Genomic DNA, 65,547 nt, shown 5'->3' with positions numbered 1-65,547 from the left:
CCCTAGATCTAGGCCTAGATCTATACTAGATTCGGGGTTAAATGCTGTTTAGTCTAGAACTCTATAGACTCTGATCTAATCCTTAAACAGTGCAACTGTGCTAGATCTAAATTAGGCCTGCATGGCCCGAATTTTTCTGTCTCTTTCGTTCGTTAGCCTCAAATTTGGGTAGGGTCCGTCTAAAGAGAAGGAGCCGACCCTACCCAAATCAGAGGCTAACGAACGAAAGAGACAGAAAATTCAGGCTAGAATATGCTATGAATACTAGTCTAGATCTAGCTTTACTGTAACACTAACACACTGTAATCATAGCCGCGCCAGCTCGGAAACGCAGTCGCTTCTTGGTGTTTCAGCCGCTAGCACCGGCGGATTGAAAATCACATTCTGCTGGACGAGATATCATCGGCTTGGACTAGCAATGAGCCTTTGCGCAGTCCTACACCGGTCACATCTACGACCGATTACTATCGGTAATCAAGCTATGAACTGACTTAAAAAAATTATGAGATGCGCTCTAATGAAATAACCTACGGTAAAATCTGATTGTTTCTAAACATATTACGTCGATGACTTAAATTAGAGTTCATTTCAATCAGTTAATACTCTTTGGTCAGAAGAAAGAAAAGAGGATGGGGTAGGGGTTAACCGGGTAATACGTTGTGACAATGCGGGAGCCGCTCACGTGCAATGACGAACACATCACAATAATTTTCAGAGACCTTCAAACAAAATGGATCTTTACTTACTTTTCCTTGATTCATAGGGTATCACTTCGATGTCAATGTTCGCCTGAAGATTTCTGCTTCACTAAGATGTACTTGACAAACTTCTATTATAATAGAAAATCACTTAAAAGAAAAATGTTTCATTGTTCGTATTGAATAACTTGAAAGTCGCAGTTCATACACCGCCATTTCGTGCTCAAATCGTAGGAATTCTGAATGAAAAAATGTTTTATGCATGACCTAACCTAAAAATCATTTTGTCGATGGCCAATCAACGAACAGTATTTGGCGTAATTTGTTACTTCATTGCTCATGAATATTCATTGACCCTCCAAACCGTCGTTTCAAATGGACAAAAAACCCCAATAATTCATCCAATGCAAAACCTATGAAATGTCAAAGGTCAACGATTTTTAGTTGGCCCTCTAGTCTCCTACTAAGGACATACTGTGTTATGATCGACTCTCTTTGCTTAGTAGTATGTATCTCTATGTACGCTACCGATAGAAAAGTACAAGTTCCTCGAAATGCCATACTGCCGGACAGGCGTATGAAGATGACTTAATGCCAATCGAAATACTAAAATTAATATTCAACAGCAATGGCGTTACGAACGCAGTCTATTATGTAGAGGCTCTTTGTCCTTGTCTAGGACTGGGACTGTAGTCTGATTTCAAGAAAGGAAACCAATTTCGGGACAGTTCAAAATAATGCTTGGAAATGGAAATTCAAATGATACCGTTTTAAAAACCAGAAAGATATGGTTTGAGGACAAGAAGCAGGATGTAATTCATTGCTCGGCAATCTTGACTGTATTTAAAACAGAGCATCCAATATACCTGATATTTATAGTACTGTACAATGTCAATTAAATAAAATAACTAAATAAACAAACAAATAATGGACTCTTTAGCCAAGACTGTGGATTTTTATTGTTGAGCACTAAATGATTCTGCTCGGTCATACAGGCTAGGTGGGGGAATGCTTTCAATAGACTTAAATTTGAAAGGCCCTTTGTATCACTTCGTGCAAAATGACATAGGGCACTTCTAATAAATTTATACGAGAAGTAAAACCCTGTTCATCATGTTTTTCGTGTTGCAAAGTTGTTTACAGACTGAAAAAGGGATAGTACGGGACTGTAGAGAGTGAATAAAACTAGGAAATTATAATTGCAAATGTAAAACAACGTTGTAAACCTAGCAATAAGAGGCTCTTGAATGCAGTTTTTAAATGGACATGGCTTTGGGGCTACCCGCTACCGCCGCCAGGCTACGCTGTCGATTGCCAGCTAGCTGTCGATTGCCAGCTAGCTGTCGATTGCCAGCTAGCTGTCGATTGCCAGCTAGCTGTCGATTGCCAGCTAGCTGTCGATTGCCAGCTAGCTGTCGATTGCCAGCTAGATGGTACCCCCCTGGCGATTAATTTGGTGTGGGGGGGGGGGGGGGGTGATTTTTTTTCAAATTTTCAACGGCCAAACAAAAAAATAGTGCTCTCTACCCCCCCCCCCCCCCCTCCCCCCTCCCCCTCTACCACTGAGTGAAATATCGGCCGGCACGATTTTTTTTTATTTCAGCACATTAAATTTCAAATTGATTTCAAGTTTGGGCCCCCCCCCTAAGAAATCCTGAATCCGCGCCGATACCCACCCCCCCCCCCCAAATAAAAATCCCAAGGCTCCCCTGTAGTTTTTTTCTACATTGCTCCCCCCCCCCCCCCGCAAAAGGTCCCTATTTTCTCATTGTTTTACATCAACAACAACAACAACAATAATATTTATTATAAAACTCCAAAATTGGTTTGTTTTTATAAATAATAATATCTGCCCGGCAAAATATTTGAAGTAAGTATGTAGATTAAGATCATCAGACTTTATTACACTGATGAGGTGTATTGGGTTCTCTTCACTTGTCTCTTTCTGGCTCTCTTTCTCTTCTCTCTCTCTCTCTCTCTCTCTTATTGGGACTGAAAAAGTATTGAATGTAATAATGTTTGATAAATAGATAAAACAGGATTCCTGTCCTTCTTGTACTTCGTAAATATAATACTTTACCTTGCTTACAAGTTAATTGCAAGCTCATTGTATAGATCAATTAAGAGAATAGCAATAAATATGGACTTTGAGTGAGATCAAAATGGGTTTGACATCAGTTTTTCTTTTTCAAAGATTAAAAAAAAAGCAACAGCTGGGTGTCGAACCCGATACCTTCCAGTTACCAGGCGATTGCCTACCCACTAGACTAAAGTGTCACATTGCTAATCTCCATGTTTTTTTTTCTTCATACTTATACTTATTGTTGTAGATGTAGCAAAAGAAAAAAACGCAACAGCTGGGGGTCGAACCCGATACCTTCCAGTTACCAGGCGATTGCCTACCCACTAGACTAAAGTGTCACATTGCTAATCTCCATGTTTTTTTTTCATACTTATACTTATTGTTGTAGATGTAGCAAAAGAAAAAAACGCAACAGCTGGGGGTCGAACCCGATACCTTCCAGTTATCAGACGATTGCCTACCCACTAGACTAAAGTGTCACATTGCTAATCTTCATGTATTCTTCATACTTACACTAATTGTTGTAGATGTAGCAAAAGATGTTTTCTGACTAATTCAGAGAGTCGCTTGTTAAAGAAAGAGTATTACATGCTATTTTTTCTTTGTTGAGGGGGGGGGGTGGTGTCCCCTTTAAAAAAGAGATGACAAGTCAATATTATGGAGTGAAGAAAAAAAAATAACATGGGTTTATATAAAGGAGAAACTGAGACTCGAACCGAGTACATTGCATTGTGAAGTGATCACTTTTATCCACAAGACCATTTTGCCTCACCGTGATAACTGGTTCGCTTTTGTTGTTAACACTTTCTGCATGCTAATGACTTTACAAAATGTGCCGATTTACTGATTTGACGCTTTCGGGATGCATTATTATCATCATTTTTGTAGTCCGATGTTGTCAAGATTGCCCGTATTTTTTTTCTTTCAGTTACTGATATTACTGATATAATAGTGAGGTTTTATGTTTATTTCATTTAATTTGCAAACTGCTGACTTAAACTTAAAGTGATATGACAAGAGGCCACTGCCCTCACATAGTATAATGAATAGAACACGGGTCTATTCAATTCAGTATATGCTACGAATTCTATAACAGGGCACCAATGAATAGGGAAGCTTGGCTATTCGATTCTGTTTTCAATAGCTTGCACCTGCAATTTTTGAATAGTTACGTAACAAACTACTCAGCTCTTTCTGACATGGCATCAATAATATTAGTGAATTGAAAACAAACCTGACCCTCCCTTCATTGAGTGACTTTTGTTTGGTCAAATGCGAGGATTACCAAAGAGGAGGTAATAATAGCATTCCTGACATTGCAACAATGACCGCGTTATTTTGATGCATTGTCCCTAAACCTACCGAAGAGGCTCTTTGTCCTTGTCTGGGAGGACAAGCACTTTAGACTGGGGCTGTAGTCTGATTTCAAGAAAGGAAACCAATTTCGGGACAGTTCAAAATAATGCTTGGAAATGGAAATTCAAATGATACCGTTTTAAAAACCAGAAAGATATGGTTTGAGGACAAGAAGCAGGATGTAATTCATTGCTCGGCAATCTTGACTGTATTTAAAACAGAGCATCCAATATACCTGATATTTAATAGTACTGTACAATGTCAATTAAATAAAATAACTAAATAAACAAACAAATAATGGACCTCTTTAGCCAAGACTGTGGATTTTTATTGTTGAGCACTAAATGATTCTGCTCGGTCATACAGGCTAGGTGGGGGAATGCTTTCAATAGACTTAAATTTGAAAGGCCCTTTGTATCACTTCGTGCAAAATGACATAGGGCACTTCTAATAAATTTATACGAGAAGTAAAACCCTGTTCATCATTGTTTTCGTGTTGCAAAGTTGTTTACAGACTGAAAAAGGGATAGTACGGGACTGTAGAGAGTGAATAAAACTAGGAAATTATAATTGCAAATGTAAAACAACGTTGTAAACCTAGCAATAAGAGGCTCTTGAATGCAGTTTTTAAATGGACATGGCTTTGGGGCTACCCGCTACCGCCGCAAGGCTACGCTGTCGATTGCCAGCTAGCTGTCGATTGCCAGCTAGCTGTCGATTGCCAGCTAGCTGTCGATTGCCAGCTAGCTGTCGATTGCTGTCTAGATGGGACCCCCCTGGCGATTAATGTGGGGGGGGGGGGGGGGTGATTTTTCAAATTTTCGACGGCCAAACAAAAAAATAGTGCTCTCTACCCCCCCCCCCCCCCCCCCCTCCCCTTCCCCCTCTACCACTGAGTGAAATATCGGCCGGCACGATTTTTTTTTATTTCAGCACATTAAATTTCAAATTGATTTCAAGTTTGGGCCCCCCCTAAGAAATCCTGAATCCGCGCCGATACCCACCCCCCCCCCCCCAATAAAAATCCCAAGGCTCCCCTGTAGTTTTTTTCTACATTGCTCCCCCCCCCCCGCAAAAGGTCCCTATTTTCTCATTGTTTTACATCAACAACAACAACAACAATAATATTATTATAAAACTCCAAAATTGGTTTGTTTTTATAAATAATAATATCTGCCCGGCAAAATATTTGAAGTAAGTATGTAGATTAAGATCATCAGACTTTATTACACTGATGAGGTGTATTGGGTTCTCTTCACTTGTCTCTTTCTGGCTCTCTTTCTCTTTCTCTCTCTCTCTCTCTCTCTTATTGGGACTGAAAAAGTATTGAATGTAATAATGTTTGATAAATAGATAAAACAGGATTCCTGTCCTTCTTGTACTTCGTAAATATAATACTTTACCTTGCTTACAAGTTAATTGCAAGCTCATTGTATAGATTAATTAAGAGAATAGCAATAAATATGGACTTTGAGTGAGATCAAAATGGGTTTGACATCAGTTTTTCTTTTTCAAAGATTAAAAAAAAAGCAACAGCTGGGTGTCGAACCCGATACCTTCCAGTTACCAGGCGATTGCCTACCCACTAGACTAAAGTGTCACATTGCTAATCTCCATGTTTTTTTTCTTCATACTTATACTTATTGTTGTAGATGTAGCAAAAGAAAAAAACGCAACAGCTGGGGGTCGAACCCGATACCTTCCAGTTACCAGGCGATTGCCTACCCACTAGACTAAAGTGTCACATTGCTAATCTCCATGTTTTTTTTTCATACTTATACTTATTGTTATAGATGTAGCAAAAGAAAAAAACGCAACAGCTGGGGGTCGAACCCGATACCTTCCAGTTATCAGACGATTGCCTACCCACTAGACTAAAGTGTCACATTGCTAATCTTCATGTATTCTTCATACTTACACTAATTGTTGTAGATGTAGCAAAAGATGTTTTCTGACTAATTCAGAGAGTCGCTTGTTAAAGAAAGAGTATTACATGCTATTTTTTCTTTGTTGAGGGGGGGGGGGTGTCCCCTTTAAAAAAGAGATGACAAGTCAATATTATGGAGTGAAGAAAAAAAAATAACATGGGTTTATATAAAGGAGAAACTGAGACTCGAACCGAGTTCATTGCATTGTGAAGTGATCACTTTTATCCACAAGACCATTTTGCCTCACCGTGATAACTGGTTCGCTTTTTGTTGTTAACACTTTCTGCATGCTAATGACTTTACAAAATGTGCCGATTTACTGATTTGACGCTTTCGGGATGCATTATTATCATCATTTTTGTAGTCCGATGTTGTCAAGATTGCCCGTATTTTTTTTCTTTCAGTTACTGATATTACTGATATAATAGTGAGGTTTTATGTTTATTTCATTTAATTTGCAAACTGCTGACTTAAACTTAAAGTGATATGACAAGAGGCCACTGCCCTCACATAGTATAATGAATAGAACACGGGTCTATTCAATTCAGTATATGCTACGAATTCTATAACAGGGCACCAATGAATAGGGAAGCTTGGCTATTCGATTCTGTTTTCAATAGCTTGCACCTGCAATTTTTGAATAGTTACGTAACAAACTACTCAGCTCTTTCTGACATGGCATCAATAATATTAGTGAATTGAAAACAAACCTGACCCTCCCTTCATTGAGTGAATTTTGTTTGGTCAAATGCGAGGATTACCAAAGAGGAGGTAATAATAGCATTCCTGACATTGCAACAATGACCGCGTTATTTTGATGCATTGTCCCTAAACCTACCGAAGAGGCTCTTTGTCCTTGTCTGGGAGGACAAGCACTTTAGACTGGGGCTGTAGTCTGATTTCAAGAAAGGAAACCAATTTCGGGACAGTTCAAAATAATGCTTGGAAATGGAAATTCAAATGATACCGTTTTAAAAACCAGAAAGATATGGTTTGAGGACAAGAAGCAGGATGTAATTCATTGCTCGGCAATCTTGACTGTATTTAAAACAGAGCATCCAATATACCTGATATTTAATAGTACTGTACAATGTCAATTAAATAAAATAACTAAATAAACAAACAAATAATGGACCTCTTTAGCCAAGACTGTGGATTTTTATTGTTGAGCACTAAATGATTCTGCTCGGTCATACAGGCTAGGTGGGGGAATGCTTTCAATAGACTTAAATTTGAAAGGCCCTTTGTATCACTTCGTGCAAAATGATATAGGGCACTTCTAATAAATTTATACGAGAAGTAAAACCCTGTTCATCATTGTTTTCGTGTTGCAAAGTTGTTTACAGACTGAAAAAGGGATAGTACGGGACTGTAGAGAGTGAATAAAACTAGGAAATTATAATTGCAAATGTAAAACAACGTTGTAAACCTAGCAATAAGAGGCTCTTGAATGCTTTTTTAAATGGACATGGCTTTGGGGCTACCCGCTACCGCCGCCAGGCTACGCTGTCGATTGCCAGCTAGCTGTCGATTGCCAGCTAGCTGTTAATGACTTTACAAAATATGCCGATTTACTGATTTCACGCTTTCGGGAGGCATATTTATTATTTTTTTTGTAGTCCGATGTTGTCAAGATTGCCCCTAATTTTTTTCTTTCAGTTACTGATATATTAGGGAGGTTTTATGTTATTTTCATTTATTTTGCAAACTACTGACTTTAACTTAAAGTGATATGACAATAGGTTACTGCCCTGACATTGCATAATGAATAGAACACGGGTCTATTCAATTTAGTATACGCTACGAATTCTATAAAAGGGCACCAATGAATAAAGGAAGCTTGGCTTTTCAATAGCTTGCACCTGCAATTTTTGAATAGTTACGTAACAAACTACTCAGCTCTTTCAGACATGGCATCAATTAATGAATTGAAGAAAAAAAATCCGACCCTCCCTTCATTGAGCGAATACTTTTGGCAAATACGTGGATTACCAAAGAGGTAATAATAGCATTCCTGACATTGCAACAATGACAGCATTATTTTAAAGTATTGTCCCTAAAGGTAGCCTGCTGAATAAGCTATTTATCCTTGTCTGAGAGGACAAGGCCTTTCAATATCCCCATGCATAAGAAAAGATTAGGCTGGGGCTGTAGTCTGATTTCAAGAAAGGAAAACAATTTCGGGACAGTTCAAAATAATGCTGGGAAATGGAAATTCAAATGATACCGTTTTAAAAACCAGTAATTAGATATGATTTTAGGACAAGAATCAGAAGATAATTCATTGCTCGACAGTCTAATTGATTGTATTTAAAACAGAGTATCTAATATACCTGATATGTAATAGTACACTGTCAATTAAAACAAATAACTAAATAAACAAACAAATATAGACCTCTTGACCCAAGACTGGGGTTTTTATTGTTGAGCACTATTTAATTTTGCTCGGGTATACAGGCGAGGTGGGGTGAATGCTTTCAAATGTAAAAGGCCCTTTGTCTCACCTCGTGCAAGATTAGGGCGCTTTTATTAAATTTATAGGAGGAGTAAAACACCGTTCATTGCATGCATGCTACAAATAAGTTGTATACAGACTGGAAAAGGATAGTACGGGACAGTAGAGAGTGATTTAAACGAGGAAATTAGGATTGAAAATGTAAAAAAACGTTGTTGACCTGGCAATAAGATGCTCTTGAATCTTGTTTTAAAAATGAACATGGCTCTGTGGCTACCGCTACCGACCGCCAGCTACCCCCCCCCCCCGGCCCCCCCCCCAAAAAAAAAAAAAAAATTAAAAAAATTGTATCAATCAATTAAAAGAATAGCAATAAGTATGGACTTTGAGTGAGATAAAAAAAAAGGGGGTTTAACATAAGTTTTTCTATTACAAAGATTTTTTTTTTTAAAGCACTTGCTGTGTGTCGAACCCGATACCTTCCAGTTACCAGGCAATTGCCTATCCACTAGACTAAATTAAATGTGTCACACTGCCAATCTCTATGTATTTTTTCATATTGATACTTATTGTTGTAGATGTAGCAAAAGATGTATTCTAACGACTAAGTAATTCAAAAAGTCGCCCTTAAAAAAAAAGAAAAGAGTATCACATGTTATTTACTCCTTTGTTTAGAAGGTGGGGGGTGACCCCTTTAAAAAAGAGATGGAAAGTCAGTATCATGAGGTGAAGAAAAATAATAATAAAAAAAATAAAGGAGAAGCTGGGAGTCGAACCGGATACATTACATTGTGATGCGATCAGTCTTATCCACAAGACCACTTTGCCTCAGTGCCATTCTCTGGTTCGTTTGTTGTTAACACTTTCTGCATGTTAATGACTTTACAAAATATGCCGATTTACTGATTTCACGCTTTCGGGAGGCATATTTATTATTATTTTTGTAGTCCGATGTTGTCAAGATTGCCCCTAATTTTTTTCTTTCAGTTACTGATATATTAGGGATGTTTTATGTTATTTTCATTTATTCTGCAAACTACTGACTTTAACTTAAAGTGATATGACAATAGGTTACTGCCCTGACATAGCATGATGAATAGAACACGGGTCTATTAATTTAGTATACGCTACGAATTCTATAAAAGGGCACCAATGAATAAAGGAAGCTTGGCTTTTCAATAGCTTGCACCTGCAATTTTTGAATAGTTACGTAACAAACTACTCAGCTCTTTCAGATATGGCATCAATTAATGAATTGAAGAAAACAAATCCGACCCTCCCTTCAAATACGTGGATTACCAAAGAGGTAATAATAGCATTCCTGACATTGCAACAATGACAGCATTATTTTAAAGTATTGTCTCTAAAGGTAGCATACTGAATAAGCTATTTATCCTTGTCTGAGAGGACAAGGCCTTTCAATATCCCCATGCATAAGAAAAGAATAGGCTGGGGCTGTAGTCTGATTTCAAGAAAGGAAAACAATTTCGGGACAGTTCAAAATAATGCTTGGAAATGGAAATTCAAATGATACCGTTTTAAAAACCATCAATTATATATGATTTTAGGACAAGAATCAGAAGATTCGTAAATATTCATAATTGAATGACACACGCCCTTAAAACTAAAACAACAACAACAACAACATGATTTTTCCGTAGAGATCAGTGGGTTGTATTTAATACTATAGGAGCAGCAGCAGCTACAGTACCGTACCCTGCCCGGTATCCGCCCGATAGGCAGTTTTTCTTAGATAACTTTTCTGAAAATGAATTATACAGGCGCTAATGTATATCAATTTGTAGCCGAAATTCTAGCGAATCCAACCATGCCATTCTTATGCCTGAAATCGTAAGCAATTGTCCGTAGTGCGCCGTCTGCGTGAGGCATTTTCCTTGCCTATTTTCGCCTAGACCTGCCCTAATTCGTCCCGATGGTGGACGCGCATCAAAAGTATAGAAAAGGGAGACATCTCGGGTAAACGTTAGGCCAAATAAAATTGCTTCTCAGTAGAATTTGATCTACATGATATTTTGATAATTGATATTTCTTTCTGTATTTCTTCTTTTGCCTCTGTAGGCCTACTAATAATGTCTGTTCACTGTTATTCACCACTTTCTGATCTGGGAAAATTCTGTAACTGCCTTTCCGGGAAAATCCTGTGACTTGTCTTTAATGTTTTAATAATGGTAATCAGACAAATCTGACTAAAGTCACTTAACATATCGCTAATCATTTTTAAATTAACCACTAGGGTGAAAGAATTTAATTTAAAAAAAAACTATAACCACTATCAAAGTGAACATATTGTAAAAGAAAGTAATGGTGCTTCATTTTTATTTATTTTTAAATGCAAACTATTCTCGACATCTCTCAAATCTTGATTCAAAAATAAATTAGCGTATATTTTTAGGCATAATAATTGGTTGGAAAAAGCATCTAGCAATATTGTCATTAGAATTATCATCATCGCCGACATCGTCTAAATCATCATCATTACAATTTTAGGGTATATAGGTCTATAACGCAAATGTGGTTTCCTTTTTGATTATTTGTTTAAGACTTCAAGTTGTTGTGTTTTTTGTTTTCCACTTGTTCTAAATTATGCAGTATTATATTTTGATAATGCATTCAATAATAATTATAGCCAACTTGAAAGACAAAACTTTCCGAAATGATCTTAAAAACGAAGTTGTCGATTCACTTCCATAGAAAGTCAGGGTTTTTTTTTTGCAAAATAATGTAGTATAATAATTAATGCAAAAGGAGTGGTGGTAGGGGGGGGGGGGTCACCAGTCACGTTTTTGCCACTTCAACATCCAAAGAGGGTTGAAAGCTATTGTATAAGTATTTTGTTGACATTACCGAGAACAACTCAAATCATGTCCTGCAATGTATTGCCCTTCTCTAAATTTGGCACTATACCCCCTCCCCCACATCTTCTACATAATTCATCTATTTATTTATTCATTCAATATTCATTCATTTTATTGCCGAGAGATATTAATGTGATGGATAGAGATAAAAAAATGTTCACCTTTTATTCGCCATAAAACTTTAGCAAACTAACAACGTATATAAGAATTACCCTAGCCATTTGAAAGGCTGACAGGCGTATAGGCCCTTGTGAAATGTATCATTTATAGTTTTATACTACTCTTTCGATAGCCATTCATATAGGTTTATTTCACATAAAACAACATTTATTTTATTCACAGTCAGCTGACGGAAATTTGATAGCAGCGAAAATGTCATGGTCCGTGTTGGCAAAAATATATAACACACAAACATTTGAAAAAAGATATTATAGCCTAATGTATAGAAGCACTAAGAAAAAGGATGTAAAAGTGAAGAGGGAGACTAAAAGAAAAATCGGGGAAAGGAGGGGTGTAATCGAAGAAAATTGAGGGAATAAATTAAACTAAATTAATTAAAACAAAAACTAATACATGCCTGCATCCTGTATCGTATCAGAAACAAGCACTCTTTTCGCTACAAAGCCACGACGCTGGATTGAAAGGCGACACAAGCTTCAGCGACATAGAACATAAATACAAACTTTTTGCAAATCTACCAAACCTGGCAACTTTTTTAAAAGCCGGACTTAGTTGTCATCGGGATCACTTTTGGAGAACCGAACTTCAAGCATTTTTTGCAACATTAATCAATCATATATAATTTTGTCACAAAATTTAACTGCATGATTATCACATTACCACATCGTTACCAGAAATTGTCGGTTCCTCGATCGAACGAACGGCCAAACATCATTGCAACATTCTTCGGGGGGGGGGGGGGGTTCAATCTCAGCCTCCCACCTTATTCGCCTACCATTACCCCCCGGAAAACTACCCCCAAAGATAATTACCCCTAAGGACAATTACCGTGCCTCGACGAGCTACCCCCGGAAAAGAGTCCCCCCCCCCCCACCCCCTGAAACTTAACCCCTATATAGGACAATGCCCCCCTGGGACAACCAAGGACAACCGCCCCGAGGACTACCCCCTGTTCATACTGAACAGGGGGAAGTCAACCTCGATAATTAGTTGGGTAATTTTTAGGGGGAGATCATTAATTTCAGGGGGTGGTAATTGTCCTCTGGGGGTTTAATTGTCCACGGGGGGGGTAATAATTGTCCTAGAGGGTAATTTTTCGGGGGGGAGTAACTTCCTCGGGGTGGTTGTCCTCGGGGGGGGGGGGGTAATCGTCCTTGGGGTAATTATTGTACCGCTAATTGGCCGGGGGTGACATGCCCAAGGGGTAATTGACCTAGAACCTTCAAAGGGCAATAAATAAACAGCTACTCAATTTACACTGAATTTTATTTTCTGGTTGTAAACTCAACAAAAAATGAATGGCCACCTCTAAATGATTATTTTGTAGACCATGCAAGTGAGCCTGCAAAATGTTAAGTTTAGTAGCACGGTTATGATTGCTCATCAAAAAGTGAAACAACATTCCGTCTGGCAGATTTTGACAACTGCATGGCTGTAATCCCAGTAAAGAGTTTTATGCCTGGTGACCATGTTATCTCATTTATGATCTTTCTTTTATTTGCAAAATGTAGGTCAACATATACGGGGGGGGGGGGGTGAATTCCCAATTTACAAACTGTTTATAGGTCGAATGTAGTTTTATAGTATTTGTGTATTCTTCACCTTCTTCATACTCTCGAGTTGCGATTTTATGGAGTAAACCGAGTGTTTTATCATGGGAAAAAGACAATGAAGTGTGCACTTTCAAAAAACCAACCGCAGACCTAAAAACACACAAATAGACTAAAAAACCACGGGCAGATAACCTTTTCTCTGTTAGAGCATAAACAACGCACGGTACATACACTGAACTAGCGCGTGTGTTTGAGTGGGCGGAAATAGGGCAGGGGCATCACAGGGCGACATGGCCGAGTTCAAGCCTCGATAACTTTTTTATAAATAATAATTTTCGCAAGAAATTTGCTCAGGTAAAACATCAGGAATTTAAACTTCCATATCTCTTTAAACAAAAGTAAAATTTCCACCATATTTTTTTTCTGATCGTTTTGAATAGGAACTTGATGTTTTTTAAAAAGGTTGATTCACACCTAAATAAGCGCATAGCTGACTGCTGCACAGTGACGTCATTCGCGTATCTCCGTTAAATGGGCGATCGACAGTGTACCATATTTCGTGCACATGTTCCTTACAACGTGTATGCTGCTATAGGCAAGTTAGTCGCACGCCTTCATTGCGCACCGTAGAAACTCGGGCGATGGAAGACGGCCGTTGTGTCTAATAAGCCACTGGTAACAGGGGGGCGGTAACTGGGCAGGGTACGGTACCGTGAATCCTTTCTGCATTTTATCGATTGAAGTTTGAGAAGTTTTGAGAAGTCTTTCTAAAGAGAATGGCTACCCCAGTCGTCAGGGCAGATGCACAAGATGATTTAGTTATGGAATTTGAGTGTGAGGAGGATGGCAGTTGCGGGGAAAGCGGTGAAAATGACAGTGTCAGTGGTAGTAGTGACAGTCCGGACAGTGGCAGCAGCAGTGATACCGACAGCGATGCAAGTGATGCAGACGCCGGAGAACACGGGCGTATCGTCGAGTGGGAGTATGAGCCTTTACCTCGTGGTGAACCTGGGCAAAATGTTGGCGATGCTGGAAGGGCCAACAACGCAAATCGGCTTCATGAAAATGTCGAGGATTGGTAATTAAGACTTATAAGCTTATTGAATTTGTTGTGCATTCTAAATATTTATTCCCCCCAAAAATTGAAATCAAATACCGTAGATCTCTAGACTCGGTCATAAATGGCATGTCTAATTCTAAAGTTAACTTGTTAGAATGATTCTCTAGATCTATGTCTGCGCACCTAAAATTCGACCTCGATTTCATTACACAGTAAGATATTATTTTTAGAATCATCATTGTTATTCCGTTCTTCATATTCTAATGATTACTGAAACAAAAAAACTCGACAAATTATTCACAAGAACAATTTTTTTTAACGAATTTCAGACGGGCTCGTCATTTTGTGTAGCAAAACTGAAAAGTGCCCATGTCTGCGCACTCACTATTTTGCACGCAATTCAATCAAGCACAGTGAAGTTTCATACCAGGGACAACCCCCTGTTCAGACTTTTCTTTTTTGACAATGATTGAAATTTTCAGGGTGGCAAATGAAACTTGCTAAAACTCATTTTTAATCTTCCCAATTATTTTCACAAATTTTGGTATCTAAATGAATTGTTGAGGTTAAGATTGAAAATTGGTGTCAGTTTGATGTTTTGTTCTATAAATATCGCGCATTTACGTGGGTGCGCAGACATAGGCACTGCCTTGGGCACTCTTACCATACTACGACTACGAGAACGATGTCATTTTTATATTTATCAGGAAGCTGTAATAAAATATTTATAAAATTATAGTAGGTGTATTGATTTTTGTTTGAATCTTTCTGTATTTCAAGGTGTACATGTGGAAGATGTCGTGTGCCTCCATCTTTCAATGAAGGTGATTGTGTCTGTTGTCATGAAATTGCAGAGGTCAAGGCAGAGGCTGATCGACAGGGTTCAAGTTGTCTGGTGGATTCTGAGGAGTTTGAGCCGGCCATCCTAAATGCGACAACATTATACATCGGATGGATGGAGTACACAGATAGGTGGCGCCGAGCAGCCAAAGCATTTGGGGACAGGAACAATGAGTAAGTTATGTTTCTCCTTTTCATCATTTTGGCAAGGGCAAAAAAATAAATGGATTGATTTTGAAAGTTTATTGGGTGAAACTTTTCAAAACGAATTGAGCCACCGCCAGATGAATTACTAGTTTTGACCAAAATTCTTGCCTGGTGACCACTGGTGTACTAGCTGCCTTATCTGCAGGTGCTTCGGGGCACTTTTTCAGGAAATGTATACAAATAGGCAAGAATGACCACCGATTTGTGAGTTTTAGCATGTTACCCCCCCCCCCCCCCCAATAATCTGTAGTTATGAAACACAAACTTTATATGCGATTTTGAATGTTGCCCCCCACCGCCCGACAAACAATGACTAACCCTTGGTCATTTTAGTTTTTTTTAATCATTTTTATTTTCCTGAATTAATTAATAAAGAATTAATATTTTGACATCAAATCATCTATCCTAAGAAAAATAATGAAATTTTTTTATTGCTTTTTATTTTACAGAAAATACAGGTATGTGGCCTACAGGAAAGTCGTGAGATGGTGTTGGGGCTGGCTCGGGAAGGACATCAGGGTGCAACTGCCAGCATGTGTCCATGCCTCAATAATGGAAGCGTATCCTGATGGACGTGGTCAGTACAAAGGGACCATCCTGCGTCGGTTGAGATGAGGATGTAAAATCAACTATTGTCTTGCGAACTTTGAATGACTGTCATCTTCTATGTGATTGTCAGCCATCTTCTGTACGTTATTTGTGATCATCGGCTTTCATCTTCATATTCATATTCATCACAAATACTATTGTTTGAACTTCTCATGATGGTATGGTTGCTATGAACTTTGATCTCGACATTTGATTCTAATTTCCAAGAGCTGATATTCGAACTTTTGCAAAACTGTGATCAAGCAACGATTTCTTATGAGGAAGAATGTTGAAATCTATATAAACAAGCAACAACAAAAAAACAAAAAAAAAACACAACATGCCTTGTTCCTTCTTTTTTGTTATACACCCTGCAATGTAATTTGTTTTAATAATTTGAGCATTTCATATACAGTCAACCTGCCGAGTCAGAAAAGGGGAGAGAAAGAGAAAATGAAATTGAAAGAGAAAACGAAATTGAGAGAAAGAGAAATAACAGCATGGACACAACAAAGATAGACAGAGAAATAATGAGAGTAAGAGAAGGGAATTGCGGTTGACGAAATTTCAAATGTGTGATAAATGGTAAGCATCGTAATAAATCCAGGAAATCCTTTATTTTGCATCAAATCTATCCTCCCAAAAAGGATAAACCTTAACCCTATCTCCCGCTCTGTCCCTCTTCCTCTCTCTTTCTCCTCTTCCACCCTCCACATTCCCATCTCTCTATCCCACTTCCTCTCTCTGTTTCCTCTTCCATATTTCCATCTCTCACTCTGTCCCTCCTCTCTTTCTCCTCCTCCACATTCCTATCTCTCACTCTGTCCCTCCTTCTCCTCTTCCACCCTCCACATTCCCATCTCTCACTCTGTCCCTCCTTCTCCTCTTCCTCCACATTCCCATCTCTCACTCTCTCCCTCTGCCTCTCTTTTCCTCCTCCACCCTCCACATTCCCATCTCTCACAATCTCTCTTTCTCCTCTTCCATCCATCACATTCCCATCTCTCACTCTTTCACAATCTCTCTTTCTCCTCTTCCATCCATCACATTCACATCTCTCACTCTATCCCTATTGGTATCTATCTTTACCCCTCTTCTTCCTTCACATTCTCTATCTCACTCTCATTTTCACAGCAATTTCCATCTTTCCAAAAATTAGTTCATGCTCTGATTTCCTCCCGTCTTGATTTTGCCAATGCCCTCCTAATCAATCTACCCCAGAATCCAGTGTCCAAGCTTCAGAAGCTTCAAAACGCTGCAGCTCGTATTGTTTCTCTGACCACCAAGCGTACCCACATTTCCCCAGTTTTGCAGTCGCTACACTGGCTCCCAGTAAAAGATCGCATTGTTTTCAAAATTTTGTTGCTCACCTTTCATTGCGTTCACGGCTCTGCTCCTCAATACCTTATCTCTCTAATCCAAAACTACACTCCTGCAAGACCTCTACGCTCATCCACTTCCAATTTTCTTGTAACCCCCAAAATTACCAAAACGTGGGGGGAAAGATCTTTTGCATACTCTAGTCCTAAATTATGGAATGGCCTTCCTGAAGACATCAAAAAATGTTTATCCTCTGATTCTTTCAAAACTCATCTCAAAACATTTCTTTTCAAGTCTTGATCTTTTTTCCTGTTTACACGCGCCTTGAGCACTCCACAGAGTGGATTTGGCGCGATATAAGTTACATTATTATTATTATTATTATTATTATCTGTAAATTATGAAGCTTCCTACAAGACACCTATAATAGAAATAAACAAACAAGATTTGTGTTCCTTTAGATGAATTTTTGTTTACCTTTGCTCAAAATATTCTCAGAACATCCCATTGACGGTTTTTCCCCCCAATCATTTTCTTCTCTGTTTGTGCAATATATTTCAAAATGATGCACCATTGGAACAAAAACTTTGATGCAACATGTACATTACATTCATCCTTATTTTATGTAAAGTTTACAGAATAGATGACTATTTTTATTATATCTGCAAGGATGATTATTTTTCAATCTTTTATAACCAGGTTTTAGGACAAACAGGAAACCGCTGTTAGGAAAAAAAGTATGGATGCGATGAAGTATCATCACAATGTTTCCTCTTCTGTGATAATATGGCATGATCTTTAAAACTACTAACTTTGAAAATGAATAACACAATTCACCTCGGCAGAAAAGGGAAAAAATCAAAAACAAAAAATAAAGTCATATCTGGTGCAATACATCAAATGGTTCTTGAATAAGAACAGTTTAGATGAAGAAAAAAAATGCATTTTTTTATTTTTTGCAAATAAGAAGCAAAAAGCATTGGCCAAGATGAAGGACTGTGAGAAAAATCAGATTATATTTGGTGCCAAATTCATGATCAACAGTGATTTACTTAGTGTTTATGGAAATCTAGTGCATATGCTTCAGAAATTGTTTTTAATTGAACTAAAAATGTAAGTTTTACAAATTTAATAAGTATTTTACCTATTAAAACCAATGACTATTGATGTGTACCATGGACTTTGGCTTGTGTAAGTATGTACAAGCTTACAGACAAGTTTATAGTGCTTTACACTCACATAGAATCGGAATCCACTACTCACTTGCAAAGAGTACTTCCATGTTACTCTCCATAATTATACTGGCATAAACATAATTTAGGGTCTATGAAAAACATGTATTGTACTGAAATAAAACAATCAGTGGTTAATGTTCAGGTAGCTGACACATTCATCATAGTTTCTATCACCAAAAGAACTAGTTTCTATCGCCAAAGCGATGATGTTGTTCAAAAGCTTGCACGGCTTCTCCATTGTCGGGGTGATGATGAGAGGCACTCCGTGCTGGTTGAGGCTGTAGCTCCTCCATGTTGTCTCTGAGCTGCTCCCTGTTTTCCACCAGTTCTACGACAACTCTCATCAGGGCTTTCACATAACCTACAAGATAAAATCCAAAACTATACCTTGAAAATTCATCTATACGGTGTTAAAAAAATACACTTTGATAAGAGGAAAAAAGGAAAAGAGAAAAATAAGAACATAAGAGAAAACTCTTTTTCTCACAAATATTGAATTACCTAATTTTACACACTATTTGTAGGTGGATGACCAATCAAATACCAATGGCATGCACATGTTCTTTGCTGAATAGGTAGTTCACTGACTTGGGGACTGACATATATGCCTGTTTCTGCTTGCTATTCAATATTACACATTTGCAGAAAGTAACCCAATACATGTTTATAATTATCAATTTAATCAACAGATTAAATTAAGGGCATATAGGCCACAAGAATCTACTAATTTGAATTCTATTGATCATGAAGTAATAAAAGATTTCTATATATAATTGAGCTCTTTTGTTGAATATTGATATCATTCACTAGACATGTGGCTACTTACCACATGTGCCAGCTGTCAGCACTCTCTCCACTGTGTGGCCTCCTTCCTTCGAGCGTGGATACTTCAACCTGTACACTGGGTTCCCTTCGGCATCAACAGCCTGGGCTCTATCACAATTTTCGTTCCAATGTAGGACAGCCAAATATAATCTGAAAAGAGTGAAGTTAAAAATAAAGGTCACATGAATAACATACTTGTGACAGTTGATTTTATCTTTTTGGTAATGTAATGTCTATCATCATAAACTCGTTACCTACTCTCCAATAAGTGAAGGCAAGAGTTAGTGTAAAAAGCATGTGTTACAAATAATAAATAAAAAAAATTTAAAAAAAACCAACAAAATATGAAATAGAAAGAACCTGGCTATAACAAAAAGAAAATAATAACTTTAAAACATAAAACCAATAAAATCAAATTCAAAAGAAGAAGAAGAAGAAACAACACTGCCCTCTGTGACGTTCTTGTTAAATTTATATTAGGGGAGCATAATGTTGATGAATTAATTGCCTAATTTACCTGCACTTCATCCCTTGATATGAGTATACAAGCAACTTGGGGCAAAAGTGAAGGAGGATGTTGTGGAATGATTCAACCTTGCTGGTTTGGGCATGTGGGGACATCATCCCAATGCCGTTCACCAGTCTGGTCCTCAGCCATTCCTCTCGAAGCTTGTCGTACACCTTTGTACCTGTAATAAGATTGGGAATATAATATATGCGGTAAAGGTGAAGGAGAGTTCATTTAAATAGTTAGCAATCATGATCTCGGCATTTCCAAGCATCTCATCCCTTCGCCAAAACTATTTTTTCATTCCACAATGAATATTAATCATTTAGAAAATTGCAAAAAAAAAAATATGAATGTCATGATCAAAATTGAACTAAATTAAACTTGAATGTACATTATTAAAATAAATGTAAATATTTTGCTCGCATTTTGACAAACATCTTCAAAGTAAATGAGGGTGAAAAATGTACACCGTATGCATATAAATAAGGATTTTACCCACATCCAAACAAAAAGAACAACTTGAGGCACCAGTGAAGGGTTAACTGTTTTATTTCCACTGAAGTAAATTGTTATTTAAAGATCATACATAAGTAGCTTACCTGACTGCAACCATTCTCGCTCTGGATAGTCATCACCATGTTCACAAGCAGTGTACTCTGGGTTTTCATCTGTGTGAAGATTTCTGATGTGGTTCATAGCCCTCTATACTTGGCTTTCATGACATCCTTATCTCCATCCGGAGTAGAAGAGGCAGTCCAGTATACATGGTTTACCAAGGCCCTCAACCAATCTTGAACCAATCCACAGTCCTTCATCTTGGCCAATGCTTTTAGCTTCTTCTTTAACCCTATTATATACAGGCAGAAAAAAAAAAACAAGGAGCAAGAATTAGCTAAAAGAGATCAATTGACAATTCAATATGTGACATATCAAGGAGCTACTTGGAGTGTTCTAAATTTAGAAAATATATCATAATTCAATAATTACTATACACAAAAGTGGAAATATAGGCAAATTTAAACCTGCAAAAGTAGTCATAACTACAATATCAATTTCAGCCAACATGTATATAAGATACATTTGCTGGAATTAATTCAGTATATATATAATAATTACCTTTCGCAATGTGCCAGACATCATATCGGTGATCAATTTGTTGGTACGTCTCACGGAGAAACTTCGCTATCTGCATGTGACGATCTGTCACTATGCCTTGTACAATCACACCAGCATCGTCAAGTATCCGCAGGCCCCTCCGGAGTCCCTCTAGCTCCATTGCATTTGAGTTCTTAACCTCTGTACACTATAAAGGAAAAGAATAAAATAATGGTAAATAACCTTAGAAAAGTACAAGGTTCTCTGTAATACAGTATAATAAAGGAAGTATACATTCATGGTTGCAACAGATCTGTTAAAAAACACACTGGAGTTAGTGACAGGCGGATTCCATATAATTACGTCTGCAAAATTTAACTTATAATGAAGAAAAAGGAAACCTAAATGAGTAATGATCACAATATGCATGGCAAAAACTTTTCTATTATGTACGTAGTTACTACACGATATGTCCAATTTCAGGCATATGATGACCTCTGTGGTTTTAACCTTTGCACTACATACATTAAAACATTTCTGCTAAATCACTCACTTGCACAAGCTGGACATCAATGACCTTGTTGCTCTTCAGGTCCATCATCGTGTACGAGCCGTACTTGGCAGAATGCCCAGGTGAGTCACTCCTCCCATCCCCTCCAAGGATGAGGCCCGCTTCACTCGCTCTGATCTCGTCAAATGTCTCTGCCTGGGTCCTCCTGTATTCTTTCACTATTGCTGGCTGAAGATATCTAGACTGGTGTTCGTTGAATGTTGTTGTCGAAATTGATATTAAGTTCATGTGTTTGTGAGTTTTGAGAACCTTTGTTGGGCTCGCACCAGCAAATAAAATTGCAGATGACAAAAGTATGTTGCCAGCATACAAATTTCCCACTGATGGCTGGGATGACCATTCAAATTTCCCGTCACATTCGTCACATGTGGAGATCACTTTGACTCTACTGCCAAATGTCGGTGGGTGATGAACTACTGAAGAGCAGGGGAGGTGGCAATGCCTGCATTTTTTGAAGAGCTCCAAAAGCTGATCCTCAAAAACAATATACTTGGGCTGATCAATTATATCGGATGGTATTTTCCTGTATGAAACAAACAAGACATCCACATACATTGTAAGTTTCACTACTATTTTCATAATAGAAATGGGTAAAAGCTACATCCCTAAATGTATATAACGAACAGCCCTTGCTACTTTGAAAGTGTGCAAATTAACTTCCAAAAATATGAGGCTTAATGGTTAATCTTCATTTATTTCCATCAATCAAAGATGTTAACATAAAAAATTAAAGAGTAATTTCCAGATATATGTACTTGATAAATATCATCTTATAAAAATAATGGATCAATACTTACATGTTCTCAACTTCTTCATTAGCTTCATCCTCCAATTCATTTTCGGGTTCATAATCTGGATCTTTCCGCTTGTCATCGGGTTCTTCAGGTTCTTCATGTTCATCTTCTGGCTCATCAAAAGTCTCCTGTTCTGCACCAGTGTCCTCAGTTTGGGTTGCTGATGTCCTCATCGAAACTTGTCTCTCTGCCTTCTCCAAGCTAGAAGAAAGTGTAATCTGTACTCCTTTTTCAAGAAAAACAACATATTGATACAAGATTTGAAAATTAGGGTTCTTGCCATATTTTGTTAGGGGATCTAAACCACAGATCTATATAGATTTTGCCTTTTCTATTTTGGGGGACCCAAAGGAACTTAGGACCTATTAGGGCACACTTGATGTAGGAACCTTCTCTCCTGTGATTCCTTATTCTTTATCAACTTTTGCTTTATAATGCAAAACTTATAATTTTCAGGTTTCATTTTTCACAAAATATGTTTGAAATTTTGACAAAAATAACCTCATGATTTATAGATCTTGTGCACAAATTTAACATTTTGGCAATAGACTTGTGGTCTTCCGTCGTGACACGAGTGCAGAAATACCCAATCATAGTAAATTTTAAATTAACATTTATTCATTTATCAATTTCGATAATGTGACATAATTCATGAAAGAGAATACAAGGTACATTAGTTACATTTTTCTCCTTTTTTGTTCCGCAATCTATAAATACATTATGTTATAACACAAATATTGTAAATACACATATCATACTGTACTTCACTCACCTTTCTCTTTTTGTAAAGGCTTGACAGGCTTGACAGGTTTGACAGGCTTCACAGGTTTAACTTGTATTCCACAGGTTCGAGTTTTAGGTCTTTTTTGAAACTGCTTATCAATCATCTGAGGAATGAATTTGCATTTGTGATAAAAATCACAAAGAATGAAAGCAAATTAAAAATAAAATAAGCTTAAAAAAAGGTTTTAAATACATATCATGTGGGTCAGCTGAGAACTATGTGAATAGTCACAAATGTTGACAGCAGTTGGTTACTGCGTGTATGTCAGACAAGCAACTTGTCTAACGATGAATTGAGAATTAGAAGTCTGATACATCATAAACACTTTCAATAGACCTCATTTATACTTGACAAAACCTCATATGTCCCACTGACACTGCAATGCAATGAAATTCTTGTGAGCAATAGCATGGGATTCTGACAGCAAAGAAATTTCTCCCAAATAAGACTGATCAACAATATTTTGGTGCTGGTTCAACATCATTTTTTATTTAATTTGCCTCAAATACATTGTATTCTATTGATCTTTACAGGTACAGAAAATGTTGCCACAACTTGTTGTTCTTGTTTATTGCACAATATTTGCGACATGATATTAGGTTATTTACTCACCGTGGGAGATGCCTGGATAGCTTTATTGTTTTCTCGGTCCCTCCTAGCTGCTTCTTCTGCTGCTTGTTGTGCTGCTTCTTCCTCTTCCTTACGAGCGTATTCCTCAGTTATCCTTTGAACCTCCTGCAATCATGGAAGAATAATAGTAAGTCATAATATTTTTAATGCAATTTTTGTTTTCATTGGGTGGATGGCTCTGTTTGAAAGGTGCTAAAGGATGTTTTGGGAACTATAATTTGTAGTTCTTATGAAGTGCATAATGAGTATTAAATTCGGTATCAATTTTCATGTTTGAGTAATAGTACCGGATATTCAAACTGGAACATTTGGATATAAAGCCAATTATACAAAATCTGTTTGTGAAGTGAATTGATTTTTGATATTGGAAAATAAGAGAAGTGCTAAAACTGCTTATCCAATAAAGGAGAGCTATTAGAGTAAAATGAAGCCAAAAGTTGCAATGAAATCGATATTTATAATTTAAAACATATGACAAGACAAAAAAATAATATTGCGCATGTACATGTAGGCATAATGGTATACATCTGTGTTACACATACCTTCTTCAGACTGAGCACAGACACTCGACGTCTGTTTCCACTGGTAGTTGGCATTGTTGGTGATGTACACGTGCTTGCATCGGCAAAAGTAATTGGTTGATTATGGGCATGGCCTCCTTGTTTACCCACACGTTTCTTCTGGCTGTCTAGAGAGGACACTGCTATCTTTGTAGAATGGACAGTTCTGGTTCTAGTCGAGCTCAAGCACGTTGTTACTGTTAGCGTAGACGTTATTGGTGTTGACGTTGTTGGTGATGAAATCATTGGTGATGACACTGTTGGTGAAATCATTGTTGATGACACTGTTGACGTTGATGATGTTGTCGTTGTTGGTTTGAGGAACCAATGATCTGTAAAGGGTTGAACAGCCTGCTGCCGACGGGGAATGGCATTTGGTAGAAGGCGCGGCGTAATTTTCCTGAAGCCATACTTAAACTTCAAGACTTGAGACGAATCATACTGGTCTCGCTCAAAATGACCACTGCAGACATGGACATGGACCCTTTCTCGGGCATCGAACCCTTTTAACTTCAGTTGAATGAACTTCACCCATGCTCGCCTGATGGATCCTTCCTTCGGTAGTTCATGTATGGCAAAGCCATCATGAATAGTGTTGCTGCACCCATACAAGACACACCGGTTTCCCCCAACAGGCTTCGGCTTCTTGCTGGGCTCACCTTCCTCATCTGTGTTACTCCGTTTTGACATGCTGATAACTGCAATCTATAAAAAGAAAACAATACACCAATATTACAATTGATAGAAGATTAAAATGAATATAAATATGTCAAAGATCTACATGTACATTTACATCTAGACTTATAAAGTCGGGCAAGATAAAAATTAGTACGAATCCTGTGATTCCTTATTCTTTATCAACTTTTGTTTTGTAATGCAAAATTTATCATTTTCAGGTTTCATTTTTCACAAAATATGTTTGAAATTTTGACAAAAATAACCTCATGATTTATAGATCTTGTACACAAATTTAAAATTTTTGGCAATAGACTTGTGGTCTTCCCATTTAGAATTAGCAATGAAATATTGCAATGATTTAAAAACTCATCTCTAATTGTAAGATCTTCTTTTCAAAGCTGCCTTGACAAAATAAAACTGTCAAATTTAACCATATAAGACTTTCAGAAGAGAGATGTGGCAGAGACAATAAGCAAGATCAAGATAAAATGGCAAAATAATAAATGATCTATAACATTAACATTGCTATTAAAGTTAGACAAAAGTTAGTTAAACTTAGTTTCATAGAAAAAAAAAAGCAAAGTTAATCTGTAGTCGGATAAAAAAAAAGAAGCAAAGTCAACAACAAATGACCGATGATTTTGTGTTAATAATCATCCCTGGCAACAACACTAGATCTAGACCATTTTGATTTGAATAAAAACAGTGTTTTCATCACGAGAAAGTATCAAGAAGAGGCACCCATGTGATTTCTGACATCAATTCAAAATAATTTAGTTCCTGCACTGTTAAAAAAATTCTCCATAAAAATACAGAAAAGTGCCTGCAGCAGAGTCTCGAGAACTCCTGTAATTTTACAGAACTTTGTTATCACAATTCACAAGTCATCAGTTTTTTAACAGCAAATATGGAGGTGATAAATACAAATTTCCTGTTTTTTATATATATATTTTTCCAGAACTCTAGAGAACTCCAGTTTTTTTTACACCATATTTGTAACCATAATTTAAAGCTGATCTGTTTAATAACATACAATCTGTAAGTGATTATAACATTTCATTTTTGTATAAAAAAAAGACAGAAAAGTGTCTGATTCAGGGTTTACAGGAATCCTTTAGCTTTGCCACATTTTTCTTTTCACAATTTACAATTCATCTGTTTTTTAGCCGCAAATCTGCATATGATAAATGAAATTTATTCTTAAAAAAACAGAAAGATAACTTGCCGAACTACAAGGAACTCCTGTAATTTTGCAGCAGATCTACTATCAAAATTTACAGCTCATCTTTTTAATAACAAGCCATCTGTGATACATGAAATTTATCTTTAAAATAAAGACAGAGGAGTGCCTGAATCAAGGTTTACAGGAGTGCTTTAATTTGACTACATATTTCTCTTCAAAATCTAGTCCATCTGTTTTGAAACAGAAAATCGGCATGTAAAAAAAAAAATGAATACAAAATAAACAAAAATAAAAAATAGAAAAATTATAACGGAATGAAAAAATAATAAAAAGGGCAGGGTGCTTGCAGAAGTCTCGAGAAATTCTGTAATTTTATAGCATGATTCATAATTTACAGCCAATCTGTTTTATAACATTTGTGTGTAATAAATGAAATTTCTCATGAAATTATTTAAATTATATCCTATAGAAATCCTACAAACATGTTCATGAAAAATCTGTAAGACCTTAATGCTAGAGTGTGTATGTACAAGTTACCATCAAAACACACACTAAAAAAATAAATCTTGTGACTGCTGCAGGCACCTGCTTTAATTTTACAGATACACAAGTCAGTCAAACAAACAACTGCAACATTTTGTAGTTTTTCAAGGGTTTATTTATCATTACCAATTACAAACATGTAAATACTGATCTGCAAGGAGCTTAATCAACAGTAAAACAATAAAAGCAAACTTCAGTAAGTAGCAAATATATCAAATGTAACAAAAACTATATGGCCTAACAAACAACTGCAACATTTTGTAGTTTTAAAAGGGTTCATTTATCATTACCAATTACAAACATGTAAATACTGATCTGCAAGGAGCTTAATCAACAAGAAAACAATAAAAGCAAACTTCAGTGAGTAACAAAGATATAAAATGTAACAAAAAACTATATAGCCTACGGGGTGCCCCCCCCCCCCCCCATGATATGAAATCGTAAAGAGTCATGTTTAACCGAGGTATATCATTTATTGCTAATTCATGATCGACATGCCACCACTTCTGGCGCAGGTGAAATTTTATTTCCTCTCTCTCTCTCAAAAAAAAGGGCCTCCTGTATAGACAAGCATGACATTCATGCTATAAACCTGATAAAATTTATACCAAATAAAAGAGGAAGATACTCTTTTAGGACATACCACAGTCTTTGAAGAATAACATACATTAGAGATTATATAGATTTTTGAAAGTGGACTTTTTTTTTCTGACTCACCCTGTATAGATGCCTAAAGAAAAGGGCACCTGCATTCTTCATTCCTTTACAAAGATTATTTTGGCTCAAACCAATAATGAAAACCTTTAAAATCTGGAGGCATAGAACCTACTGCAACACATGACTTGTATGTGATTGGCATATTTAAACACATACAAAACATAATTTAACACATTTCTAAAAAAATAAATGATTGGCATGATCAGATATCATATTGCAAATAGTGTGAAGTGCAGAAAAATACAAATCACAGTCCAAGGATCATAACATGTCGCTCTTCTGGTTGGGTAGAAGAGAAGCCTTCCAATCAACCATCTAAACCAAATTCTAACGGGATCCCTAAGACCACTTTGAGGTGCTCTTTCAGATGTGCTATAACAATGCTAAAACTGTGCCGGGGGGGGGGGGGTCTATTTCAAACATGTCCATTGTAACATAGAAAATGTAAACAAAATGCACACTAAATCTAACCTGATGATATTTTGATGCAATTCTGCTCGATTTGAGGGTCACACACTCAATGGTCGGAATTCACAAAGGAAGTTTAAGTTTAGACCATGGTTTATGCAGATTTTGTGTATGATTAGCTGACAAAGATCCAGTATAAATGCACGCTTTTGGCAAAGTACTAGAAATTCATGATTTTTGCCATGGTTTAAAGCTATGGTTTAAAATCATAGCAACAAGCATGAATTGAGCGCCCTTTGCTATACAGCGTGCCTTCATATTGGACCTTTCTCAGCATACACGCTAAATTAAGCGCAAATTATACACAAAATCTACATAGACCATGATTTAACCCCCCACAGAGTTTAAAGGAGAATGAAAGTCAGACATTTACATGATTTCAGTGAATGGAGAATACCAATGAGACTTAACAGTAAAAGTTTGAGCAAATTTGGATAATCCTTTTTTGGGTTATGGATTTTTGAAGTTTTAAAAAATCCTTATTATGGACTTCCTTAAGTTGGCAATTCCGCTAGAATTTGTGATGTCATTGTGCTCAACTCTCCATTGGTTATGTACAGAGAGTTTCACAACATTTTATTTTTATAAAATATTAAAAGGGCAATTGTATTGATTCTTTCAGACATACTGCAGAATTGATGTAGCCATGTCATACAAAAACAAAATACACTGGCGGAAATATTATTTTTGATGAAAATTAGAAAAAAGTGAAACTCTCTGTACATAACCAATGGAGAGTTGAGCACAATGACATCACAAATTCTGGCGAAGTTGCCAACTTAAGGAAGTCCATAATAAGGATTTTCTAAAACTTCAAAAATACATAACTCGAAAACGGATTATCCAAATTTGCTCAAACTTTTACTGTTAAGTCTTGTTGTTCTTCTCCATTCACTGAAATCATGTGACTGTCTAACTTTTATTCTCCTTTAAGCCTCCTTTGTGAGTTCGGGCCAAGAATATCAAATTAATATGGCCATCAGTTCTCATGATTGAAGATGGCATAATGTACATTATTTTCCTAAACAGCATACAAATGTCTATTTTTGTTCTCAAAATACCCACTTGCCTCAATGAAAAATATGTACATGTTTCCAATAAAAGATGAAGATGATGTACATAGCATAGCTGCCAACCTTTGAAAACACAAATTAGTACATACTCAGCACCTCAAAAATTTGTATTTTTCAACCGATCCTCTTCTCAACTATTTCAAAATGTAATATTGTTGTATCGCAGTATCGCAGACCCCTGGGTAGCAAAACAAATTTCCTTGCAAGTCACATGCAAGCCTAATGTGACAGGGCCTTAAGGAAATGTTGCTCTTACCAATGGTATTAATAAGTTGATCTGTGTGCTATCAGAAGTGTGTCAGGCATTGTTCATGGGACACCCTGTATATAAAGTTGACCAGGGTAAACACCAACATGGTATAATGTTTGCATACTGTAGCATATATCATCAAGAAAACACTATAAACAACCTTCAAAAGAACAAATATACAAATTATATAGGTATAAAATTATAAATAGGACCTGCTGAGGTTTTCTTACATTACCAACAAAATCTAAAAAACTCACTTTGTTCCTTGGCAAGGACTATCTTGGCTCTTTCCAAAAATCAAAGCCTTTCACATCTGGATGCATACATCCTATACTATACTAATACTTATATATATTTTATTTGCATTATGTTGGGGATGTTGAGAAAAGGCTTTCAAGATGAGGCACAAATAATAGAAATTTACAGGTTTCTTACATCACATTGTCTCATCCATGTATTCGTCACAATAAAAATCGTGCATAATAAAGCACATCTCAAAACAAATTGACAGAAGCATAAAAAATGAGAGCTGGATGTCTGCTACTCTGTTTTCCAGTCAGATTCGAACTCTACGATTCCACGAAGGAGGGCAATTATCTTTGGAGACACGGCCGATTTCTTCTTCTTCTTTCCTCCACTCTTTACTGGACCCCCAGGACTGATGCCAATGAGTTCCCTGAAAATACATACAAACAGAGATGTTATCTTGCAAATTAATCTTCATACTTCTAACTACGCTTAACTTCTCGAAATTTGAATATTGAAACGAAAGAAAATATGTCGACTTGGAAAATAATGACTTAAACAACTTGTCAAAAGTCTGTACCTTGTCTTATAGCAGGAATCCTGCTATAAATGCATCTTTTTATAGTGGCTTTCCCACATTCCCCATCGTTTTGACTATGATAAAATATGAGGATTGGCAATAAAAAGCTGCTTGCGGGATTCCTGCAGGGGGGGGGGTCTGTTTCTGCTTATGTTTGTTTTATTGGTTGGATATGGCTGAAAATGAAATGATGTGAGGAGCGATTTTGTTTCCAATTCCGTTATGGACTGATACTAAGCTAGCAACTTGCAATAATCTGTATGAAATCAAAACACAAGTAGTGCTCTAACCATAAGCTGGTGATTAAAACACCTCTTCTTGCCAAAACAAAAAAAACAAATACCACCTGAAATTTATTGAAACATTTTTTGTCCTTCAAACATGAATATACAGCATTGAAATGTACGAATAATGAACAAAGTAAACAAACAAACTAACAAACAAGCAAGAAAAAAATCACAAAAGCTTTTCATACCAGTTAAGAACTCGATGTGAACAATAGCCATTCATTTAGCAACTTTTCACTTCTGACTTTGATCTGTATTCAGTAGTACTGTGCATTCAAGCATAAAATAACCATTACAAATGAGGTATCAATGTAAAGGGGAATAAATGAACCTTCCATTGATATCAAATTCAATAATCATAGAAAAGGAGCAAAAAAAGATATTAAGGCTCAAAATTGATCTGCAGGACTTTTTTTGAGGAGTTTAGATTAAAGATAGAAAGAGAACAGACAAGAGAAAAGAGAGAGAGGGAGAGATGAAGGACGGTAATATATCACAAGGATACCATGGTGGAGGTTATTGTCAATATTCCGTAGGTGGTTTTCTTCCAACTCATCAAGGACAATGGAATAATGCACCACCAAGGAGAGAAGGAGAGAGCATGAATTCCTCTTGCATAGAGAGGTACAGGCACCACCCCTCATGGAATGACTTGTGTTGCAGATATTTCACACAAAACGCCAAGAATGGTTGCATCTTCCAGGTCTTTTAGGTTGAAGTCATTATGTCATGCTGTCACTATGGTAACAGACAATAATGCAACATCGAGTGGTAACTGGGGAATGTTCAGCAATGATTCTATGATTAAGGACAACACCACTGTTCTTGCCATTCATCTTGCAGCCATCATGCCCTTTCAAACTAATGATTTTTCTGTTTGTTGTTGCAACCCAACAAAAGTTAGTTAAAATACCCACCTTTGGATGAACTCCATAGTGACTGATCCCTCTGGTGGGTACTCTAGGGAAAGAGCGTAGAAACAGCAGAACAGTGTGATCACTGCTTCCCGGAATGTGGCTATTCCATCATTGACGACAGATCCTTCTATTACAAGATAATAGATGTTTCGCCCTTTGAAGATGTCTTCCCTTGATCCTGAAATATAAGGTGAGAAGTCTGATAAGGACACGTTCACGTAAAAGTGGACAGGAGGATCCAAAAAATAAGGTAGATTGATATGAATCCCGTACATACCGGTATGTGTTGAAGTTCCCGACTGGATTTCAGACTTGTACTAATGAATGTGGAATGGAGACTTCCGGGTTCCCGTGAGCCGAGCCCCATTCATTAGTACAAGTCTGAAATCCAGTCGGGAGCTTCAACACATAGATCTACCGGGTATGTACGGGATTCAGACGGGATACAGAGGGACCATATAGGTAACCGAAAGTAGCCGTCTGTAAGCCTTCGGACTAGGACAGGTTGGCCGTTGGGTATCCGGACAGAGGTTTTTTCAATGCTCATTTCATCAACAACATGAAATGCAATATTCTATAAATTTTTAGAAAATTATTGATGATAATAATTTAGAAAGGGCAAATATTCACAATATTTACCACTACTGTAAAAGTGGATATTTTCGCGCGATTAATTTTTCGCGCTCAGCCAACTCAGATGAATTTCGCGGGTTTTTAATTTCGCGAAGAGTCGGGGACCATTTCGTAAAATTACTCGTACAACGCCCATCTCACCGCTGCCACACACGCTATACCGTTCACAATTGTATGTGACTGTGTGCACAATTGACTTGCACTCGTTTACAACGGCAGTAAGTAGTACATTCACGCTGAGTACAAGTACAACTTTAGACGAACAAACGTGACAAAAACTAGCATTAACATCGCCTTTATACCCCCAAATATCACCTACCTACCTTGAGGTCAAAGATGAAAATTATGTGACTTAAATTTTGCATGGTAGAGAGAGATTTTTAAAAGGAGCCATGCAACCAGAGATCGGTGCATCGACTAGAATCAAATGCACAGCTCTAGCTAGTGCTGCTGATCTGGCTAGGCACACGTGAAATGCATTGTTGTTGTTCTCGGAGACGCGGACATTCGATCGCTCTGCACAGCTAGCTACACGCATGCATCTATGGCATGCAATGCACACGCTCCATTACTAGTACATATGTATGAAGCTAGCGATGCTGGTTTACACAATATAATACTAGGCCTACTATTCAACACAGCAAACCGGGCAAAGCATGATGAACGCATGGTACATAGTAGTACCTGCACGTTCGTCGCGCGCACACTGGTAATACAAGCGCGCATTAAGGGCGCGCCGACGCGTTATGTTCGAGCGCAAACAAAAAAAATGTAAACAAAAATATTCGCGCATTTTTATTTTCGCGCCATTCTCGTGTTGCGCGAAATGCGCGAAAATTTTCACACCGCGAAATATTCCACGTTTACAGTATTTGATTAATATTTTTCGCAAAATCAAAGGGAAATCGTGACAGCTTTATTTTTGTTAAGTGTCCGGACACCCACACATGGGAGAATGTAGTACAATGTCAATGGTAACTCAACGCAGTGTACAGCGTTATGCACGCGGGTCTTTTTTATTCACAGCCTTTTTAGAAATAGCGTTATCGACTCGGCGCGCGTGTGTATTGCCAATGTAAAGTCGGCAATATTTTAAGCCCTCTATTGGCACAAAAATGTCAACAGGTTTTTGCAAGTCTGCCTCGCAAGTGGTCAATATACTATCTTGTAGATCTAGTTTATTTACCACTTGCTTAGCAGGTGTGCCGGACACCCAACTCCCATCCTACGTTTTTAGATCCAAGGACCAAAGACAAAGTCCAGAGACCAAACCACGTGTGTGAGAACGTTTGGCATTTTCGATCTTGTAGATCATTAAATAGACCTAGTCCTAGACTAGACTCTAGTCTAGTCTAGAGTCTACTAGATTCTACTAGAGTTTTAGACCGATTAAATCTGTCTCTGTTTTGGGGGGCCTAGTATTTACAGTACGGTCATTAATCGGGCGGCCCTCCCCGTTAATGACCGTACTGTAAATACTAGGTCCCCCAAACATAGACCGAAGGCTCCGGCCGTGTGTGTCGCTCTCAGTCATTAACATACGGACATTCTCTTTTTACCCTCTCTCCACTCAGAGGGTAAAAAGAGAATGTCCGTATGTTAATGACTGAGAGCGACACACACGGCCGGAGCCTTCGGTCTACCCCAAACAGAGACAGATTTAATCGGTCTAGCTTACTTTACTAGAGTTTAAGCATAAATTCTCGAGTTCTATCCGACTTAAATCTCATCGTGGTGATCACCAACAAACTCAATTCTTAATACTATAAACACTACATAGTACATTGAAATTCTTGTTATAATACCTAACGAAAAAGAGACTTTAATTGACAATCGACTTACCCAATCCAATTCAAATCACAGGCAGGCCCAGGCTCAGCTCACGAACGAACTTCGCAGGTATGTACTGCATGCATTATGTACATAGATCAGACTACACTATGAACATGACAGACAATAAAAGCGGACAAAATATACAGTTCCTCAGGTAGACAAAGGGACAGCCCTTCACTGCTATTATGTAAAAATGTGTAGAACAGGTGTCACATGCATATTCACCTGTTCTACACATTTTTACATAATAGCAGTGAAGGGATGTTCCTTTGTTTTCCTGAGGAACTGTATATTTTGTCCGCTTTCATTGTCTGTCATGTTCATAGTGCTAACTAGATAACTTCTATGCTGCACTGTACATGTACGTACGTACACATCATGGTAAACATGCACAATTAATGCATGGCGCGCGCGTGCGAGTGCAAGCAGCTAGCAAGCTATAGCTGGCGCTGGCCCGGCGCGCCCGGCCGGTTCGTTCTGATCTGATCGATCGCCATGCATGCATATATGGGCGCGAACGAAGTGCACGCATGCATGTTACACGCTATCGCTAACGGTAACAAAAAAGTTGGCGGCAAGAAAAAAGAAAAGAAAGAAAAAATAAAATAAAAAAACAGAAATCTGAATAAGATATGAAAGCACTATTAAAACTTCCTGTTAGAAAAAAGAAAAAAAGAATAGAAAAGAAGAAAAAGAAGAAGATTAAGAAGATGCAGAAAAATTACGGTACCGGTATAGTTACAGTTTCAGTTCGTGGGAGTTCGTGTTGTTTTTATGGCATAAAAAAAAAAGATTTCTGAGAGGTCTACATGAACTTTGAAGTATATATATAATTATGCCTAGCCTACTAAAATTTAGGCCTATATAAAGCATAACCTCTGATAAAAGCAGACTAATTTCCGGTAAAAACGAAATCTTCTTTCCCTTTTAAATGTGCCCGAATTCGGCAGCTTGAGTCAATTAACAGAAAGGTTTTGTATTTTTACCGCAAATTATTTTACGTTTTGAGTTTAAGGCATTAAAAGGCAGTTAAGGTCTTTTTTTTTTTAAATTGAAAAGGGTATTTTGTAGAACATTAAATATCTATAGGGGATCTGAATGTCCTTGAAAAAAAACCCTCATCAACTTCTTTTTTAGATTTCTGTCAAATTGCAGTGAAATTCAGCTATTAATTTTACAGAATTGTTTACGGTATTTTCCTCTATAAATTCTGTCTTTTTTATTCATTAAACTAAATGAGATTGCTTTGAATAAATCGACACTTTGTAGAATTAAAAGCAAAATCTGCTTAAAAACATAGGCCTACGAATTTCCATAAAGAAAAAAACAATCCTTTTTTTAGAGAGGGAGAGAGATCCGTCCTTTTCACAGCAGAAAATGTCAAGTAACATTAATTATCAGAGTGGTTCTGTATTATTGTTTCCTGTATTTTTTTTATTCATTAAAACATGAGGTTTACTTTGAATAAAAAGACACTCCATTTATTTACATGGGATCTTCTTTTTAGAGATCTGTTAAATTGCAGAAAGTTTCTAGTTTACATTTTTACAGAATGAATCTGTATTTTAATTTCTGTAGATTCTTTCTTTTTATTCATTAAAACATGAGGTTTACTTTGAAAAAAAAAACGCTCTGTAGAATCATAATAAATCTGCATATTGGATCTGAAAGCATACAGAATTCCTATTTAAAAAAAACATCTCCCCTTCTTATAGAAATCTGTCCTGTTAAATTGCAGAAAATTCCAGTTACATCAATTTACAGAATGGTTCTGTATTTTTGTTTTCTGTAATTTCTTTTTTATTATCCGTTAAAAAATGAAGTTTTCTTAATAAAAAAAGAACATTCCGTAGAATTGTAAAAAATCTGTATATGGGATCTGAAATCACGCAAATTGCCTGTAAAAAAACAAAATCTTCATTTTTTTCTAGACATTTGTCCTGTTAAATTACAGAAAATTTGCTGTTACAACACTTTAAAGAATGGTTCTGTATTTTTTTCTCTGTAAAATCTACTGTTTTTTTTAACAGTGTGGCTTCACTGTACTGCAGTGCACTGCCACTGGGCGGCACGAGTCCAAGGCCTAGATTCTACCAACTACCTAGTTTTCTTTTTCTTTTCTTTTAGGCCCAATTCTTCTTCAAAATCTCCATTTCATCTTCTTCTTATTTTTCATTGTTTACAGACTATATTCTAGACAATAAAACAATGTAGATCTAAATAATTCTTTGATTTAATGCTGGTAAACCATGCAAAAGGAAAGGCTTTCTGTGCGATAAAAGCGAGCGAAACTTAGTTTTGTTCGAGAAATATTTCACGACCACCAGCATGACACGGCGCGGCAAGTCAGGCCGGGCCGGCCGCGGCCCGAGTGCTCTCGCGAGGCTCAGCGATAGATTGCTGAAAGTTGTGCAATCGCAGACCGAGGCAGGCAGCCAGCAGCGCGGGCAAATGATTCGTTTCAATCTAATTTAGTGGAAATTTGGGGTTGATATTCCATATTACGTAGCGTGAAATTAATACAGATATAAAATGTCAACATTCTAATCGTAAAATGTCCAAATACAGCTTCGACATTGATATTTACAACAACAAAAAAAGAGAGAAGAAAACTTCACATACCGACCACCATGCGAAGAACCAGCTGCTATACCGAGTGGCCAAATAACCTACACGTTATGACGTCATCAGAAACGGGTAGAAACGGCCACCGGCTAGCGCAGCCGAAACTAAATCTCCGGGGTGCCCCTCTCAAATCCGTGAATCCGGGGTTTCGGATGATAAATACTTCTTTCAGAGGCCGTGGAATCTCGAGAAGTTTGCATTTTCATATTCAGTAAATATTCACGAGTCCGTAGGTATGTAATTTGTCTATATAATTTTCTGCTCCGGTCAAGGTCTTTAATTGGAAACCCCAGCTTCGTCAAGATAGATCACCAGCTATATTGCCATTATAACGCAAGTGTGACGAGTCAAAAATTGCCACGTGAGTGTAAGGATCAGGTAAGGATATACATGTAGGTCAATCATACGAAAAATATCAAACATGAATTATTATAGATCAGTTCTGGTTGGTTCATTATGGCAATATCTGACAACTCTTCCAACCGTACGTTTCCTATTCAAAAAGCAAAGGTATGAATATTCATGACTCTCATTGGGCTATTCGATTGTTTACAGAGGAGTGCAATCATACACCACTTCAAACTCCTCTAATTTCAACTAAGTATTGTACATAGTTTGATTGATTATTTTACTGACTCTTTACTTATCGAATATCAATGATAGTTTAATGATATGAATATTGTTTGTTGTTGTTAATATTCAAGATAATTCACATAAAATGATATATTCTCAAATTATTTAATCACAATCAAGTGTAGTCTGTTACGTTCAAGGCACATTTCTGGTTTGGACTGTGACATAGACAGTCATTGTATATTTATGTTTAGCCACCTGTCATGTAGTAAAGTTTGAATTATTGTCACACACACACACACACACTAACGCGCACAATACACGAACCCCACACGCACAGACGCACTAACTCACTCACACATTGTCTCTCACCCTTTCCCCCACACACACCCTTTCCGCACACCCGATTGACTCCAAAAGAGAAATCAATAATGATTTTATCAAGCTGTTTTTTGCAACTTGTTACCATACAAAGGAGGTAAATGTAAATAATGCACGCTTTGACTAACATGAATCCACATAATCACATAAAAGAGCAAAGTAATAGAATATGAATAAAACATCTTGCAAACAAAATAAGTTAAAATCTGGCATTGTATCGCACCCAAAATTTCGTTAATAAATCTATTTACCTTTGTTATTCTTACATTTGTTAGCAAATAATTAAATAGTTGGAAGCAATTGATTATACAAAATAACTAAAAAAATAACTCTCAAAATACTCATATAATGGTGTCCCCTCGTTTTACAGAGCATCAAGGTAGACATCTTTTGGTTGAAGATTCAAGAACTACATTCTTCTTCTTCAATTACCATTAAACAAAAATAACGCATTGATCTAGCCGTTACAGCGTAATTAAACACATACCACATATAAAATATAAGTGTCGATGTTAATACCCAAGAAATACAAAAGTACGGCGAGTAGGCATATTTAGAGTACATATACATAATAATAATAATAGCTCACATTCATAATGCGTCTAATACTTTGTTTCTAGGCACAGAACACATTATTACCCCGGTCGTCGGATTCACGTTTGCCCGCACACAATGCATGCAGATTCTCCACTGCCTAGGGAGCTTTCCAACCAGGCGTCATTTTGACAAACGCACACTTGCTCATCTTAGGGTACGTTTATGCTCAGCTTTTTCTGGCCAGAATGAGGCAACTGTTACGCGTTTAGTTAAAAACACGGTTGCGTCCTTTCTCATTTTTGTAGATTCACCGAAAAACGGCGATCGTAAACTCACAAAAAGGTGCGTTTACGATCGGCGATTCTGGGGAAGCATAAACGCGTTTAAATGGGGTCAACGCACTGACCTCTAGTGGGTCTACGTAGCATGCGCAGTGCAGGTTTGCGAATCCAGCTGCAAGGTCACCCAGCCAGAATTGCCTGGAGGAGCCAAAGTAGTGAGCATAAACAGTACACCGTGGAACTGCGATTACGATGAGCGTTTCAAATCGCTCATTCTGCCTTGAAAACTGAGCATAAACGTACTCTAAGCACATTAAGTTTCGCATCCTACCGGGTACCCATTGAACACCTGGGTGGAGAGTGGCAAATGTAGATTAACGTCTTGCCAAAGGACATTAGTGCCGTGTCGGGGATCGAAATAAACAATTACATGAAAGTGTCCAGTGTATTCCACATATTACAAAGAACAACATTATTTTAGAGTCATACAACTCAGTATATGTATAATAATAATACTCATTATTAGCAGCTATCTTTGTAGTACTGCACGGGTCATATATAATATCTACTTGATATTACAAAGCTTGAACTGTAAATGCGCACTTCAAATATGGCAAGAAATGGTAAATAATAACGACGATAATTGAAACGTCTGGGCATGAACGTTACAGTCTCAAGTAGAATTTGATGTCTAAATGACAGTACACCACGAGTCCGTGACTAAATTACATATAGATAAGCGTTCGATTATCGGCACTATACATGCACAAGTCAGTGAATAAATTTCATCCCAAATTAGGGGAATCTTATTCACCTTTGCATCCCGCAGCTCTCACTGGTACTATTTTTGCAGTGTAGATTTTTTCCCCCAAAAGCTTGAGTTTGTTCAGATCCACTCTTTAATGGCCACTTCAAAGCTTTAAACTCAAGGCCAATACAGACTAAACAGCAAGTACCTGCATCTGAGAGGAGAGAAACCCTTCCAAAAGTGACCAATTAATCAGCTTCTCTCGATCAAGTTCAGTGAATTTCTTTATCAGTTCTAGTGCACCAAGTCTACCTGCGTCTAATCAAAATGAGTAGGTTGATAAGAAACATATGCAAAGTATCAACTACAATATTTGAGATGGATCTTTCCTGGTGAGAGCATCATTTATTTCGTTATGTTCAAATATGGCGATGAGATAATTAATTATGCTGACGACTGCATCTTTCTCGTTAAAAACGGTAAATAAAGCGTTCACAACTCGCAGATTCTTACCAACCCATGTATCACCCCAATGTAATTCTATTCTAGTTTCACCTCCTTCTTGTAAGATATATCACGTAATAACTGTTCTAAATGTGTCAAAGTCAAAGAATTTGACCCACAAATTACAGAGCTATGGCTGTTTTAAAATGGCAAAGGATGTCCATTTTAGGGTCAACATTCCTGTATATGGCGATGAGATAATAAACTATGCTAAATGTAGATACTGCATCTTTCAAAATGGTAAATAAAACTTTCACAAAGACAACCAATGTCATACTGGCTATTTGTCTTTTAAGTTTGGGCGCGGCCAGGGGTACTCGTATGTCCTTTGTATGAGGAAGAATAATTACGAACACCCAAACCCTTTTTTACCAGTGTGTTCATTGTTCCGAAAGCTAAGTGTTTTGCTCCGAAGGGGTGGGCGTGGGAATTGAATAGCCCATTTTCGTTTCTGAATGTTTTCTTCTTCCGCACTTGAATCCGAAGATTTCTAAATCAGAAAGATAAATAATTCATAAGTTCTTAATTCCGAATGCTCGTCATTTCAAATGATGATATAAGTCGAAAGATGAAATATCGGGCTCTCTCTTCCGAAACGAAGAGATAACTTTTAATTTTGATAATTGCAAACCTCGGTTCAAAGTAGAATGAACCCTTAGTCATTTTGAAAATTCGAATAAACGAACCTTTGAAAGTACCAACCTTCGGAACGAAACGGTGCCAGATTATTGTACCTTTCCTTCGACCCATCCGACCCTGCAAGTGAAATTTCTGTCAGGCATCGTCTACAGGCTACTGTAGAAGATATGAGGTCATGGATGCTCATAAATAGGTTGAAATTAAATGAGAGTATAATAAAAACAGACTTGCTTATACTTCTAAGTCGCAACATCATTTGATCAAGGACCGTAATACTAATATACAGATTGGTAACTCCCAGATTCGGGCTGCTCCATCAGTTCGAAATCTCGGTGCTATATTTGACATCAACATGTGCATGGATGCCCACGTGAAATAAATCTGTCAATCAGTGTATACTATTATAACATCCATAATGTTAATAGCATTCGAAAAGTCATTGACCATAAGTCTGCTGCTTTGCTTATACATGCATTTGTTTTATCTCGATTAGATATTGGCAATGCTCTTCTTTTCAATATTACTTCACGCAATCTTGACGAACTTCAACGTGCTCCGAATGCAGCTGCCAGGGTTTTATCAGGGACATCTAAATATGATCAAATTTCTCCTGTTCTCAAAAAACTGCACTGGTTGCCAATCCGCAAGCGCATATAATTCAAAATCCTTCTCCTCACATGGAAGGCTGTAAACGGATTAGCACCAAACTATTTACAAAACCTTGTTATGCCTTATACACCAGCTCGTAGTCTAAGATCATCACACCAGCATCTTCTTAAGATCCCAAAGACACGAGTAGCCGGTGGTGAAGGGGCTTTTTCATCTGCAGCACCTTGTCTTTGGAATAATTTACCATTTAATTTGAGAATCATAACTTCCTTAGAGACCTTTAAATCCAAGCTGAAATATTATCTTTTTTTAATAATACCTGTACTTGGCACTATGACACTCATCCGAACTTTCTCGTCCAAACTTTCTCATTCTTTCTACTTTTCTCGTGCGCCTCGGAATAGCATTGTCTAGATAGACGGCGCTATACAAATGCCTATTATTATTATTATTATTATTATCCATTATTCTACCAAAGCGGGAGCATTAACGTGAAGGTTAATGTGATAAGGATCGATATCAAATTAATAGTCTGATTGCCTTGTATATTGCCTATCAAATTAATCACCTTGTTTCTATCGTAACGTGCATTTCAACAACACAAATGGTGGATGGTATAAAAATATATATTTTAATGCTATCCCATAATTTCGATCCACTCTGCCTTTTTTAATCTGTCTGTTAATATCGATCCCGTTTTCATACGAACTTACCGCCCGCAGAAAAGAAAAAAAAGTATCATTTATCATTTACAATTGGTCGAAGGAAGATATCAAGTCATATGTCTTTTCCGATTTCAATTGATCTCCGTTGATCGATCGCTATAGCTTACAATTTGAATATTACGGTTAATATTTCCCGCCTCTCTGTAAATCAAGCAACTTTATTCTTCGCTTCCGGATTTGTTATTTTTATTATCCGAGAAAGACGTCAGGTTATCATCGTGCTTGAAGCCCTTGAAGATTGATCTGTAAAATGGTAAGTATTTTATGTTTTTATTTCAATCATATGAAAATGGCCACCATGAATATGATTTAATTTCATTGCCATTTTACTTTTTGTCCGTTCCAATATAAGCATATACATGATACATTTCGAAACAATACAATGTACTAAATGTGTAGATACTGGAAAGTCTGTTCGGAGATGTTCGGAGATTCACAAACTGTATAATCCTTTCTATGATGAAATACTGCCGTGTCATCCGTATATAAGGAAATCTTTGTCTTAGAATGGAGTTGCAGGTTACAAATATCATTCACATAGAGGCAAACAAATTAATGGCCCCAGTATTGATCCTTGTGAATTCCTGATTTCACAGTTAGAAAATTACTCTTCGTCCCTTGCAAGAATACACATTGTTGTCTAATGGATAGGTATGACTCGAACCACTTAAGTTCAACTCCCCCAATACCATACAATAACATTTTTCTGAATAACTAATGGATGTGGTATAACGTCTAACGCCATTTTCAGGTCAAGAAAAATGGCTCCAGTGACCAGACCTTTGTCCATATTGTCAAGTATATACTTCGACTATTTCGGTCAAGCAAGTTAGAGTTGGATGCCCGGGTCTAAACCTGATTGCCGTTCACTTACCAAAGAATGTAATAAGTAAAAAAAAATATATATCTGATTGTGTACAGCCTTCTCACATATCTTTGAAATTGTGAGGAGAATAGAAATAGGTCGGTAGTTAGTTAATTCCATTTTGTTTTCACCTTTATGTATAGGGGTTAAATAGCAACTTTGAATTCCTGAGGAACGTATCCTTTTGACAATGAACAATTGAACAAGAAGACTCTAACATAATTATGTTGGGCAGCTATTTTAAGTAGCTTTGGGGGAAGATCATCAATACCAACTGCTTTTCAAACATCAAGCTTGAGTTGTTCTTTTAATACAAAACATTCCTCGATCTCTGTAAATTTGAATTCATGTGCTGTTTGCGGAAATGTGTGCAATGCATTTATATTGAGATGAGAATCATTCGCTCCTGTTAATTGGCTTTGAATATTATTGAAACTTTCATTAAACAATTCTGCTACTCTTCCTTTGTCTACTATAATTTGGTCATTTACAAAAATTTAATAATCAGAATTGGCATCTTTCGTTGGGAGTAAATTTTTGAGTACTCTCCAGGATTTTTTCATATCATTACCATTTTCAATGCAAAGATTCTTATTATATTGTTTCTTTAACTTATTGTTCAGTGCATTTGTCCCATTTCTCAATTCTTTAAACTTTTACCAGTAGTCTGTAGTTCTGTGTTTATCAAATTTGCGTTTAAAATAATTCCTATCTCTTGCGATACATAGATATTCGTTGGTAATCCAAGGTGATCCCCTAGAACGTTTCCTACTGTGGCATACGGTAAATGAACATCTCAAATGTCTTTGAATTTACATTTGAAAATATACTCAACATTGTGATTGTTTAAAGGCACACTGTCCTACTTGTAGCTACTTGCTCCCTCTATAAAGAAAACTTCCCCAATTGGTGCCTGTTGGTCCCCCTTGATCCTATTTTTCTTATGTTAAATGAGAGCTGAGTTAATGAGATAGCCACCAGTCACAGTGACCTTGCTGGCTCGCTGTGTGGTCTTATCCCTTCTGGCTGAAGTAGTAAAGCCTGCCTTTAAGTACAAATTATCCCAGTTTATATCTTTAACATCATTTTTTAAAGAATTTTCATTAAAGTTTCTAAATGAACGGTAGGTACTCACAGAACATATAGAGGGTGGTGGTTTTTCTTTCAATACAAGGTAAAGCAATAAATGATCACTTAGACCGATAGAATGTGTGCCATTCTCAAGTCATTTCAAATTATTTGACACAAGAATTAGATCAATAAGGGATGTACTATTAACGGTTATACGTGTCGGGGTCCTTATCAGCTTAGACAAAATGCATATTGTCACTCAGATCATCCATGCCGAAAATATTCATTAAGGTAATGTGAAGAAGGTCGATAATTAATTGTCTGATAGTGCATAATGGTATTGGGGTTTTTTAATCAGCGTATCATTACCACCAGCTTGTTTCTACCGTAACGTGCATAACAACGTAAAATAATGGTAGATACTATCAATATCTATCCTTTAAAGGTAAAGACCAGTAATGGTCATGCGATTGCATTGTGAACGAAACGTTGTGAAATCGATCAGAAAAAGTTGATCATCTAGCATATAAGTATTGGTGTGTACTGCAAAGTTCTGGAATCATCAAAATGATAAGAAATTTGGCCCAGTATTGGAAAAGTTACAAGCAATATTCACAGAAAGATGTATATGGGACTACATGACACGTGCGCGATATCTATCCGGTCCGGATAGATATAATAATTTACCAAATATATCAATGAGCAGACGGTTTCCCGGCAAAATTTGTATCATCACGTATTGGTCAAAACATATTCTTTCACATTATTGATAATAAGAGCTTCCATTTCATTTTTTTTAGAGGGGGGGGGGGGGGGGGTTCGTAATTATCCAGTAATTTCGATCCACTAATGCCTAGGTCACATTTGCCGCCGCGGTCATGCGGTCAAAAATATCTACGGCCAATAGCATTTATAGAGCTGCCGCAGCATTCCCACGGTGACATACGGTAGTGGTCACATATGTTAGGGTAGCCGCACGGCTTTTTTAAATTTGTGGAGACAGAAAACCTGCGGCTGCCGTACGGCTTTTGAAGTGATGACCGTAGGTTTTTTTACAAATACTTAGGCAGACGCAAGATAGCTGCAAGATGCTCGCAAGGCGGCCGAAGGGGTATCATACGGCGACCGTGCGGCCAGACTCTTGCTACCGCTTCACCCCCTTGATTATATAAAACGCAAGGCCAACGTACGTCCCACGTACGGTCGATACGGCGAACCTATCCTAGCCGTAGAGCAAATGTGACCTAGGAATAAACAGCCCCACCCCTCTGAAAATAATTGACGGTGACACTAATGGTAGTGAGCCCTAATTTTTTATTTTTATTTGCCCTCAAAAGTTTGAAAATTCGCACCCCCCCCCCTTGAGCGCCAGGGGAGGGGGCCCATCTAAAAAAAAAGGGGTAAAACTAACGTGTTTTACACGTTTTTTTCCCAGGGGTGCCCCCCCCCCCCCTTGATCCGCCACTGCCTATACCTGATTGCGCGCCCTTTTGTGATGCGTTTTGAATGCGCTCGGCCTCTATATAGATGTCCCTTAACTTATTGTAATGAGGGATCATAAGGTGTTTATCTCGAATGCTGGTTTCGTAGTTTTTGGTAATTCAAAGGTAACACAATCCAAATGCAAGCAAGAACACATATGATGACAAGTATCAATGAAATTTTCATAAAATGCGTTATCATCTTGTACGAAATGCAATTCCATTTCATATAACATCTCACACATGGTAAAATGGGGTTCTTCTAAAACGTAATCTCAAAGAAGAGTCCAACAGTAATTTTGGAAAATGGCCGCACTTATTCTTCCAGCAGAACATGTCAAGATGGTCCACTTTGAAATTGTGCAGGGAGGTTCCCTGAACACGTTGATACCCACCAACCTTTGACAGCATATCATGTCTAAAAAACCTGTTTACCCCCTAGGTAAATATGTGAAATTTAAAAAAAACCTGTCCGATCCCCTGAAGTAAATGATAATCTCCACCAAAAATAGTGTTTACGCTAAATTAAATAAACGTTTTATTAAATTTGCTGGAAAACTCAGAAATTGGCCAAGAAAACATTTATAAAATCTCGTTTACAAGTTTCTCAACCATTAGGTTATGTTAGTGAAACATGTATGTGTGGTATAAGTTACGGTAATTGCTCTTATACATACCTTCGTAAAAATCATCATCACCATTATCAGTATTCCCATTATTATTCGTATCAATATGCTCATCACAGTTTTTTTCAGTTGTTGTTATTGTTCTTGTTCTTACTGATTTGAACAATATTAATATTTTTTTCTAAAAACAGGCTAGAGACCCAAAGATAGGTGTATTTTGGAAGTTGCTGTTTGGTACCGTAACCTGCTTGTCCTTCGGTAAGTATTATTTTGACTTGACATATCCGTAATATCTTGTTGAATACTGCTGAAAAATAGTTGGCTTTCAAATTTACCATAATGAAGCGAAATATGAGCGAGCAGAGCGTAGATCTGCCTGTTTCTGGCTGTGTCAAAACAAGCAGCATAAGTATACAGAGCTAATTAGGCAGACACTATTACATAATCATTGACTAGGATTAGTGCCCTCAAACCTGACCTAATAAACATGGTATCTTAAACAAACCAAATCACATTCGAAAAAAGTCTGTCTAATAAATGTTTCAAAATATTTTAAGAAAACCTGCATCCTCAAGATTGAGAAGAGGGTGTAAGGCAAGGATAAAAAGTACGAGGAGGAGGAGGAGGGGAAAGGGGAAGGGGAAGGGAGGGTAGGGTAGGTTAGGGTAGGGTAGGGGAGGGGAGGGGAGGAATGAGGGAGGAGGAAGAGGAGTAGATAGAGAGGGGGAGGGAGAGAAGTAACAGGGCGGGTAGAAGGAGGAGGATGTGGAGGAGGAGCAAGATGAAGGGGGAGGTACAGAAGGACATGAATAAGGATGTGAGGCAGGAGGAGAAGAGGCATAAGAAGAGGAAGAAAACAAATAGCAATTAATGTTCTAATATATTCTTCACAGCCTTGCCTGTGTTATCGGATAGCGCCAAGATGGCGAAGACAACTTGTCCAGACTGGAACGGCCTAAATTACACTTTGCCCATGTTCCACAAGTGTGAGATGAAGCGACTCCAGGATGGCAGCATGGTGCAGAGCATCCCCAAACTCATTCATTTCCCTTCTGTCATTGGCGGGTGCCACCAAAGGAAGAGTAAAGAAGGAATCCCAGGCGGGGAGAGAATATGCAGAATCCCGTGTAGGTTTCATTTTTGTATTCATTTTTGTTCTCATTATGTCAAATTTATTTCTTTGTTTAATAAATCTACATGCAGATAACACGAACTTCAGTGATATCATAAATGTTTGATATCAACTCCTAACTTCTTCTTCTACTACTACTGCTGGTACTACTACTACTACTACTACTACTACTACTACTACTACTACTACTACTACTACTCCTACTACTAATACTACAACTACTACTACTACTAATACTACTACTACTACTACTACTACTACCACCACTATTTAGATTGTGAAAATGAATCGTTCCAGTCGAAGAGTAGCAGCAATCGTATAATCAGAAAGCTGTTCAAAAGAGCGAGAAGACTTGACTGGTACTCCATTAATAGCAAATTATTTGATAATTAATTTCAGGCTACTGGGTGATTTGAGTAATAATTATTGAGGGTTGATAATTTCATTGGTTGGTATTCGTTTGATAACGGTGGAACGGCAGACGAGTTTATAACATTATTGAATTCGTCGATATATTGCTATCGCTATGACAATATTGGACGAGTCCAACAAAGTAATAGCGAGAGCAATATATTCTTGTATCACACGAAAACAAAGCCATACAATATTATTATTATTTTCTGTCATATATTGATCTGTCATCCGGGCACTACGCTAAAGATATTAAATACACTGATCCATTGTACCACTTGGAAGCCTTATAATTTATGACATGAGTTTTATCCTGTTTATTACTTATTTCGCAGATTGTGACATAAACCTCTGTAACAACGGCTGGTGTGAAGAGACTATGGTAGGCTACAACTGTACCTGCTCAAGTGGGTTTCAAGGGAGACACTGCGATGAAAGTAGGTGTAATATAATATAGTATCGGGCCATTAATTAATGGGTGGCCAATTATGAGCAAATAACATGAAAAGACTTTCTACAGGGTGTAAACAAAATGTCCACATTTTTTTTTTTTTACTTGCACATACTTCGCTTTATCTTTCATTAATAGACATTGTACATACATTCTGCACTGCACCTCACCAGTACGACAATATATGACGGTAGCCGGTACTGCAACTGAAGAAGAAGAAGATGATGATGATGATTAAAAAGAAAGTACCTCGCGGTCCTCTGTTCGAACTTTTTTTTTTTTAAATATAGAATTTCCCACAGGAAAAGCATTTTTCTATTTTTTTCTCCCCCCCCCCCCCCACTCTCGATCCTATCCCCATACCCTGAATTAGAGTGCGTGGAGACAGCCGGCGGGGAAATAATTTATATGAAAATAATGTTATGCATCGTCATTGACCTCGGTTATGGTTATTTGTTATTGTTATTTGGTATTTTCAGTGATCATACAGTCAACGACGGAAGCGACGACCAAGCCTACGACGAGCCCTACGAGTACGATATCGGAACGCTCAGACACAACGACTTCTCAAAACACCACTACCTCTGGTATGTCTAGGCAATAGCTTCATGAAATGACGTCATGCATTTGATTATTATCATAATGGGTCTAGCCACTATTTCCCCCTTCTTTCTCTCTCCAGCTCTCTCTCTCAGTCTTTATCTGACTCTGTTTTTCAGTCCTTTCCGGGCGTCGCTAAAACACTTTTTGAAGGGGATAGTGACCGTCTAATTCTTTTTGTTACAGTCTTGTTTTTCTTTGTCCTTCTTTCATGAGTGTCGCTAAAACACTTTATATGGGAGGGGGGCAGCTTGGGCTCATTATTTGTTTTAATAAATTAATTTGTATCACTTTTGCCTATAAGTTTATAGATAACGTTCTTGCTGTTGTTGTTGTTCTTCTTCTTCTTCCCTCTTCGCACTTTCTTTTTCTCTGTCTGTCTGTTTTCCTGGCGTCGTTCCTTTTCCCCAATTCATTTGATAGGTCTTTTTTTATATTCCGTTCAGAGTCGGTGCCAACGGAAGCCAAAACCAAGTCCGAGCTGAGTCCTACGACCACGATTCAAATTTACCATAATGAAGCGAAATATGAGCGAGCAGAGCGTAGATCTGCCTGTTTCTGGCTGTGTCAAAACAAGCAGCATAAGTATACAGAGCTAATTAGGCAGACACTATTACATAATCATTGACTAGGATTTGTGCCTTCAAACCTGACCTAATAAACATGGTATCTTAAACAAACAAAATCACATTCGAAAAAAGTCTGTCTAATAAATGTTTCAAAATATTTTAAGAAAACCTGCATCCTCAAGATTGAGAAGAGGGTGTAAGGCAAGGATAAAAAGTACGAGGAGGAGGAGGAGGGGAAAGGGGAAGGGGAAGGGAGGGTAGGGTAGGTTAGGGTAGGGTAGGGGAGGGGAGGGGAGGAATGAGGGAGGAGGAAGAGGAGTAGATAGAGAGGGGGAGGGAGAGAAGTAACAGGGCGGGTAGAAGGAGGAGGATGTGGAGGAGGAGCAAGATGAAGGGGGAGGTAGAGAAGGACATGAATAAGGATGTGAGGCAGGAGGAGAAGAGGCATAAGAAGAGGAAGAAAACAAATAGCAATTAATGTTCTAATATATTCTTCACAGCCTTGCCTGTGTTATCGGATAGCGCCAAGATGGCGAAGACAACTTGTCCAGACTGGTACGGCCTAAATTACACTTTGCCCATGTTCCACAAGTGTGAGATGAAGCGACTCCAGGATGGCAGCATGGTGCAGAGCATCCCCAAACTCATCCCTTTCCCTTCTGTCATCGGCGGGTGCCACCAAAGGAAGAGTAAAGAAGGAATCCCAGGCGGGGAGAGAATATGCAGAATCCCGTGTAGGTTTCATTTTGTATTTATGTTTATTCTCATTATGTCAAATTTATTTCTTTGTTTAATAAATCTACATGCAGATAACACGAACTTCAGTGATATCATAAATGTTTGATATCAACTCCTAACTTCTTCTTCTACTACTACTGCTGGTACTACTACTACTACTACTACTACTACTACTACTACTACTACTACTACTACTCCTACTACTAATATACTAATACTACAACTACTACTACTACTAATACTACTACTACTACTACTACCACCACTATTTAGATTGTGAAAATGAATCGTTCCAGTCGAAGAGTAGCAGCAATCGTATAATCAGAAAGCTGTTCAAAAGAGCGAGAAGACTTGACTGGGTAACCCATTTAAATAGCAAATTCATTGATAATTAATTTCAGGCTGCTAGGTGATTTGAGTATTAATTATTGATGGTTTATAAATTAATTGGTTGGTATTTCGTTTGGTATCGGTGGAACGGCTGGCGAGTTTAAAATATTGGACTCGTCGATATATTGCTTTCGCTATGGCAATATTCGATGAGTCGCAAACGATTCCAATATTGTAATAGCGAGAGCAATATATTTCTGTATCACACGAAAAAGAAAAAAAAAATTATTATTATTATCTTTCATATATTGATCTGTCTTCCGGGTACTACGCTAAAGATATTAAATAAACTGATTTATTGTACCACTTGGAAGCCTTATTTATAAAATAATTAGTTTGATCCCGTTTATTTCTTATTTCACAGATTGTGACGAAAACCTCTGTAACAACGGCTGGTGTGAGGAGACTATGGTAGGCTACAACTGTACCTGCTCAAGTGGGTTTCAAGGGAGACACTGCGATGAAAGTAAGTGTAATATAATAGGCGTATCTGGCCAATTAATGAGCAATTAATGAATGGCCAATTAATGAGCAATTAGCATGAAAAGACTTTCCACAGGGTGTAACAAAACAAAAAAAATCGCAGGTATTTGTTTACTTATATGCATTTTTGCTGTATCTTATCAGACATGGGGACATTGTACATACACCAGTTCGACAATACAAGACGCTGGCCGGTACTGAAGAAGAAGAAGAAGAAGAAGAAGGAGAAGAAAGAGAAGAAGAAGAAGAAGGAGAAGAAGAAGAAGAAGAAGAAGAAAAAGAAGAAGAAGATGATGATGATGAAGTACATCACTGCCCTCTTTGGGATTCCCACAGGAAAAGTATTTCTCTGATTTCTATCAGCCCCCCCCCCCCTCCCCCTCCCCCTCTTGATCGTATCCCCCTTCCCTGACTAAGAGCGCCTGAAGACAGCCGGCAGGGACATAATTTGAAAGGAAAATAATGTTATACATCGTCATTTACCTCAGCTATGTTTGTCTGTTGCTGTTATTTTCAGTGATCATACAGTCAACGACGGAACTGACGACCAAGCCTACGGCGAACATAACGACTACGATTTCGGAACGCTCATACACAACGACTTCCCAAAACACCACTACCTCTGGTATTTCTTGGCAATAGTATCATGGAAATTATGTCATGCATTTGATCATTATCATAACGAGTCTAGCAACTGTATACCTCTTCTCTCTCTCTCTCTCTCTCTCTCTCTCTCTCGGTCTATCCGGGCGTCGCTAAAACACTTTTTTTAAAGGAGGAAGTGACCGTCTAATTCTTTTTGTTTGTTTTTTGGTTGTATATATATATATATATATATATATATATATAGTCTCATTTTTCTTTGTCCTTCTTTCATGAGCGTCGCTAGAAGACTTTAAAGAGGGGGCAGCTAGTGCCCATTAGTTTTTATAAATAATAATGAAAAAATAATATTTTGCCTATAAGTTTAACGACAACGTTCTTGCTGTTGTTGTTCTTCTTCTCCCTCTTCGCACTTTCTTTGTCTGTGTATGTCTGTTTCCCTATATCATTCACTGGCTCCGGCTCTTCCCCCCACTCTTTTAATATTTTTTTAATATTCCGTTCAGAGTCGGTGACAACGGAAGCGAAAACCAAGTCCGCGGCAAGCCCTTCGACCACGATGCCGGAACGATCAGAGGCAACGACATCGCAAGAAACCACAATTTCCAGTAAGAGAAACAACTTTCCCCTCTCTCTCCCACTTCACCCTCTTTTTTTGTTCTCTCTCTCTCTCTCTTTCTTTCTCTCTCTCTCTCTCTCTCTCTCCCTCTCTCTCTCTTTCTCTCTCTCTCTATCTCTCTCTCTCTTTATCCCTTTCCTGCCACGGGCGTCGCTAAAATCTTTTTTAAGGGGAGGGTTTCCGTCTTATTCGTTCGCCCACGAGTTTAATGACAACAAACACATTTAGATAAATTATTTGGTAAAAATTTACTTGGGCTTTGACAAAGCACCACTAAATCTACAAACACAAATAATACCACATGAAATAAATAGACTGATAAAATTTATATGTTGTCATGTAGCAGAATTTTCTCTGTTTTGGCCTTCTATAATCATGTTTAGGTTGTCATTGCTTTGTAAGTGTGGTTTTATTTGTTACAACCCTCAAACGTTTCAGAGTCAGCAGAATTATCGACTGTGGACGTGACGAGCAAGCCGATGACGAGCCCTACGACCACGATGTCAGACACAACGACATCGCAAGAAACCACCGCCTCCAGTAAGTAAGAGAAACAATTAAATAATGTCATGCTTTTGATCATCATTATATTTTGTCTAGCCACTACCCCCTTCTCTCTCTCTCTCTCCCACTCTTTCTCTCTCTCCCTTCCCCTTTCTCTCTCTCTCTCTCTCTCTCCTTCTTTCTCCCCTCCCTATTCACCGACCACTCCCCTCCATCCCTCTTTCGCTCTCTCTTCATCTTTGTAGAAGACGTGTCTCAGTCGAGTGTTTTAAGCACTGACTTAAAATCCATAGGTCGTGGTTCGATCCCCGACACGGCATTAATATCCTTTGGCAAGATATTAATCTCCATTTGCCACACTCGACCCAGGTGAGTTAAATGGGAACCTGGTATGAATTAATTCCTTGAAATACTAGAGCGCCGTGATGTCAGCTAGGCTATAAAGCCAGGGTAATAATTGTATAGATAGACGGCGCTTTATAAATGCCTATTATTATTGCCACTCTTTCAGTCTTTATCTGACTCTGAGTAATAGAAACAATACAGTGACGTCATGCATTTGATCATCATTATAATGGGTCTTGCCACTACCACTCTCCTCTTCTCTCTATCTCTCTGTCTGTCTCTCTCTCTCACTCTCTCTTTCTCTCGCTCTTTCCCTTCCCTCCTCCTCCCCTATGTTTCATTCATAAAAACAAAAATAACTGTATGATATACCATCGCTATCTGCGATGGTGAGCAAAGTTCCTGTAGGTATTGATTTTTATAGCTGTAATTTTGTTCACGTCTTTGCATCGACTTTTATTATTATTATTATTTTCGTCATCACCATCATCATTATCTATTTTTCTTTAAGTATTTCAGATTCTACCCAACTAATTATTTTTGTCTACTTTCTTAAAATTGAGTAATTTACATATTTTATTTTCATCTTTTCAGCATGCTCATCCCCGGTGGATTGTGAATTCGGCGGGTGGTTCTACAATTTCAGCACTTCGGAGATGACTCATTCTTCTGCGGTTTCAGCTTGTTCCCAATACGGATCCCATCTGGTCTTCATCGAGTCGCAAGAGGAAGAGGACTTCATCGCGGGGCTTGCTAGTGAGGACTACTGGATCGGGCTGACCGGCTCAAGTCTCAGTGAGGCAAGGTGGCTAGACGGATCAAGTCTTACATATAGCAATTTTAACCAGGATTCGTTCAATGAGAATGTAAGCTGTTTTCGTATTAAGCGTCAGGGTCAATATAGTACTTGGCTTGATAGGGATTGCTCCAGACGATTTAGATTCATATGCGAGAAAGAAGTGGGGATATAAAAATTGGATTAGTTTATTTCAATTTTTCATACCACCTGGTTGCACCACTGATTGCATCTGAACACCTACATGGGGATTGGTTGGGGGCAAGGGAATACCCCCCCCCCCCCTCCCAGAAAGAAAAAAAATCGGGTTTTCGTTCTTTTGTCATTGTTTGCATAAGTCTATCGGAGCTTTAGGAATGTTCGAGTTTGTGGTATTTGCCGTTCCATGCACTAATTTTTCACACAAAGAGCACTGAAACCATTGTTAAAGGTGTTGATTTATGGTGTTTAAAAGACGGAGCACTTTTCATCTTTACATTCCAGCAATTCGAAAATAATCATATTAATGACTAGAATCAGTGGCGGTTTGTTCTTTTTGTGTTTTATAGAATCTCATTTTTATTACCAAGAGACTTTGTTCAAACTTCATTGTATAATAATAGTTAGGGCTTCACGAAATGATGAGACGTCAAAAAATTACAAAAAAAAGATTACAACATAAAAGCGCAGTTTGTGTAGTAAAGTATTTATAAGGTCCATTATACAAGTATACATACCTGTATACATATACTTACTTATACATGTACATGTAAATACACATACACATATACATATGCATATGCATATCTGTCTGTGGTCTCGAGTAATGAGCTTATACTTCAGATACGACTAGAACTAGTGGATAACGAAAACAAATATTGTAACGTCAATGTGTCAAAACACACGGCAGTTTATGACTTTATTTACTTGTTTTAAGTTTCAAGTTAATTTTATTCTATAATATACAATCATAACCTAAATAAATAGAATACAATGAATAAATGCATTTTTTCCATTAAAACTATATACAATACATGACATCGTGTCATATAAGTATTTCAAGACAAGGCAAACGAATAACGAAAGACAAAAGTCAATATTTTATCTTCCAAACTTAAGGTAAAATGAATATGGATGTAGTGTAAAATATGAGATAATCTAAAGTAATATGCTCGGTTTATAAATTATTAACTATACACCGCGTCCCAGAAAAGATGAAAATCGAAAACAAATAGATATTGTGAATAAATATAGGTGTATAATAAGATGCTTTGCTTTCATAGAGTAAAAGTAATATGCTTTCCAATGATACATTGATTACATTAATCTATACACGCTTCACTGAGCAACATTGCTTTTGCAATGCCATGTCAACATCCACTTGTGCCGGATTTGTGTAAAAGAGTAAAACCGTTATTATCAAAATATCAAACGTGAACATGACCGATCATGACCTGGAAGAAACACACATTTTAAAAGCGAATGCGAAGATTATTTTATAGAATCTTTAGACCTGATACATGTACAAGGTGCAATACTTTATTATAGCCGTATGTTCTGATTCGTTAAATTGAAGATATGCGGGTTTTCCATTAATAGAGGTGTCAACTCAGCGATTAGCTTCACATCCTAGTTGTGACTCTTTAGAACCACTACAAGGTGCAATACTTTATTATAGCTGTATTTTTCTGATCCAGAATATTGAAGAAATGCGGGTTTTTCCATTAATTAATAGAGGTGTCAACTCTTTAACAATTAGCTTTACATGTTTTGCACAACATTGTCGGGAAGGGTATTGATTATATTTTGCTATTTACTGCCAAATTGCCTGTACATTCTAGCTACTCTAAATTTCTTGAAAATGCTGAAATGTTGACCATCATGTGCAGCCGCACGTACCGTGGCCTTCGGAGCGGACGCGACGATGCGTTGCAGGCCAATCCATTGTTGTCTTCTCTGAACGCTCCGGTGCGCCTTCTGTAGATGTGTATAAGAAATGTATTAATGTTTTAATGCTACGTTTATCTACCTTGTTTCTTAATTTGCCTTTTAGCCTAAATATCTCCTCTCTCTCTCTCTCTCTCTCTCTCTCTCTCTCTCCCTCCCTCCCTCTCCATGTCTCTCTTTTTCTCTCCTCCCTCTCTCTCTCTCTCTTTCTCTTCTTTCCCCTTCTCTCTCCCCTCTTTTCTCTCTCTTCTCTCTCTCCTCTCTCCTCTTTCTCGCTCTCTCTTTCTATACCTCACTCTCTACCTCTCTATTCTCTCTCTCTTTCTACCTTCCTCTCTCTTCCTCTCTCTTCCTTCTCTCTCCCTCACTTCCCCTCCGTATCTCCCCTCCCCTCTCTTTCCCTCTACCTCTCTCTTTTTCTTTCTACCCTCCCCTTTCTTGTCCCTCTCTTTCTCTCTCACCACTTCTTCTTCTCTCTCTCTCTCTCTCTCTCTCTCTCTCTCTTTAGTCATTTATCTTCTTTTCGATTTCCTTGTCATATCTCGCCTTGGTCTAGCCACATCTAGCCAGCCGTTGTATATTGTATTGTAACCATATTTTCATGTGTGTGAAACAATATGTTCTTCTTAAGTGTATATTTGTTGGTTCAATTTTGTTTACACTATTCAATTTCATTGTAAATCAACCATTATGAGTTCCTGAACTTTACGTGTTGATGTTTTTAAACCGAATAAATAAATAAATAAATAAAAAAAATAAAATAGAGCTTTATTAATAATGAAGGCAAGATGAATATATACCATCTTTATCATGAAATAATGCATCGTGGAAATATTGTTAATGGTGAGGGTAAAAGGGCAAACTTTAGTTAGTGAATGGGTCTGCAATTGAAAAAAGAGCAAGTTAAAAGATATTTAAAAAACAAGAATCAAATTGATGGGTGCCTTACATTTTGATAAGAATATTTATTGTATCAGTATTGCTGTTATTATCATAATTATTATTATTATTGTCATTAGCATTATTATTACTTTTGCTGTGACTATAACTATTATTTTACAAGTTAATCATTATACTTATTGTAAGTAAAGCCGATGTAAATATGCAAACTTGATACGATGGGAGTTGCCACGTTACAGGATGATTCATTTTCTAAAGTCATTGAAATAGTAGCATTAGTGATTAAATGTTTGTTTGACGTGCAAAAATTAGTTTCAATTACTATCCTGTCAATTGTGTTTGTTTGAGTAAGAAGAAGAGAGATACACGGTACATAAGAACGTGTGGAAAGGAGAAATTGAGAGAAGTTGCAATGAAAGAGATGTATAATTTAGTGAGAGAACTCGAAAGGAAGCGACAAAGAGTGAGAGAATGTGAGAAGATATTTATGTAAAGTGAGAGAAACTTGTCATGAAAGAGATGTATGATAGAGTGATATAATTTGAAAGGAAGACTCAGATAAAGATTACAAGAATAAGCGAAGGTGGTAAATGGAGCAAATTGCTTAATGAAAGGGAGTGAGATAATTAGAAAGAGAGAAACACAAAAGAGTGAGAGAATATGAGAAGATAATAAAGTGACAGACTTTTAAGACATAAAAATACAAAAGGTAAATGGATTTGAATGGAAGAAATAAAAAGTAACAGATTGTAAAAAGCTGATAAAGGCAGAGACATTTTAAATGATGTATCTAAAAAATGATAATAAGCGGTATACATGATTGAGAGAATTTGAATAGACGTGATAAACATATAGACTGAGAGAATGTGCGGATATAAAAATGAAATTAGAGAACTTCTGTTATCACGTTATATACAACCCAGCATCGGGATAGGATGATTAGTATTTTCTACTATGAACGAAAAGAACAGAGGAAAGAAGCTTATACCTGCGATTAGTCTCACTGGACAGCGCCTCCTAGTGGCGAAGTCCCGCAGCATAATACATATTGACTTGTACACAAACAATCATTAATTTTATTTATATATTTTTTATAACAGAAATCACATCAAACTCCTTTTCATTGGAAACTCCTTCATATTTCTTTGTGACGTAATTATTCGTGTCCCCTCTCCTTGCACCTTGGCGCATTTATGGGGATAGGCTGCGCATATTTTGATGCATAATGATAATATCTTTGAAAGTTAAATAAAATCATTACTTGACAAAGCCCTAAGAGCGAACATTTTTAAAACAATTTCTGCGTGTACGGAACATTATTATTTCTTATATTCTTGTGTATTTTCCTCGATCTCCGAGGAGATATCTGGACATTAATATGTATGTTTATATATGTATGTGCATGGCCCTGCATGGGAAGAGGGGTTGCACCCTCTGCAATTTTTTGTGTATGATATATTTGATGTATATCATTATGCTTCTTTTACGAAATTGTGACACAGCCGACAGCCACAAATGACGCTTGTTAGTGTTATTTTTAAACTTTCTTTCACAAAATCCATGGATTCCTAGCTGGCACGCGACCCAATAATACTCGCGACACTCGATACCGGCGCGGTGCGTGGTAACCAGCTGATAGTACATGGGTCTGGTCGGACTTTGAACTTACCCGGATGGCTAGTCAGCTCATGCGTGTGCGTGCCATGCAAAGCTTGCAATATGCCAAACTGTGTGTACAGTGATGATTGTAAGTTTGTGTTGACAATGGAAACCAGATTGCTGGAAACTGAATTCAGACAAGGACACGATACAACAAATCGTCTTCTTTCTCTAATAATTCAATGAAACGTGAAAGCTTCCGCGCTTTGCACGGGATCGGCGAAAAATGAACTCAGACAAGGGTTAATGGTATTAATCAAATGAAACGCCAAAGCTTCCGCGTTTCACGCGGGAGGGGGAAAACTGTATTCAGACAAGGATTAAGAGTCGAAAACAGTACAACGAATCGTCTTCTTTCTCTAATAATTTAATGAAACGTCGAGCGATCGACGGCACTGATAACAACACAGTTTATACACTCGAGATATTTTTGCAAGTACTACTGGTAAAGTACCGGACCACCGTTCTCGGGGGGGGGGGGGGGCGCTTGTGTGAAGTTATTTGATTTTATTTGATTTTATTTCTGCATTTTTTTCCATATAAAATATAACTGAATAACAAAAACATAAACAAACAATATTTTCTTCTTGTCAAAATGTTTTTTTTACATAATATATGTACATATAATAACGAAACTTAATATTTCCATAACATATAATCATAAATTTAAAGTATTATCCGAACTATTCTGTTGGAAAAGTGCAAGAGACCGCAATCATAAGCAAAGCTTGACAAGGATGGCGGCCTCAAAAAAACAAAAGCAAACAAATCTTAAGGTAAACCTTATATGAAAAAGTGTTTAAACGATCTTTGTGTATGAGTTGGTGAGTGTGTTGTGCAAGTGTATTTTGAGTGTGTGCGTATGTGTGTGTGTGTGTGTGCGCTCTCACCTCAGCATTCTTGTGGGGTTTTATGTGCGCTTCACATACCCCTTGTGAGGCATTTTTACTTTGTGGGGTATTTTTTCAGGACCCCACAGAGTAAAGTCTTTCAAATGACTGTATATTCGGTGTCCTATGCCCTGCGGGGCATTAGAAGTGGTACCCCATAAATGACTTTTTGTGAGCGTGTGCTAAAACTTGCACACTTTTTTATGGTAACATCGTAAGCACACCGCCGGGTTGTTATCGCCAGGTTGTACATACCCCACTAGTAGGGGACCACAAGGTATATCTGGAACGCACAGAAATACCCCACAATCAGGTGCCCCACAAAGGCCCTGATGTGAGAATGTGTGTGTGTGTGTGTGTGTGCGTGTGTGTGTGTGTGTGTGTGTGCATGTGCACGCGAGCGTGCTTGTTTGTATGTGTTTGTAATGAATAGTGTAAGTGCACGTAGCTCTGTGTGGTATATTGCAGTGGAAACAAATATAGCCTTTACAATAAAGGTAACTAAGAATACGAAATAGAAAACAAAATTTGAAAAACTGAGTTGCAATGTGACCAAAATTTGACAATTGCCTACTGCATGTTGAAATCAGTTATGTAGATACTTCGATATAAGAGTTTTTTGAGAGATGTTTTAAAAGAATAGAGAGATAAACAATGCCTTATTGAATTTGGTAAGGAGTTCCAAACATCTGGTCCATGATGTCTTACTGAAGTTATCTACCGTAATGTCTCAGATCCTCATTACGGTAGATAACTTCACACAGCGCGCGCCCGGCCGCAACCCACCATCGATATGCATTTGTATTGTTGATTGATAGAGAGAGCATATAGCTCTCATTTATTTCTTCCAATATGTACAATTTAAAAACAAACAAGTTATCAGTATGTCATGCATAATTTCATGTTTACATCAAGATAACAGAGTAATACATACATATTAGTGGAATATCAAATTACAAATTATTTTCCAAAACATAATCATATCCCTGTTATACAAACAAAAAGTGAAACGTTGCATCGACTTTTTCACAAGTGTTGCATCAATTATTATTCACCGTTTGCCATTTATATAAATTTTCTTTTGAGGCAATAATCCTATGAATCATCTTTAAATTTAAATGTTTAACTTTATTATAACGAATTTGCATTAATTTAAATGAAAATACATCCTTCTAAACAAATTAATTATCTAAATCTAGAAAGGAATCATATATTTATTAAAACGGATAACAAGGAAAACGGCTATAAAATAAAATCAAGCACATGGTGGCCATTTTAATATGATTGAAACAAAAACATAAAATACTTAACAGATCAATCTTCAAGGGCTTTAAACAAAAAGATTAAGTAAAAGGAGGCACCTTTTCTTTGTTAAAAAGGGCCCTTTTGGGGGTACTTAAAAAAGTTGGGGGCACTGTGACCCTTGTCAAACCCCTCCCCCCCCCCCTTTCCCAGGACCCCCACCTCTAAATTAGCTTGTTTGCTTCGTTTTGGTTTGTGATGTTCGTGAAAACGCTTGTTATCTTTAAAAAAAGAAATCATAATTCTAGATCGAAATAGTTCAAAAGCTGTGTTAGGTATTAGGGCCAATGTACTTATTTTGAGGAGTGGGGCGTACATTGATTTTATATGTGAAAATACATGTTACGCTAATAACATGCTGAAAGGGAATTGACAATTATGATTCAGCTTTATTGGAATACCTGTCAGCGTCAAATATTTTCAGAGTGGTGGGGTTTGTGAGTGGATCAAAAGGATAAATATTGATAGTATCACCATTGTTTTTTGTTGCTATGCACGTTGCGATACAAACAAGCTGGTATTAATGATACGCTGATTAAAAAGAACCAAGGCCAATTTGCACTATCAGACAAATAAATATATAAATTCATCACATTACCTTAATGGAATATTTCTGGCATGGAAAAAGTCTGTATTTTTAATGAATAGATGTATAATTGAATTGCAATAAAGCGTCTCACTTTGATGCTCTTGTTTTGGTAGGATAATGATGGGCATCGTTTTCTCCCAAACGTTGGTACTTTCAATGGCTCATACAATAACAAAAATAGAATACCAGTGAGTTCATTAATCTGAAACTGTTATAACGGTTAAATTGTAAATGTTAATTTTTCCCCCAAATGTTTATATTTTACTTTTGAGTGCATGCATGCACTCAGCCCCAGCATTTGCGATTCCCAACGAATTTATCTACCCAGACAAAAAAAAATGGGAAGGGGTGGTCTGTATTGGTACTTAATTCTGTTGTACATATAGCTAGTGTGTAAATGGGCGTGTAAGACGTACGGATAGAGAACATTAATCCATAGCTTACTGGAACCTGATGGTCTCTGTGTTAAGTCTATGGGAATTACATAATTCAGTAGTCAACGGGTTACGTTAGCTAATAGCTGCAAGATGAGATTAATATAAAGTAAAATAAGCATAGAGTGTGGCATTAAAGGTAAAGACCAGTATTGTAAACGCCCCAATTTCAAAAAATGAAATGGAAGCTCTCATTAGTAATCATGTGAAAGAATATGTTTTGACTAATACATGATGATAAAAAATTTGCCCGGAAACCGCCTACTAATTCATATATTTGGTAAATTTGTTTCTCTCGTGGTCTGTGAGAGATATAGGGTAGTCCCATGTACATCTTTCTGTGTATAGTGCTTGTAACTGTAAGAAGAATGGGCCAAATTTCTTATCATTTTGATGATTCCAGAACCTTGCAGATGCTAGATGCTAGATGATCAACCTTTTATGATCGATTCCACAACGTTTCTTTCACAATGCAATCGCATGACCATAACTGGTCTTTACCTTTAAAGATGAAGTTGAGTTCTGGTCATGTGATTGCATTGTGAAAGAAACTGTGTGGAATCTATCAGAAAAGGTTGATCATCTAGCATATAAGAATTTGTATGTATTGCAAGGTTCTGGAATCATCAAAATGATAAGAAATTTGGCCAAGTCTTGGGAACTACAAACACTGTACACAGAAAGATGTATATGGGACTATACGAACACGTGACGTAAAAATCCTACCCCCGAGTTTTACGATGTTACATGACATATTTAGAATATGAAGGCATTTGAAGAGCCATGCTTTTCAGGGAACATGTCTTAGCTGATGTTCTTCCACACTTGCATAATTAGAATGACAACGCTCACAAATTATTTTTCACCTCTTCCCAGAACTCAACTTTCTCTTTAAGAAAGAGCAAATTTGTTTTTCACATTGCAAAAGTGAGATAATTTGTATTTTGTATTTTTACCTCCTAAAAGAAGTTTTTTTTTAAATTTACCCCGCCTAACTTCTGGGTATAATGAAATACATTGTTTGAACGGAACAGAAACAGAAAATACAATTTTACAATCTCATAGAAATGAAAGAAGAAAAAAAGAGAACAAATAAAAATGTCGTAACAGCAACATTGTACATGTATATTGATCTTCTAAAGCATTACCTTTTAACACATGTCATTTAGTAAAGAATTTGCTCGTTGTATTTTTTATTTTTCAAAGCCACTTGCTTTTCTAGAGAAAAATTAAAGTTAATTTAATGTTTGAAACAGCTAAACGATGGTCTATATGTTTCCTGTATCTGTTATCAAATATCCTTTTTTTCTTATTAGGATTAAACAAACAAATTCGGGCCATTTCTTTTATATTGAAATGATACAGAGTAAAAATTAAAACTGATATAGGTAGTAGTACTATCTCTATACCAGTCTTGAGACTGACCATATCGGCCTTATATATGAACACTCCCAACAAATATGCTCCATTGTTTCGGGGAACTTTTCACAACAAATTACATAGTTCTGAGTCAACCAATTTCATTTTACGTTATCTATTATTAGTTAGAAGACAGTTTGTGTTAATTTAGAACTGGGAATTTTTGTTTTAACTTCAATAGTTGATATAAAAGTTAGGATATATATATATATATATATATTTCCAATTACTATCTGTAATATCCATTTTCTCGTAATTTCTTTTTGAGAAGCAGGAGGTATAAAAAAATCCTTTTAATTCGAATACGGTAAAATTTCTAGGGTGTCATGTTTTCTAGCTGTAACTCTGAATCATTTTTAATAAGTGTAAAAGCCTTGGATACACAATTCTTCCCATCAAAACCTTGTCTAAGTTTCTGTTTATAAGCTACATGTATGGCATGAACAATACTCCTCCAACGCATTACACAATTCGGGGCAACTCCTATTTCAACTATCAAATGGAATTATTGACCCGGAGTTATTTTATTAAGCACTAACAAAGTTTATACCTTTAACATGCACGCTTTTATCAACACAGGGTTTGGATGCAACAAAAATATTACGATTATTTCAAATTATTTGATTAGTAATTTCTACATCGTCTGGATTAATAAAACTGAAATAAGCTTTCAACATTCCTTTAAAAAACGGCGATATGCTCTTCCACGTGTAAACTTGTTTTGGATGTACATTGAAATAAAAAACTAGGTAACCGGGTTCAATGAACTTATCAAAGATATTCTTCCACACATTTCTAGTTGTGTTATTAATATCTATCCACTTCAACTTTTGAGCTGCAAAAATTGTTTTAAGGTCGACCATCTTGAAACCCCTTTCTTCTAAATCCACTATGATAGTATTTGTTTATCATAACTTTACCTCCACTCCATAGAAAGTCGAATATGATCATGCTTTACATTGAATGACATATTCTGAGACATCTAAAGCTGAATCTAAATATATGAACTTTGCTATTAAAAGGCAAAAGTTTTTATTAAAAGTATTTTTAACTGAAAGTGTTAAATTTTTGCATTTCCACATATTCAAAATCGTCTTTTATATTTGTCTGATTCTGTTTTTTAAGTTTAATTTTTCAGCTTAATCTTTATTATAAGGAAAACAGTCTAATAATGCATTCACTGCAGGGGCGGCCGAGTGACTTCGAAAGTGGGGGGAGGCACCAAGGAAAAAAGGGAACCTACAAAGGGAAACCTCAGAGCGAAAATATACAATTTTTAGACATTGGTATATACCCCTACACTGTGATTACAATTATCAGGGATGATTTCAATATTTGTTTCACTTGAAACACCACACAAGATATTGCTTAAGCATCATAATTTGCAGTTGGGTTTGATTGTCTACAACATTGTTTGCTAGCGAGCGAGGAAAAATTTTAAGATGTCTGAGGTCGCAGTACGAAAAATTACATGTTATAAAGAGGGAAAAACCCAATCCTAATGGAATTATGTGCACATTCCCATAACGGAGGACTGAAAAGACCTTTGATAAGTAACATAAGTATATCATCTATAGATGCGTGCGAGCGTAGCGAGCTTCGGGGAAAATTGCTGTTAGTCGCGCTTGAAATTAGCTAGGGCGCGTTTAATGATGAGAGGAAAAGGGGACACTTATCAGGAAAGAAAAGGAGCATATGCCAAAGTACAAAGAGTAATTATCAGAGGTGAAAATAGGGCACTTTTTACACCCTCAAAAAGAGGCACTAACATGGGATGAACAAAAGTCGTGTTTTTAAAGAGTGCATTGAATTGTGTGTGTTGAATGTCAGAAGGCAAGACATTCCAGATAATGGGGCCAAGGTAACCAACTGATTTTGAAAGTATATTAGTTTCTGTTTTCCAGAGATAGAATTTGGCTGACTGTCGAGTAGAGTAAGCATAGACCTTTTCGTTTAAACAAAACATTTGAATAAGATAAGGAGGGAGGCGTTTGGTAAAAAACTTGTGCATCAAAGAAGCGATCGATAATTTGTTAGATTCATACACATTTAATGTTGAAAAACGGCGGAATAAAGGTAAAGAAGGGGCTAGATAATGTGCAGCGGTTTGCCGTGAAATCCGGAGAAAAAGTGTATACTAATATCATCGTTTTTCCGGAAAATACTCCAAAAATAACCAAAAAAATGACACGAAACAGGTAATAAACGACTTTTGGCTCATGATCTTTATTTGGACATTTAATGAATATTTACGTCATTTTGGGTATGTTTTAGTAGGTTATCTCCACGCCGGAGTTACGGGTCAAATTTTGGATACGTTTCTGAATAAGCGCCAATTGTACTTGGGGGGGGGGGGGGGTAATTGTCCTCGGGGGTCGATTCACCGGGGAGTAATTGTCTTTGGGGGTAGTTTCCCGGGGGGTAATTTTCCGAGGGTGATTGCCCAGGGGGTAATTGTCCTAATACGCTCAGCACCCCCGGTGAAAAAAAATCGTTCCCAGGACCCTGTATAATGTGTATACATGCGTATGACATGTGTACGTGTGTGTATACACGGCGTGTATACATAAATGCGTGCGTGTGAAGTGCGTGTGTGCGTGTTTGTGTGCGTGTGCGCGCGTGTGTGTGTGTGTGTGTGTGAGAGAGAGAGAGAGAGAGAGAGAGAAACGATGCCATCCATGATCCTACCAAAGCAAGAACATCTAAGCTTGAAGCATTATTACAATTCAATTATACATGTATCCATGCATTATTCAAACTTTTTCATGCCGGAAATATACATAGAGCCCATATGATGAATTTTGATATTAAATTATCTGACAGTGCATAACGGTTTGTTTAATGTATATATCACGCCTCTTAATACTAGCTCGTTTCTATCGCAACGTGCATTTCAACAACATAACACAATGGTCGATGCTATCAGTATCTATCCAATACTGCTATCCCATAATTTAGATTCACTCAACATGTTTTTAAGGTAACATGTGTCCCCCCCCCCCCAAACAAACAAAATCCAACCCCACCTATCCAAAAACCATTGGGGCCGATAAGTATTCCAAATCTCATAATTTCTAAATGTCTCAAAATTCAACATTTGGGTGTAGAATGAGAAATTTCATTTCCATTAGTCTTCTTGTAAGCATGATGATTATTTGTTTGTTTATTTTGAAGAAAGTTTCGGTCGGGACAATATGATGACCAACATGATGTTTAAAATTACTCATTGATTTGGTTAAGCTGAATGTAACCTTGTCGGGCAATTAATCTTCTACACCGAGTTTATTTCTTTCTTTTTTTGTCGAAGGTTTATAATTCCAAAAGTTCGTTATCTCGAAGAACATAATTCCGAAGGTTCATAATTCCAAAGGTTTATTAATCAGAAAGATTCTTTGTTCCAACAGTTCATAATTCTGATGTTTTTTTATCCTAACGCTCGTCATTTCAAAGGCTTATAATGATAAGTCGAAAGATGTAATAGGGTTTTTACTCCTGAAATGAAGAGAGAATTTTCATTTTCACAATTGCAAACCTGGTTTAGAGTAGTGAACCCTATTTCATTCTC

The 65,547-nt window shown here is 37.2% G+C and overlaps 3 protein-coding genes and 1 long non-coding RNA gene across 4 annotated transcripts; 2 read left to right on the top strand and 2 right to left on the bottom strand.

Annotated features, from left to right (window-relative positions):
* The first annotated feature begins 13,844 nt into the window (after window positions 1-13,844).
* LOC115923087 lies at window positions 13,845-16,147 on the top strand. Its single transcript, XM_030983283.1, has 3 exons — window positions 13,845-14,207; window positions 14,970-15,203; window positions 15,686-16,147. Exons 1-3 carry the CDS (start codon window positions 13,906-13,908, stop codon window positions 15,849-15,851), a joined length of 702 nt encoding a protein of 233 aa, XP_030839143.1. The 5' UTR covers window positions 13,845-13,905; the 3' UTR covers window positions 15,852-16,147.
* A 2,400-nt stretch (window positions 16,148-18,547) lies between these two features.
* On the bottom strand, window positions 18,548-20,052 carry LOC115923086. Its single transcript, XM_030983282.1, has 3 exons — window positions 19,722-20,052; window positions 19,206-19,354; window positions 18,548-18,740 (listed from the first exon to the last, which is right to left on the bottom strand). The coding sequence occupies exons 1-3, from the start codon at window positions 19,826-19,828 to the stop codon at window positions 18,562-18,564; spliced, it is 435 nt and encodes a 144-aa protein (XP_030839142.1). The 5' UTR covers window positions 19,829-20,052; the 3' UTR covers window positions 18,548-18,561.
* A 268-nt stretch (window positions 20,053-20,320) lies between these two features.
* LOC115923085 lies at window positions 20,321-36,456 on the bottom strand. Its single transcript, XM_030983281.1, has 8 exons — window positions 36,180-36,456; window positions 24,132-24,854; window positions 23,572-23,694; window positions 22,948-23,062; window positions 22,179-22,401; window positions 21,364-21,904; window positions 20,832-21,018; window positions 20,321-20,562 (listed from the first exon to the last, which is right to left on the bottom strand). Exons 2-8 carry the CDS (start codon window positions 24,837-24,839, stop codon window positions 20,408-20,410), a joined length of 2,052 nt encoding a protein of 683 aa, XP_030839141.1. The 5' UTR covers window positions 24,840-24,854; window positions 36,180-36,456; the 3' UTR covers window positions 20,321-20,407.
* A 14,107-nt stretch (window positions 36,457-50,563) lies between these two features.
* Window positions 50,564-51,756, top strand: LOC105445214. The gene is made up of 3 exons (XR_004063858.1): window positions 50,564-50,621; window positions 51,106-51,207; window positions 51,657-51,756. It is a non-coding gene; the product is annotated as an uncharacterized LOC105445214 (long non-coding RNA).
* The last annotated feature ends 13,791 nt before the right edge of the window (window positions 51,757-65,547 follow it).

Source organism: Strongylocentrotus purpuratus, unplaced genomic scaffold (assembly GCF_000002235.5).
Source record: "Strongylocentrotus purpuratus isolate Spur 01 unplaced genomic scaffold, Spur_5.0 spur5_scaffold_13, whole genome shotgun sequence".
In the NCBI taxonomy this organism is placed as follows: domain Eukaryota; kingdom Metazoa; phylum Echinodermata; class Echinoidea; order Camarodonta; family Strongylocentrotidae; genus Strongylocentrotus; species Strongylocentrotus purpuratus.
This window is presented reverse-complemented; position numbering and strand designations above follow the sequence as displayed.

Excerpts from the sequence above, each read along its gene's own strand:
- LOC115923087 (XM_030983283.1), top strand. The coding sequence starts at position 13,906 with ATGGCTACCCCAGTCGTCAGGGCAGATGCACAAGATGATTTAGTTATG. Across the intron at positions 14,208-14,969 it reads CATGAAAATGTCGAGGATTG|GTGTACATGTGGAAGATGTC; the intron begins GTAATTAAGACT and ends CTGTATTTCAAG. Across the intron at positions 15,204-15,685 it reads TTTGGGGACAGGAACAATGA|AAAATACAGGTATGTGGCCT; the intron begins GTAAGTTATGTT and ends TTTATTTTACAG.
- LOC115923086 (XM_030983282.1), bottom strand. The coding sequence starts at position 19,828 with ATGATGTCCCCACATGCCCAAACCAGCAAGGTTGAATCATTCCACAAC. Across the intron at positions 19,355-19,721 it reads TATCAAGGGATGAAGTGCAG|ATTATATTTGGCTGTCCTAC; the intron begins GTAAATTAGGCA and ends CACTCTTTTCAG. Across the intron at positions 18,741-19,205 it reads GCTGACAGCTGGCACATGTG|GTTATGTGAAAGCCCTGATG; the intron begins GTAAGTAGCCAC and ends TTTATCTTGTAG.
- LOC115923085 (XM_030983281.1), bottom strand. The coding sequence starts at position 24,839 with ATGTCAAAACGGAGTAACACAGATGAGGAAGGTGAGCCCAGCAAGAAG. Across the intron at positions 23,063-23,571 it reads CTATCCAGGCATCTCCCACG|ATGATTGATAAGCAGTTTCA; the intron begins GTGAGTAAATAA and ends TTCATTCCTCAG. Across the intron at positions 22,402-22,947 it reads GCCTTTACAAAAAGAGAAAG|GAGTACAGATTACACTTTCT; the intron begins GTGAGTGAAGTA and ends TTCTTGAAAAAG.